This window comes from Ascidiella aspersa, chromosome 9 (genome assembly GCF_963924565.1).
Source record: "Ascidiella aspersa chromosome 9, kaAscAspe10.2, whole genome shotgun sequence".
Lineage (NCBI taxonomy): Eukaryota > Metazoa > Chordata > Ascidiacea > Phlebobranchia > Ascidiidae > Ascidiella > Ascidiella aspersa.
This window is the reverse complement of record NC_139455.1, coordinates 25,709,884-25,771,607: the sequence shown is the minus strand read 5'-3', so window position 1 is coordinate 25,771,607 and position 61,724 is coordinate 25,709,884. Positions and strand designations below refer to the sequence as shown.

Here is a 61,724-nt window from a genome sequence, read left to right as displayed (position 1 = left end):
TCTAAAGGCCTTCATGGCCCCCATCAAAACGGCAATCGGCAATTAATCGACAAAAACACCTTTACTACCCTTCCCTTCATCTTTAAGTGATTTACTGAAATGTAATGTTGGCCGTTATTAGTGAGCAGAGTCGACCTGGAATGAATGGAGTCCATAACGAAAAGGTCTCTAAAATATATAGTTTTATGTTTTTCCACTTTTTCATAATTTTGCCACGGACTCCAGCTAAGTACCCCTGTTATATTCTTCGAATAGCAACATGCTTCCAAGTGATTTGACGCTTTAACAATATAACGTTTATCATTGAATAGTGACACATGTCTCCTGACTAAGTTTTGCGTAATAAACCTCTTGTGTTGTATCGCACCTATGTTCTTATTACCATGTACATTTGGTGCTAATTAACGATCGGGATTGAAAGTATTGCACTAATTTACTGCTTTGCTTGTATGTTTGTCATGTTTTTAGCAATTACAACCATACACTGCCTCAGCGATTCTTATAACCAGTATGTAGTGGAAAATTTAAAACAATCACATTTGTTCTTTCTCTTTCTGCTTAGCTTATGAAGCATAGTTGCAGGCCTACTAACATTAATAAAAATATGAGGCATATAATGTCATATACTCCAATAGAAATCGGTATAAATTTCGGGCAATAAATTTTTGCAAGACACGCCAACAAGTTTTATAGGTTTTTAAGAGCGCCGTGAGGTGAAATAAATTAAGAAACACTGCTTCAGGGTTTTTCAACTTTTTATTAATGGCCCTTTCAAGTAATTTATAAACCCGTGGTGGTTATATTACGTTTGATGCAAATCAAACACCAAAGCCTAACTGTATTCTGCACATTATTGTTTATTAAAACTATATAAAAATAAATTATGAGTTGTTGTTAGTCCAAGTCTCACTGAAAATAATCGTGCTTCTTTCGCTATCCGCTATACCGCCATATATTAAGAGGTCTGCAGGTGCGCCCTGAAGTAAAAAAAAGTTAAAAGAAACACTGCATTAACCTAACTTGAAGTTTTTAACTTACAAATACGAATAATACCTCTGTGTATTGCTCGACGTAAAATTTTACCTAGCTAATGCTGAATCGGCAAAAGCAGCAAGTCAACCATTAACGAAAAACTGGGCCGCAGTCTTGTGGTTGCTTTACATAGCGAAGATAATAGAATGTGTTCGCACGCTTAGCTGATTCCTACTCTCCAAACGTGCTTGTATGCGCTCAACGAATGGGCTGCACAGCTGGTTTTACAAAGTTAGTCGAAGAAAAGTTTTTACAATAAGCTTACTGTGTTTATGTAGATTGCAATATACAGGCAAAGGCAGTTAATGGCTGAAATCATGAAATGAGAACCTCGCATCAGAATGCTTTTTATCCAAGCCTGAACCTTGCTTGCAATAATTGGCTGATTCTCTTTGTCTACCATATTGAAGTCTTTAGAACTAGGGGTAATATAATACGTAATCCTTTGTCGTCGATCAAAAACGGCTTGGGGACAGATGTTGTTGTACAAGTTATGTATGTTTCATTGTTGGTGTAGGCAACTGCATTTTTGCACTAAGGCACGTTGTACAACAAGCTGAGCTTGTAGATTGCAATATACAGGGTAAAATTAAACCTTTTTGAACTGTTAAAGGTTGCTAGTTACAGTTGCATAAAATGGACGTCAGGCAAAGAAAACGACAAAATAAAAAACCTGAAAAATCTCTGCTTAAAAATGAACCTGTTAGTTCCACCGGGTATTTGGGTCTAACTTTGAAAGCTATAGCCCTACTGCTGGTCATATTACCCGTTTATTTCTACTTCAATTCGCCAATAGTTGCAAGAAGTTTAAATGTGGAAATCCAAACACTCACTGGGGTTTTCGGAGTGAATGAAAAACTGGCGAACGGAATAAAGTAAGTGTGTTTTTATTTCATAGTTGTTACATGAAAAATCACTTTTCCTTTTCACTTGTAGTGGCGTTTGTTTTAAAACACAACTGAAAATACACTTTTGCCGCATTAAACCGCGCCGTGTGAAATGCTATAGCAAAGCTGTTTTGTGGTTACCTACAAACATACCAGCACATACGCGCTTATTACACGCAAGGCCTAAATTATTATTGATGTGACTACGGACTGTTGTACTGTGGTACTATTGACTGTGGCATTGTGGCGCTGCGGCAGGGTGGCATTGTGGTACTGTGGTACTATTGACTGTGGCATTGTGGCGCTGCGGCAGGGTGGCATTGTGGTACTGTGGTACTATTGACTGTGGCATTGTGGCGCTGCGGCAGGGTGGCATTGTGGTACTGTGGTACTATTGACTGTGGCATTGTGGCGCTGCGGCAGGGTGGCATTGTGGCACTGTGGCACTATTGACTGTGGCATTGTGGCGCTGCGGCAGGGTGGCATTGTGGCACTGTGGCACTATTGACTGTGGCATTGTGGCGCTGCGGCAGGGTGGCATTGTGGTACTGTGGTACTATTGACTGTGGCATTGTGGCGCTGCGGCAGGGTGGCATTGTGGTACTGTGGTACTATTGACTGTGGCATTGTGGCGCTGCGGCAGGGTGGCATTGTGGTACTGTGGTACTATTGACTGTGGCATTGTGGCGCTGCGGCAGGGTGGCATTGTGGCACTGTGGCACTATTGACTGTGGCATTGTGGCCCCACTACGTAAAACACCACCACATATTCCCTTAAATGCCACTTCAGTAATAGCGGTAAAAGGTAAATTTTTAACTTATGCCACTATGGTAGTTTGAAACTGTAGCACCGTGTGATTTCATGTGATTTCATGTGATTTCATGTGATTTCATGTGATTTCATGTGATTTCATGTGATTTCATGTGATTTCATGTGATTTCATGTGATTTCATGTGATTTTATGTGATTTTATGTGATTTCATGTGATTTTATGTGATTTCATGTGATTTTATATAATTTCATGCGAAGTCATATGATTTCAAATGATATCTTCATGTGATTTCATGTGATTTCATGTGATTTCATGTGATTTCATGTGATTTCATGTGATTTCATGTGATTTCATGTGATTTTATGTGATTTCATGTGATTTTATATAATTTCATGCGAAGTCATATGATTTCATATGATTTCTTTATGTGCTTTCTTGTGCTTTCTTGTGCTTTCTTGTGCTTTCTTGTGATTTCATGTGATTTCATGTGATTTCATGTGATTTCATGTGATTTCATGTGATTTCATGTGATTTTATGTGATTTTATGTGATTTCATGTGATTTCATGTGATTACATGTGATTTCATGTGATTTCATGTGATTTCATGTGATTTCATGTGATTTCATGTGATTTCCTGTGATTTTATGTGATTTCATGTGATTTTATATCATTTCATGCGAAGTCATATGATTTCATATGATTTCTTCATGTGATTTCATGTGATTTCATGTGATTACATGTGATTTCATGTGATTTCATGTGATTTCATGTGATTTCATGTGATTTTATGTGATTTTATGTGATTTCATGTGATTTTATATAATTTCATGCGAAGTCATATGATTTCATATGATTTCTTCATGTGATTTCATGTGATTTCATGTGATTACATGTGATTTCTTGTGCTTTCTTGTGCTTTCTTGTGATTTCATGTGATTTCATGTGATTTCATGTGATTTCATGTGATTTCATGTGATTTCATGTGATTTCATGTGATTTCATGTGATTTCATGTGATTTTATGTAATTTTATGTGATTTCATGTGATTTTATATAATTTCATGCGAAGTCATATGATTTCATATGATTTCTTCATGTGATTTCATGTGATTTTATGTGATTTCATGTGATTTTATATAATTTCATGCGAAGTCATATGATTTCATATGATTTCTTCATGTGATTTCATGTGATTACATGTGATTTCATGTGATTTCATGTGATTTCATGTGATTTCATGTGATTTCATGTGATTTCATGTGATTTCATGTGATTTCATGTGATTTCATGTGATTTCATGTCATTTCATGTCATTTCATGTCATTTCATGTCATTTCATGTCATTTCATGTCATTTCATGTCATTTCATGTCATTTCATGTCATTTCATGTCATTTCATGTCATTTCATGTCATTTCATGTCATTTTATATAATTTCATGCGAAATCATATGATTTCATATGATTTTTATTTTATGTTGTTAGAATCGAGTTGGACGGTCCTGAATGTTTCGCTGAGGACGAGCAAGGAAACCTCTACTCGGGACTCAACGATGGAAGAGTGGTGAAAATGACCAAGTCGAGGTTGAACGGAGAAAACACACAAATAGAAACAATAATCGATGGAGTTTTCCCAAATCAGGAAAAAACTACTGAAGCAATGGAACATGGAAGACCATTAGGTGGGTGACTTACACAAACTCTGTTGCAGTTTTTTGAGTAACCATTTGTAAATAACACTAATTTAATTATAATGACTAAAGTTATAATTTAAATAAAATGACTTTTTTATAACAATATTAAAGATATCAAATAACTTCCAACACAGAGTAATAATCAATTTTGCATGTAGGCAAAACTTTTGAAAATAAACCAGTTACAGAACTGAAAGAGCAGGGACGCCGGAGAGGGGGGGGGAAAGCGCTCCTCCTGCCCTTTTGTAAGGGGGTCAAGGGGGGGGGGGGGGGCAAAAGTGCCCTTTTCATGAAAAATGATATATATTGCTTTCACAACGTTAAATATTATGCGAAGGAAAAAAATTCGTAAAATGACATGGTTGACATTTGTTAAAACATTTTTGCTACCATTTTAAGCCAATCTAGAGGGCGTGGCCGCAAAAATTTTTCCGGCCGAGTACCCCCGGACCCCCAATATTTCGGCTGGCTACGCTCGCCTGCGGTCTATGTTGCCCTTACCAAAAAAGTCGCCCCCCTTGCCCTGAATCGCTCCGGCGTCCCTGTGAAAGAGGATATTGTACCCAGAGTGTATTTAAACAAAACCCTCATTTCTCCTGAATATTCGTTATTTGGTCTCTTGAGAAACTTTATCGAGCTTTAAAACTGGTGACATTCTAACTTTTCCTCAACGCATTGACGTTCACTATAAAACCAAACAATTAGTTATTGCAAGCTTTATAAATCGTATTTTCAACTTTCTAGGTCTTCGCTTACGTGGACAGACCTTATTTGTGGTTGATGGTGTCTACGGATTGTATTCAATAAACCTTGATTCACGTGAAACCACGTTTTATGTGACTCCAAGTCAAGCAGACCCACCTTTGAAAATGCCCGACGACCTCGATATTACTAAAGATGGGAAAGTTGCTTATTTCAGCGATTTTTCGGCAAAGTATTCCATGGAAGAGTTGCCTTACGGGTTTATGGAAGGTTTGTAAATATTGCTGCGAATATAAATGTCTAAATGAATTTTGACGCTGTGCTATTTGAAAATGTGAAATGCAATCAATCTGTTCATTAATTTAGGTGTTGCAAAAGTGTTTCTCAAGATAATTGACGGGTTTATGTTGTTTGTTGTTTTTTTGTCAATTTTTCTTTACAATTTTAGATAAGAAGGCAATAATTTTGACTTACTCCTAACAATCATTAACCGCTACGCAAACTCGTCAAAATAAATTGATTTTTATTTAAAATGAAAGATCCTAGTTTTCTTTATGGCCTAGGTTAAAAAAACCCAAAACAGCAAAATCTAAGAAAGTTTAGATATGTTGGCAAAAGCAGCTTTCGATGGGCTAGATCACAGTTGTTATTAAAAAACATACGTAGCTATGTGTCTTTCAAAGTTGAGATTATTTCTAACCTTAAAATATGATGCGGTTTGTAACTTTCCCTACATATTTTAGGCGAATGCAGCGGTCGTTTGATTCGCTACACTTTCGCCAGCAAGAAGCTCGAAGTTGTAGTTGACAATCTTTGCGTCGCAAACGGAGTTCAACTCTCCTCAGACGAAAAGACAATCTTTGTTGCTGAAACCAAACTCTACCAAGTGAAAATGTTCGACACTAAGACCTGGAAGCTTTTGAAAACAACCAAAATGCCGAGTAAGCTACAAAATCTCTTACGGACACCGACACATACAATAATTTCAAGCACAACTAAAAAATACACACGCAAAGCCACGAACTCACGAACTCAAAACTCACAAACTCACAAACTCACAAACTCACAAACTCACAAACTCACAAACTCACAAACTCACAAACTCACAAACTCACAAACTCACGAAATCGCGAACTCACGAACCCTCGAAATCACAAACTCACGAACTAACGAACTCACGAACCCACGAACTCACAAACTCACGAGCTCACGAACACACAAACTCAGACAAACACGCAAGAAGGAGATAAGTTCATACCGTAAAATAAATTTTTGGTTTGTAAAGTATGATGAAATGGTTTTAGATTTGTTAAATTATCGTCCTTTCGTTTTCAGTTATACCGGACAACATTCGTGCTAGCGGAAGAGGAACGTATTGGGTTGCTGGAGGTTTTGTTCCCTCTCCAACCTTGGCTCATTGGTTCTGGAGAATCGCACCTCTTCGTCAAATGCTTGCGGGAATGCTTGATCATGAATACTTCATGATGTATAACCTTTATTTGAATAACCGATTTCACTAGACTACTTTCTCGCAGTATTCTTGTTGAAATATTGGCGGTAGAGTATAGTAAATTTGGTCCAAAACTAATTATTAATCTAATTCATAGAGATAGAACAAAATAGTTTTTATAGGACAAAATTCTAATCATTAATCTAGCCAAATAGTAACCTTAGTATCGGAAGAGTACTTATACTGCCACCTGGCATCGACTCCGATCCGATATTATTGGACATTCGAACTTGACATGCTAACCAGTGGTTTATACAATCGTTGAAATTTAGTCAAATAGAAACCTATTTTGATAAGCAAAGCCATAGTGGTACAACCTCTACTGTCAATGAAAGATAGACAACACACATACGTGTACAACAACGGTGTTCTAGCTGTTTAGTCGAAAGCTTCCAGTGTAACATTAACTGTTGTTTTTAAGGTTCCTGATGTGGTTTCATGATGTATCTCATACCATCGCCATAGTTGGAATTTAGTCAAACAAAAAGCTAAAAAAACATTTTTTTATAATGCAAAACTGTCAATGAAGGATACATAGGCTAAACATACGCGAATAACAACTGCAATCCAGCGTTTCTGTCTTAAGCTTCCAGTGTACAATGTACTGTTATATGTTTTAAAGGATTCTGGTGTTTCTCCACGACGTTTCTCACAACATCGCCGTAGAGTTGGACGCGAACGGCGACGTACTTCGAGCTTTGCACGATCCTAAAGGAACAAGTCTTCCTGCAGCTTCGTCCCATCTTCATGAACTGAGAGATGGACGTTTGGTGCTTGGGTCATTCTTCCCTTCCAATCTCGCAATTATTTCGAAACCGAAGAATTAGTTTCTTTGCAGTGGCGTAGCCAGTCTAAAGTTTTAAAGGCCAAAATATTGTGAACTTAAAATTTGGTTTGGGACACCACCTTTCGATGAACAAAAAGACAATATATGTTGAGTAGATTATTATTATCGTTCGGTGTCATTCACCCCGAAGAAGGCGATTTGAATAGGTTGCCGCAACCATGGTTAACAATACCACTTAACAGATAAGCTGTTTTGAACTGTTTTCTGAGTAGGACTATATTTAATAACTTGACAAGAAATACTCTACCTCACAGAGAAAAACCGACTTTAAATATTAGGAGTACAATGTTTCGATTTTGTTTTGATGTAGGGAACAAACAGGCCCCTTTGGGACCTCTCTTGGCTACGCCTGTGCTTATTGTCTTGCTCACGTGGTTTAGTAAACGTCGCAATAAAAGCGTTTTTCACACCGAATTATAACGTGGCCTATAGAATCCCCACCGGCCACCAGTTTAATTTTCTATCTGGCTCAGTTTTTCCCAACCTTTTTTGTGGCCAAGTGGATATTTACTGTACCATCTGGCTTCAAAGAAATATTTTACACCCTTCTCTTGTGCCTTCATTTTCTTGTTAAACCGCACCTATTTTTAAAATTATAAAAACGTTATTTTAAACACAATAATTTCCCAACCAATTGATGGTGCATATGCTAGCGTTAGTGTATTTCAGCGCAAGACAAGGCTAGATAACTTTCTTGTTTACAATTAAAACTGCAAAAAATAGGAAGCCGTATATAGCTGCAGAAAACAACTCTGTCCAAATTCAAGGACAAATGTTATTTCATTTCAAATACTATTCTTAGGCAAAGTAATGTCTAAAATTGTTTCAAACGGCTTAATCTAGATATCCCTACCGTACTAAAGAAATGACTTGGATGGTAAAACATTTTCTAAGGGTTGGGTGGCCAAAACAAAAATTGAAATGGATTAGTAAACCGAATTCCAAGCAAGTCATTTGAATGTTTGTTTACTTATTTAACAACCAACAGGGTGTATGTTTTAAATCAGTGTTTCTCAACCTTTTGCAACGGCGACCCAAACACTAAGGGTAAGTGGACTACAATAACAGCGAAGTTTTGGCGACCAGCCAAAATGGCGACTCAATTATACTCACTGAACTCGTAATTAAAGTTAACAAAACACAAGTAGGACAATAGCTAATGGAATTTATCTGATTTTCCTAAATTACATTTATAAGCCGCCTGCCATGGTCATAGAATACTTATAACATTTTACTCTTAAATATTTATTTTGCTGTAGCGAATTGATCCATAGCAACCAGGCAACGCACGAATGGAAATTTATTTTAGGGAAGGTTTAACGTTTGTTTTATTTTTTGATAATAAAACTGCTGTAACTGTTTAGGTACCTCGTGTACCTGCAAGTGGATATTGTGTTATTTGTATTTATAACGACGAAAAACGTTGAGTATATAGGTCGTTAGCCGTTGAAACTTTGGGAGATTTTGTAAACGAGTCATTTTAAAAGACCAAGTCTCAGTCAAGTCTTTTGCCAAATAACTTAAGTTTAGTCCAATTCATCAGTTGTCCAAACTAGTCCCATTCAATATTCGATCAAATCAACCTTAAGTCAAGTCGTAGACGATACATCAAACGTTAACTGGTAAAATTGATGATTTTTTCGAATAGGATCAATAAATCAACTGGAATATTGAGTCCCAGTCAAGTTATTTGTCCAAAATACTTAATTCAATCCAGTAATTTGTAAACAGTTACTTAAGTGTACTTAGGTTAAGTCAATCACTTTATTACAAGACTAATAGATACCATGTCATTTTTACTTATCTTAAAATAACTAATCAAATTTCTTAAAAAAATATATGTGCCTAAAGGCGACCTGACAGGAATTATAAGATTTAGGTAAAGTTTAGTTCCTGGTCAGGTAAAGCCAGAAAATGATTTCAACCCAACGACGACCGAGTGAAACTTCGTCAAACAAAAGCAAGAAAAATGGAATACCTCTTTTAAAGGTATGCATTGCATTAAACATCCTGGCATATATATACAAGGATCATTCATATAGTTAAATTGCCAAAATATGTATTTATCAGTAAATAATTTATAAACTCCTGAAAGTGTTTTTTGCCACACTGACTTTTAAGTATGTTTCTACTTCATAAGTGGTTATCAGACAGCAATTCTAAACCAGTTTAATGAATTTGTAATGAATTTAAATGTAATATTTTATTTGTAAAACATAATTTTCTCCGATATTTATTTCTTCCTTGCAATTCAATTTTGACGGCTCTTTTCATTACTGTAAAAATGTGGTAGATTTTTAGACAACCGTCAAAAGTTGAATTGATAATTTCAATAATTTTATAAAATGTTTTCAAAAGTATTAATTGCTGTGTTGGATAGCAATCCCTGAAACACCTTTATAGGTTAGGACCATTATATTACCATATTATTGGGTGAGTAGTTGAGTACTGATATTTCCACTAGACATCCGGTAGTGACCCACATATTGAGTTTCCAGTTATTGCCGACCAAAATGGTTTTGTGCTTATTTTGTGTTATAATAACAAATTTTGATTTCCATTGTAGTCAGAAATATTCTCTAAGCATCCAACTCCGGTTCCACCGAGCACTTCAGCGACTCGGCATGAATCTTTGTCACGAAGAAGCAGAAAAATTGGAATGCTCAGTGACCCTAGGTATCACACTAAAATGAGTGTTATTATTGATCCTATGCAACAAGCATAGTACGAATAATATTCTATAGCCATAGGTTAACTTTTATACTGTGTCTTGATAAAGTTTTATAATAAGTCAATCCATATGTTTTAAATGTAGCTTAATAAATTATTCCAACGATAATCAACATCATCTTAATAAAGATCTTACTGTTGTGCATATTGTACCCAACCATCCTTTTAATGTGTTTTATTTTTTAATAAATCGGCCATGTTTTATTTAGCTAGTTGTTTTTGTTGCTAATATGCATTATGCTTAGTTAAATTGTCATAATTGGTCATAAGTTAATTTTGTACCACCTTTTTACAAAGCAAAAGATTGTGCTTTTATGGCAAGAATTTATTTTGATAGAAAGTCTGTGAGTGTTCTATCAGTGAAGAAACCTGCAAGAGAAGAAGTACCTAAACTAAGGTTTCTATATTTATACTGCTTTCTAAATTCAACTTTGTGTGTACAAATATTAAAATAGTAATATATAAAGAAATCCCTACACACAGTTCAAAATCAAGTTATTGCATTAAAAATTTAGCAAAGCAATAAAAAAAGACCATTAGGTAGTAGCAAAGCAATATAAAATACTATTAACTCTATTTTTTTGTTAAATACAAAAATATAAACTACTTTTTTAATAAACTTATTGTATGCAGAAACTGCAAAAATCAATACCAACATATGGATCATAATAACCAAATTACAACCTACTTATGCTAAAATCTTATATTTCATTTGCTTGCAAAAAGTTTAGAGAAGAGATTTGTGTCGCCAAAGCTTTGCTGTTAAACTTAAGCTTAGTATTTTAGGTTGCGAAAAAGGTTGAGAAGTACTTATTTAATTGTTTAAGGTGCTGTGGACTTGAGATAAGACCGGAACAAGTCGTGTTCAAAGGTTGGCAACCTGGTGAAGAATACACAAAGAATCTCACCCTTAAAAATGTACATGTCAAGACACAAAAAATAAGGTATTTTATATAAATCCTACATTTTAGTTTAGCTGAAACACTTGTGTAGTATAGGATATTTGGTAAAATAAATAGAAAGAAAGATTCTTGCTTTGGAATAGTCAAATATTAAGACTGTATTACAAAAACAGGTGAAAATCATGAGTCATTTCTTAAAATGAACGAAAATATATGGATCTTTAGCTTCCATAAAAAAGCAAATATGTGGTTAAAAAAGTAATTAAAATTATGCAAAAATCAGTCTTTTGTGACATAAAACACAGACCGATGATAAATATCTCCAAATCAGTAGAACAGCTTGTGAGGCTAGCTTAATGAAAATTGCTTCTCAGATGGGAGCTTAAAAGACTGGTGACTAATGAACCTTAACCATTACACCCCTTTACTAACTAAATTGTCCTGATATGACCGGAGGTCGTGAGTTTGAACCTCACCGCAGGCTAGTTGTTTTTCTAGCCTGGCCTTGCTTGCACTAAAATCCTGATTAAGCCGACTGATTTTGTTAAACCCTTCTGCAGACACCTGGTGTGAGTGAATTAACCTTTATTGGAAGCAGTCATTTAGTGTAAGTAGCCAAACTATTTTCTTATTTCACCAGGTACAAAGTGCCATCTTCGAGGTTTTTTAGCACACTTTTTCCCCAGGCAATTGTGCTTAGTGCTGGAACCAGTTTTACTTTGCCCCTCACGTTTCGTCCACTGGATAAGGTAAGAGAAAAACAAAAATTACAACTTTTTAATGTGTTTCGTGAAAGTGTTAGGCTGCTTTATTTTTGCTGAAGCCTTCAAGCTAATTTTTATTTTAGAAAGTCATATTTATTAAACTGTATTTAGTTGTTTTGTTTTTGTATTTAATTCACAGCAAAGCAAATTATATAGATTTTTCTTTGCTGGTTTGACATGTCTTATTTTGCATCGCAAGTCCAAAAAAGTTAAAAAAAGATTAGCTTGTTGACTTGCCTCAGAGTTTAACAACCATGTTTGCCAGTGGCGTTACAAGAAATATATTTTTGAACTACTGGGTTAAACAGGGGACATGTCTTTTTTTTAAGAAAAATGACCTGTTTTTTTGTATTGTATATTAAATGATCCTGAATCTAAAAAAATGCTTTTTTTTAAACTTAAAAGTTTCATACTTATTAAACTCTATTTTGTTGTTTTATCCTTTTAATTAATTTACAGTTTATAGGCTAACACTTTGAATTTTCATATAAAAAATTGTAGATTATTATGATATTAGATTTCTTGTATTTGCTGATTTAACAGTTGTCTATACAAATATTTCATATGTTAGACCAAAAAATTGGAAATATAACCAGAAATAATTTATTTAATTTTTTTTATTGGTTATTTTACACTTGTATTTCCTTATGTAGGAAAAGTATGAAGACAAAATTGAATTCACAACAAGTTCTGGCAGTTTTAGCGTGCCGCTGTTAGCTTTATTGCCAGAAACCAAGCTGCATTTGCCCGACAGCATCCATTTCGGACTTACTGCAGTTCATGATTTATTGGAACTGGGATTCGAAATAAAAAACATGAGGTATGTGTTTCTATCGATTGTCGGATATTGTTTTGCATTAAATACTGTGCTGCACACACAAAATATTTAATGGTTTACAGCAATTATTTGCAACATTTCATTAATATAGACCTTTTTTTGTTGCTCTTGCACCAATATATTTTACTCAACTTTTTCGCAGTTGCCTCACAATAACAAGTTTTGCTAGGTTTAAATTTGGAAGCTACAGCTATATGTATAAAATAGTTGTATCTTTCTTTAGAAATTACTTAATTTTTTAATGAATCAGTAGAGTTTTGTTGTGTTGGTTTTGGGTTTAGTATGCCACTTGGAATCTTGCATTAGTCATTGGTTGGCAACCTTTAGCAATGTAAATATTTTTTTTTCAGTAATGCAAATTAAAACATTGTTTGACTAAGTCTTTAGACTGTTTTTGAAATTTTATTAAAGGATTTATATGATACATATATATAAGATAGGTAATTTTTAATCAAGACGTCTCTACCAGTTTATAATAGCATATTTTATACATTTTATTTTTCTAGTGAGCTTACTACAGATTACACATGGCAAGTCCCTGAGCCATTTTCGATAATTCCCATGAACGGGACACTTTCATCGATGGCATCTTGCCGAGGAAAGGTGTCGTTTCACCCCAACTCAGCCAACGTGTTTGAAGCCACCGCAGTTTGCTCATACGGACAAAACATGACAAAAACAATGAAGCTAGAAGGAATCGGTACGTGTGGTTAAACTTCAGTGTTTTATACAAGTCAAATGACTTAAGCCAAGTAAAGTGTTTTAAAATATATAAGTCAAGTCAAAAATGAGCTAGTCATCTCTAAGTTAAATAACTGATATCAAAATAAAATGATAAACCTTTAAAACTGGTTAACTGGTCCGATTTGGAGCAATAAGTCAACTAACAAATAAGAAAAAAAAAACAGGTAGCAATCTTATCGGTTTTTTTTCGTGCAACAATTTAGATTATAATTTATAACAACTCAGTATTTTAACCCTTTATTTGATACAAAGACTTAAGTCCCAGTCAAGTCATTTTACCAAAATAACTTAAGTCAAGTCAAGTCATTTGAAAACAGTAACTTAAGTCCATTTAAGTCAAGTAATTAATACTGTATTTAACATTTTAAAATTTGGCATTATTGATATATATAATGCTATATTACATTGAACATAAAAAATACATTTTATTGTATATCCGATGATGCATTTTCAAATTTTGTGAGTTTTGTTAGTTTAATGTGAGATTTTGCAGGTTGATTAAAATTTTAACCAGGTCAAATGTCCTGCTGAATGTTTAAAGGCCATAGTTGCTAAACCAATTGTTAGGAATTATTTTTTACTTGTGGTGTAATTATGTTTTGCAGTTCAGTAAAAACGTGTAAAAATTAAATTTTTCATTATCAACATGTCTAACCAAGAAATTAAAGAAAACAATGACTGGCGATAGAAATGTTCTTATTAGTTTACCATTAAGAGTGCTTTGGAACAAAGTAAGGCAGCTTATAACGCTAGGCATTTACTGTTTTGGTGTTTGCGCCCAAACTTAACATGTTCATTATTTTATTTTTTAGGTAAATATCCCCATATCCTGGTCAGTACCAAGTCCAAGATTTCTGGAAGCACTGGAGAAAAGAACATCTCAACAACTCTTGCTTTTGGCAAAGTTAATGTTCACAAAACTTCTGAGATGTTCATTACTCTGCACAACCTCTCAAATGGTACCTAGAAACTAAAACCTTCATACACAACATGTATTATGTGATCAGAATCTAGGCCAACTGATTTCAGTGAGCCCTTCTTAAGGCTACAGTACCTAGATTATACATCTTTGTCAGAAAAGTCCTCATTTTTATGTTGGGTGTTTAGAGTCTTTTACGATTTCCAACCTTTTGCTAGCATTTTCATCAAGTGGTTTATTTCTTTTTCTTAACAATCTAAATAGAAAGAGCGTATATAAACTGTGCACATTGTAGGAAAATGCTTCTTATGTATTGTATTTTTATCATAAACAAACTTTATTAATAAGCTTACCAACAGTACTATATTATAATTTAAAAAAATCGAAAATATCTCTTGGCAATCACAATCAATAAAATGGAAGCCTGTTTTAAATAATTTAAAAGACCAAACTGTTTTGTTTAAAATGAAAAAATCAATCAATCAAGTTGCACTTTTTTAATATTAATCGTACAGATTTTTCAAAACATCTGTAGTTGCTTGAGCATGTGTAAAGAGGGCATGTTGCAAATTTAAGAGTGTTTTTGTTCCCAAAACACCTTTAACATATTACTTTGAATGTTGCCATATGCTGTTAAGTGTCTCTTAAGTTGAAACATAATATCAAGTGGCACTAGAACTCACAATAGTCATAGTTAAAACACTCATATTGGTAATTGAGTAAGGTGCTTAGCAAATTAAAGCACAATTTATTGTTTGGATTTGCTGACTGAGTGGTTCTGAAAATATTTACTTCGCTGCACACTTTTTACAAAAATTTGCTGCACATTTTTATATAATCATGGTAATATAGCTTAGCAATAGAAAGGGTATAGGCTGATACCATTTGAATAGAATACATCCTAGCAATGTATGCTTGGCTGCATTCCAAGTTGTAAAACAAATAAATTATTTGGTAAAAAGAATACAATTTCGGCGGCTCAATTATGAAACCAAGGCACATTGTTTAAAATATAATCACTGCTTTAACAATATGATGAACAAGTTGAATTTTTTTCTGCAGTCAAGGCTCCTTTCAAAGTGGAAAAATCACTGAAATTCCTGCAACTGGATCAATCATTTCATTGTCCGATCAAATCAGGGGTTATTTCCCCAATGGGAAACTTCAGACTTCCTGTAAGTTATGTATATTGTTCTTTGGTATATTAGTGTATAGATAAATTGAATCACGCTACTTAAAAAATAGGAATAAAATAGCAAGTGTCTGACTTGGATGTTTGCAAATTCTCTTTAATTAACATATATCACCCCTGCTGCCACTTGTATTTTTATTTGACTTTTCAAATTTAACAATAAACACTGACCGCCTTATGCCTACAGATCACCTTTACACCACACTCTGTAAATCTAACCAGCATTGATTACTTTGATGTGAGTGCAATGGGAAGTGTGAGCAAATCATCACTCAAGTGCATAGGATCGTCTTCAGGTAAAATATTTTCCACTACAACATTGTAAAATGATTTATGACTTATACCTAATATAGGTGTTGGTTAATAAATTTGAATTAAAATGCAGTTTTTAAACTGTTATTTGAGTAGTGTTGGATCTACCCTACACCAATGACCGATTTATCCTTTCATTTCACAATAAACTGTTATCTTTAACAAAATTATTATATTCTGTTGTGTTTGGTCGTATCCTTAAACTAAGATGTGTATTTTCAAATGTAATTTAAAATTGATGAAAAATTTGAGATGTGTTAAATCAGGGGTTCTTAAACTGAGGTCCATGGACCCGTTGGGGGTCCCTAGACTAGTTTGAGGGTGTTAATAAAAGACTAGTTAAAAGATTTTGTATTATTTGGAAACGGAATAACTTTTTCAAATGTATAAAGTTTAATGGAAAAACTCGCTTTGGCGCCTTCTCTTTGAATCTATTTAAACTTTATTTCAGTTTCATTATTGTTGGACTAAACACATCTCGTTTCTTAGCTCATCCTGTTTGTTACGCCACTTTATGACGTCATCTTTGTGCAATTTCACGCCAACACTCTAGGGCTCGGCGTTAAAAAAGTTTTAACCCCCGTGTATTTTGACAACTTGGTGTGTCAATCATGCATTACTTGTCTCGTTGAGTAAAAGTTGGCATAAAACTAATAAAACACTTGACAATTTTGTGTTTATTCTCTTATCTAGGGCCCAAGGTTGAAGTGAACGTAGCTGTAATAAACTTCGGAATGGTCAACCAAGGCAAGTCAAGCACACGGACATTGCAAATATCAAATGTATCCAACTGCGGGGCAATTTATCAGGTATGCAATAGTATTCCATCTTGTGATGGTAAAAGTATACAATAGTATACTTCTTTGATCCTAAAAGTATACAATAGTATACTTCTTTGATCCTAAAAGTATACAATAATATACTTCTTTGATCCTAAAAGCTTGCCTGAAGGTTTAAAAATTGTGGGCCAGTTAGGGTTTATTCAAGCGCATACAAAACTATATTTATATTTTTGCATGGCATTTTATATTTGTTTTCTGGCAAAAAAATGGTCATTTCTATTTGTTTTTTTCCTAAAATTGGCATTTTACAATTGTTTTCTGCCAAAAATTGGTATTTAATATTTGTTTCTTCCAAAAAAAGGTATTTTATAATTGTTTTTTCCTAAAAATAAAATATAACATTTGTTTCTTTTCCGTAAAAAGTTGACAAAATTTATATGCGTATTACGACTTATAAATTAGAGAAGAATCTTTTCTTCTAATAACATCGTTGACTAAAACACTAATTCATTTTCTTAGTAATGCATGCTATTCTTTTTTTATTTTTCACCAATTTCTCTTATATGAAACCCCAGGTGCTGCTAGACGAGATCCATAGCGTGTTTACAGTGAACTGTAACAGCGGTTCACTCCCCGTCAAAGGCTCCCAAACACTCATCGTACATTTCAACCCTCCCCACCCGATCAATTACTACAGGAGAGTTGCAATCATGGTACACGATCAGGTAAATTAAACCCCCTATCGAAGAGATTTCCAGCACCATAAGCAAATCTTGTGAAATTATTAAGTCCAAACTTTATTTCTCATTTATCCTAAAGACTTAAGCCGGTTATTTTACACAAATAACTTTGGACAAATCATTTTTCTAAAAGAAACTTAAAAGTCGATACACTTATGTCAACCGAAGGTATTTTTTGCAAATACCTAATCAAAACATTTGGCTTATAGACCTAAGCAAAGTCAAAATAATTCCTAAAATACTTAGGTCAATTGAAATAATTTGCCTCAAAAACAGTCAATATCATTTTTCTAAAAATCCTAAATGAAGTCTAAATAATTAATTTTCCCCAAATACTTAAGTCAATTTAAGTAATTGCTTTATACATTTAAGTTAAAAAAAAGTAATCTAATTTACAAGAAATACTTCGGTTATTTGAAATTATTTCTCTCAAATACGTAAGTCAAGTGAACACATAGTATCTGACATCCTTATTAAATCTTTGGTTTGTTCCAGGGCCCACTTTTTGTCGACTTTATTGGAACTTGCCACACTGAGGAACGTAAACCACCACTTCTTAAACCGAAGCACCTTGATCACTACAGAACTCACGTGTTTAGAGGACTCAGTGTATACCCATCAAACATACTCAACGGACAGCTAAAGTATGGCAAAATAGCAACATAAATGTGTTAATTTAATAGTTTTTTAAATAATAACATAATTTATGTCACTTTTGATTAATAGTATCTTGTTGGTCGTTTTCAGTCATTGAATTGGAAATTTGTCAGGTCATCGGCTTATTTATTATGCTTTTTTCTCTGGATTAAAATCAATTTTTGAAATAACTTCGTCAAATTATTAAACCTTGTTATTTTGGTAAGCATGAAAACACAGTCATTTTTTCTGTTGTTTTGTAGAGAAGGCAAGCTAACTACGGACAGCGAGGGTTGTCTGATGCTGCCTTCCGATAAACTCGATCAACTGGATTACAAGCAATCTCCCATGGAGGAATATTTCGACGATGGACACTGCACTGAAGTCACCGTAAGTCAAGCATCACTATTCGTTGATTTTGTTACTGGTCTTTATTCCGTCGAGGAATGCTGAGCTGTTCAAAGTGCACTTTGTAATCGTTTTGTGGAATTTTTTAATCTTCTTGAGCGTAATTATTGTCCAGAACAATAAAACATCACCTCCAGATGTTGTTGAGATGTTGAAAATGACTAAAGAGATTTTGAAAACGTTCACAAAATGCAACCTACCTCTGTGTGATATTTGATATATTCGTTCTACGTCTAACTACAACCTCAACCATTATACTCCAAAATCACCCTTGTACATTTTTTAATTTCCAGCACAACCCTCCTCACGTCTCGCTTGATCAATCCTCGATCTGGATTGGTCAGGTTCAACCCGCCACTTCCTGTCACGTGACCCTGCACCTAACCAATCACACGCAAGGAAAGATCACAGCCATGTGGATTGAAGGTACAACTTACCAGTGCTGTAATGACTTGAGTCAATAACATGACTTAAGCACTATTAAGTCACTGTTTTTTTAATTACTTTAGGTCTTTTGGGTTAAATTACTTGATTTAACTTAAATATTTTGGACAAATGACTTTACTTCGACTTAAGTCATTGTGTCAAATACCTTGGGTTGAAATAAGGTGTTTTTATTAAATATAAGATTATTTATTCCAATTTTTGCACGTAAAACAGTTTGCTTCCTAGACACGTTTTTGTTATTTCTTAGTTGTGATATGGCGTATATACCGAAGAGTTTTATAATTGTCAATTTACCCGACCTTTTTGGATTTTGACATATTTTTCAAACTGCAATTCAGTTCAGTTTTTTCGGCATTTTATAGTTTGAACAGCACAAATGTAACGCTTGTTAAATTGTACTCGCTAACACTGAAATCTAATCCATGCAGGGTCGCGGCCCCCGGTTAAAAAACACTGCTGTAAAGTCTGTTCTTTCAAAGTTCTAACTCCCTACTCCCTTAAACTAGACCCTACTGGCGTGTTCCAAGTACAGCCCTCAACTTGTGACATTCCACCGATGAAGACTACCGACTTCAGCGTCCACTTCAAGCCGAATGCACCGAACCAGTTCTTTGGCAAGGAGCTAGAGTGCTACGTTTCCTACAAGGTAACATTAATGCTCGCATCGTGCTGTGTTAGGTACACTATGGACGGATCTGTAATGTAGCTTGATAATAAATTGCAAAGCCTAAAAAGTCTAATGGATCGACATCATCTTGATTAAGACGTTTCGATACGAGCTTGTAACATCTTTAGTTGATGTGACATTAATGCTCTGACTATAGAAACTCAGAATAAATGTAATAACAATTACGTCCCACCTTTTATGATGATACAAGTTCGTATCGAAACGTCTCAATCAAGATGATGTCGTTCTACTCGACCTTTTTTGCTTTGAGATTAATTAAAACCCACTTTCTGCTCATAAGCAGCCTATACAACATGTCGCCACCTTGGTCACGTGATTTATTTTTGATGACGTAGTGCATGCGCGATTTCCGCTTGGTGGAGGACGAGAGTGTGTGTCCCCCCTGGTTGCTCACTGTTGACGTCACAGCGCACACTTTCGTGGGGAGCAACGAAACCTTTCTGCCCGAAGCAAGCCTAAGCTCACAATCACTGGTAAGTAATCATAACTACTTAACTTAATGAATATTTAGTAATAATATCAAAACCCATACAAAAGTAGGTAGCATTTTGAACGTTTCGAATAACTCTTAGTCCATTTTCAACATCGTTTCGCATATCTCTTGAAACGTTCACAAAATGCTGCCTACTTCTGTATGGGTTTTGATATTCTTACTGAGTCTTACTATAATTTGCTCTTATATAAACTAATTCATGGTAATGTATCATGTTTTGTTCGCTTAAAATAAGCTCTGTGAAGAGAATTGTGTCGCTAAAACTTCTCTGATATGCTTGCACTTGGGTGACCGCGAAGAAAGGGCGAGAAACACTGGCTTAAGTGGCCATGGCATGAGGTCAATATAGGTTCCCAAATGCCAAATGGATTACCAGACTTCTAGTTCAACAATAATATCTTACAAACTAGCCCAACATTATTTTAATTTACTCAGACGTTCCCTGCGGTTGCGTCCAACGAGAATTTCTTCAAAACGATCCTGATAGAAAACAAGGGAACCAACCCACTCATCTACAAGTTCATGAAGGTAAAGAGAAATTTGAAACTTGTAGTTTATCTTTTTCAACGTGGGCTAAAATGTATCACTATGCATAAGATATTCTTTATATGCCAAGGTGGTAAAAAAGTTCTACTTTGACCTGATGAAGCACGGTTGTGCGAAAGCTTGTCAAGATTTCAATGCAATTTGTCTTTATATAGTGCCATCTGATTATCCTGTTTAGATTAAGACAATTACTTCCATTTTAAAAGATTATTTATATTAATATGCTAAAAAATCGCTTTTGTTTCACCACCACTTTTGTGATTTTTTTGATAAGTTTTATAAGAAAAGAAATGCCATATTTTCATAGTATAATTTTTGTGCTGTTTGTATTTTTTGCAATTTTTAACATGACACTATACCCACGAACCACGTCATTTTTTCTAGTACTCAAGCATTTCGTGTTAGGTTAAGGTTTACCCTTTAACTATGCTCATCCTAAATCATTATTGAGTTTAAACTGATTAATGCTAAATCCGACAGAATTTTCCGATTACTTAGTTTTTTACTTCATTACCAAAACCAAGCCTTGAAAAAGTGTCCCGTATAAGGCAATGTAGTAGATATAGTCGAATCCGACTCTAATAATAATTTTTCCGTTATAAAGCAACTTCTACTTTTACTTTGTGTAGCCCCAGTCGGACCGCTTCACAGTGAAGCGAGCTTACGGTCTGATTCGTTCCAAGTTCCACATCACATCTCTACGTCTCACACCAACAGAGGTGGACACCTATCGGAGTGACGTTACCCTGAGGCTCAACGACAACGAACAACACGACATGGTAGGCTACATCGTTGTACGAATGTGTTTTTGCCATCTTCTGAAATCAACCCTTGAGGTTCGGTCTTTTTGAATTATTTAGTGGTTACAATACCTAATTTGCACAGCTAAACAACAAAAACTATTCAGTTTTCATCTGCATTATTCAACATAAAACTAAGGCAACACGTTGTGTACGGATAGATCGATCTTATAATAGAACATTTTTGGGCTTACATATTATACCAGGATGACAAAATAGAAAGAAACAATAAAAAAGCAACCCTTTCTAGATATTTTGGAAATAAATATTTATTACTATGGTGTTTTTAATTTTTTTTGTGTGTTTATTTTTGAAATATATTTTTTATGTCAGGGCCATTTGCTACAGATTGGAAAACAAAACGAAATATTTCACAATCTTTTTTTTCGTTTTGAAGTCAAAATAATTTGAAATTTATGCTAAAAATGATATCCAAGTTGGAAACCGAAAATACAGCTACTAAAAAAATGAGTATTTTAATTTTTTATTCACTATTTTCAGAGCATTCGCCTCTCTGGCTCCGGGGAGCAGCCTGAGCTATTGCTAGGCAACGAGGGTGAGATGTACTTCCGTCCGACTTGCGTGCTCACTTCAAACGAGCGTCGGTACGAGGTGCACAACGTGGGACGCTTACCGCTCAAGTTCCGATGGCATTTGCCACATCGGGAGTCACAGTACCTCGATGTGGATCCGCTGGAGGGCGTCGTCGAGTCGAACGAAATACAGGTTTGGGAGCAAAATCTAACCTCATAACTCTTAGTGGTATGGGTGTGATTTTCGAAGTTCTAGATATATTTTATGAATTAGACGTTAAACAATTCAAAGTCATAAAGCAACACTTTCAACACCGCCATTCACAGGCTAAAATAATTAACCTGCGACGAGATTCGAACTCACGACCTCAGCAACACAAAATCGTATCAAGAAGGTGTTTCCGTTTAAAATGTTGTTGCCCATCCATTTTTCCTAAATTTCTGGCATTAATTATTATGTCCATATTTATAAATGTACCGAATTCTGTGAAATACTTACTGTTACATTTTTTATTGTTTTTAAGTTTTATTGGTTTGTACTTTTGTGTTGAATAGGCGCATACCTGGCGGCTTAAACCAGTCGAAGTGAAGAAGTACGTCTTCAAGCCGGTTTGCCTCACCTGGCCTTATAAGGGAAATAACGCAGAGTACAAACTGGCTGATGCGAGACTATTCAAGCTGCGCGTCATCGGGGAGGGTTCTGAAGGTGAAATCAAGGTCAGACAAACTTTTTTTAATTTTATTTTTTTTATTTGTACTTTGTTAACATACACTTTTACTCATATGCCATGTTTTTTATTTTGATAATACTTCAATTAGGGCCATGTTTTTTTCTATCCAAATTGTCATGTGGATTTATTGGTTATGTTGTTTTTAAATATTGTTCATATATTTTAATTTTTGACTCGTCTTTTTCATACTGACGATATTTTTAAAATGATTTATTTTTTCGGATTTATGGAACTTTTTTTCTTTCATTTCTTTTTGAAAATATTTCAGTCTTGTTGTCTAGCTTTAAAACCACTTCAAATTGATTTCAAAGCATTTTATCGCATTTTAAAAGTTTCAAAGTTATCTTCAAGATAAGTTCGTACTCAGTCTTTTACCCCCTTTTTTACCAGTAATCATCCGAAGTCAATGTTAAAACCCTCTTAAACTAATCTTTATAACCTTTCTGCAGGCGGAACGTTGCAACATGGATCTTGGGTGTGTGATCACTGGCACAAACCACTCCCGGTCCCTCCTCCTCTACAACAACTCCTCATGCGACATCCACTTCAAGCTCTCAGTGGAGCAGCACATCAACAGCCAGTACGGGGAAGACCCGGACGAAAAGTAAGTCAGTAAACCTTGTGTTTGAAGTCCTGAACTACTGTAGTGGACTAGTGGTAGTAGGTATGCGGAGTTGTACTGAACAACAGTCTGTACGGTGAAGGACCCAGACAAAAGTAATTCACTGATGAAAGGGCTAGTTTTAGGGGGGGGGGGGGGGGTCGTGTAATTAAAAAAAAATTGAATAACACCTTTTACTTAAATGTTTTTAGACGTCTTTTCAGTTTACATTTTTCGGACTAAACATCGAAGGTTTCCTAAAACCACTTCTTTTATTACTTCAATTAATGATTGTGCAAAACCTTGCCATTTTAGCAATACAGTTGCTTTTTCAACATTACCTTTATTTACTGACCGAACATTTAAATTTTGCCGCCTTCTTTCAGCGAGCCTATTGGTCTAAAGCTCGACCAATCAACGGTCCTGCTTCCCGCGCGCTCCAAGATGAGTGTCATGGCAACGGCACATCCTCACAGGAGAGTCCTCTACTCGTGGTCGCTCTTCTATGAGCTTCTGGATCAAGCAGGTTTGTGCCTGGAACATTTCACCCCAATCAGTCGTTTAAAACTGTGGTCATTAACCTTATTCACACCGAGGATCACTTCTACTCAAGGGTGAATCCAGGGGTACATGTTTAAATGATTCGCCTCCCAAACTGTATTTTTTTTTTTTATTAATATAATGAATTACGAAAATTCCAGTAGGGCTGCGGCGATATATTTTTATTTTTGAGGGGTTTCACAAGCCATAAAAGGTTGGATACTACTGGTGCATTTTAATCGCGAAAATACCACCATTTATTTCATTTACAGGGGAAGCGATCAGTAGAAACTGCAGGATCCTACTTTGTGAGATGACAGCCGAAGGAGTTTACCCAACCTTGTCCATTATTGGTAATTTCATGCAAATTTATCATTAGTGGCTTGTCGTATTAAGCACGCCACTAAAACGCAACGGTTTTCAATACCTACAGTTGAGCAATCATAACTCAATTTAAATTAACAAAACGCAACATATAGCAAGCAAATTGTTGACAGCAAATTGTTATCCGATAAATATCACAATTTATTAAAAAATATTTAATGAAATAACTGTCAACTCCAGTAATATGACACAATGACCTAGTCATTTAAAAACAGTGACTTAAGTGAACTTCAGTCATAAAGTCAAGTCAAGTCCATGACTTAAGTAATTAGACTACTTCAAGTTATTGACAGATGTACATTTAGAACAGCGGCTCCAATAAGACAGGTCCATTGACTGAAGTCATTACAACATTGCATGTTATTCACAGATGCCCATCTATAATAACGACTTCAATAAGACCCATTTATTGAAATTTTGCAAGTTGCATGTTATTGACAGATGCGCGACCTTCTGGTGGTGGCAGCAGCATCAGCAAGACTCAGTTGTGGCGTTGGTTTTCACTCGAACACCTCAACACTTGCCTCGACTCGGACCCGAGTGCTGCTGAACTCGTCTACTCGATCAACTCCAGACACAGGTGAGATCCGAGTAAAAAAAAGAGTGTAGGAGTGGAAGGACGTTGTTTGTACCTTTAGAACCACATATTTTTACGGGTAAAACGAGGTAGTCTTACACAAGTGGATTCATATCTTAATTCGAATGAACACCTAATTCAAATAGAAAGTCAATACAAACAAAACAATGATGTTAAAACAGAAACATCATCAGTGTAAGTTAAGCTTTATTGCCAAACACCAACAAGTAATTAGCCAGCTCCTACCGGTGACACCAACTGCTGTAAGGACAACTACAATGTCAAGGCACCATGTGCTCAGTGATCTTTGACCGTTAAATTTGTCATGGAACAGTTACACTGAAAAGTGCAAGGTTAACAATGTGTACCCGAGAATTAAGAAATCCTTAGGGTTATTATAATGCCAATCTACATCTGTACCAGCCAAACTCAAACTGAATCAACTCTTAGCTATAATATCTGACATTTCTTACAGTCAATCCACAAAGCCCAATTGACACAAAGGGTTGCATAGATTACCTTTAACTTAAACAGATGCACACCGAAACTTAAATTTAAGATGTTTAAATATCAGCAATTTTTTTTATTTTAAAGCTAAAATCTTGACAATTTTTTCATGGGGTTAAAATTACCCTACAGTAATACAAAATAGCGTAATAAATTAATTAAGTATAACATGCTTAAAACTGTGTTCTTTGTAGCACAACCCGGCGACCAAGCGTCTACACAAAGTCAATCATGGATTTCAACTTCGGGGCTTCCCCCGTCGACTCGGAGCCGTGTCACGTGAGTGTGATGGTGAAGAACACGGGACTTGTCGACACTTCATGGTAAGTTTGTAGTTTATTATGTTTTTAGGGTAATTTTGCGGCTTAAAACTTTCTGTGCTCGTTATACTGCCCCCCAAGGTTTTGTGGTAAATATGCGGTTTAATATTTGGCAGATGTTGTTTTTATCACCTTTTTTTTAGTTCTTTAATCAAGTGGAAAAAAAGTCTAATTAGTTATTTTTAGTTTGCAAAACAGGCTTTTTTTTAATTTTTCACATAATAAATCAGCGTACATTTTCACATCTTTTCAATCTTACTTACTATTAATCTTGTTTTAACATTCCGAAAGTAACATCGTGTTCCAAAAAGCGTAAAGTTTTTTTAATTTAAAACAAATGATGGCGGATGATTCGGAAAGTCCTACAAAAACCATCAGCCTGATCAGGATTGTAGTGCAAGCAAGACCAGGCTAGAAACGAACTATCATGTGGTGAGGGATCGCTCTGGCCGGAGGTCGTGAGTTCGAACCTCACAGCAGACTAGTAACTAGTTGTTTGCATTAGGCCGACTGATTTCGTTAAGCCTTTCCGCGGGCATCATGTGTACTATACTGGTGCCGTTATGCTGGTCAATACGACTCCAAAGGGGCTTGAGCACAGAATACTGGTGTATATGAACGTTTCACAATAAAAATGGGAGAATAGTTCACTTATTTCCACAGGGCGTTTATCTTCCCTAAAGACATGGAGCTTGAGGTTGATTATTGGGCGGAGACCGGGGCTTTTGATCCTGAACAACTACACGAACTACACATCCAAGACAACAAGCTATTCACAAGTAAGTACTCTGATCTGATGAAGCACGGTTGTGTGAAAGCTCGTCAACAGTGAATAGGCCTGCAAGTTGTCAAAAGTGAAACTTGTTGTCAGTTTTTACATTAAACAAATACAACTATCAACCATAATTAAATCGGCTTGTTATCTCTAATGTTCCAAAGGTTTCAACTTATGTAATGCACAGTCATAAGCAACTGTTCTCGTTAAGCTTTGACTTACTCTATTGAAAAAAAAAATAGCTTAGTTTATTTACTGTTTGTCAAGGGTGGTTGAATGTTAAAATTGTTCAGAAGCAATTAGTTTATTCATTCCAGTGTTGACATAATTTTTTAATTTTCTTTCGAATAACAGAATGTTCCTGAATTCGAATGTTGAAAAACATCAATTATAAAGATTACTAAGTACAGAACTAAGTACAGAACTTGATAAAGCGAAAATCAGTTTGTTTAGATGTTATGCAATAAATATATTTTGCCACTAAAGGCATCATCAGTGTCATAGAATAACCGCATTATTGCAAGTGACTCGGGCTTGAATTGCATACCTAATAATCATGTACTTGTCATTTGCAAAACTAACAGAAGTCATGTCAACCTGTAACCTAAAAATCCTGCTTTATTCGCAGTCAAGCCGAGCCGAGGTGTTTTGCGACCTGGGGAAACAAGGACGATCCTTCTGACGTATAAGCATGACGTGGCGGGCACCCATAGGCTGCCGGTGCTGTTCAAGATCGAGAATGGAAAGGAAGTGCTGGTGAGTGCTTGACAACAGTTGGGAGATGTTTTGAACGATCTGATAAGTGGACTGAAATACATTCAAGGCTGGCCTTAAGTTTGTCAATGATTTGCTGCAGTTTGCTTTCGATAGAAGAACTGCAACGTATTTTGGACTATCTGATAAGTGAAATAAATGCTAAGGTTGGGTTTAATAATCATTTGCTGACTTATTTTTTGATAGAAGAAATACAATGTTCTGAGGTAGAGTATGCACGGATCTGCAATGTAGCTTGATAACGAATCTCAAGGCCAAAAAAGTCGAGTAAATCGTTATCATTCATAGAGTGTGCTTAAATTCCTGTCAAGTACAGGGCTCATTGTTTAAATGCCTTGATGCTTTTTTGTTATCATGTTATTCAAATATTTAGTTTAAAAAGGTAATATTTGTGGTATGTTCTGTTTTAATAAATTCCAGTGTATATTTGCATGTCCTGATGTTTGGATCACAACCAACCAGTTGATTTAACAAATACACGTGATTTAATAATGTAATTTTTTTTCCAGCTCAACTTCATTGGAGTAACTGTGCAGAACAACAGAAGGTACCTTCACTTCCCTGGAACCAAGCACTCTTTCACCCCTGTCCCCATCGGGGGCCCAACACCCCCTAAACAGGTACCGTACCAAAATATAAACAGGTACCGTACCAAAATATAAAACGTATGAAGTATTAAAAATCCCAAACAGGTAACGTATCAAAATAATAAGTACACCGGAAGCCTTTAGAAGACTCACTGAATCTGTCGATCAATGATGCAAGCAGGGAAGGCTAGAAATATAACCTGCAGTGAGGTTCGAACTCACGACCTCCGGTCAAGCCGGGACCGTCGCTCTACTAACTGAGCTATGCAGGCTCAGGAGGAGTAAGTCGAGAAACAACCATAGCACCATTGTCTTCTGCATACTGTATGCAGAAAGACTTTCGGTGTACAACTTGGTGCATTATCATTGGTCAGTAAGAATTCAGAATGAAAGATCACAATGTTGTCCACGTATGTGTCTATTTTAAGGTACGTTAACCTACTTTGTTGTGTTCAGCTTTAGATCACAGTTATATGGTAGTGTATATTTCATGGACACACTTCCTTCATTGTGTTCAGCTTTACGACATGTACAACGGGGGATGTATGTCGGTGATCTACGAGGTGGACCTGGCTCCACTTCGGGAACTCCAGGCCTCCAACTTCGAGCACCCCGTCCTGACCTGCCTGAACCCTAGGGGGGAAATACCCCCGGGTACATCGGCCAACCTCGAGTGGATATTTTCACCCCTGGAAAGCAAAAACTACTCGGTGAGAAAAATGAAATGACCTCGGTACTAGTCTGAGAAATATTGTGTAGTTGAGTGTAATTGTTTAGTACAGGGGTTCTTAAACTTTTTTTACCGCGGACCACTAAAATGTTTTTTAACCTAGCGTGGGACCACGGTCGGCAAAAAAAGTCCAAAATGACATCATAAATTGACGTCACAGTACAAATAGACTATATAAATCTTCTGATTTTGGTCCAAAAATGTGAAAGTGAAATGGAGTCTAAATAGGATTCAGTTCAAAACCAAAAAGATTACTTCTTAAATATACACTAATATTTTAAGTAGGCCTTCATGGACCCCCTAAAACTAGTTCGCGGACCCCCAAGGGGTCCATGGACCCCAGTTTAAGAACCCCTGGTTTAGTAGGATTACTGCTACATGGATTTTATACTCGCCCGCTCGCCAATGCGAGTTTAACCATACCCGGGCGAGTTCTGATGGGCTCGCCAGCTAGCAAACTTGGTTGTGGTAATCCAACCCACTGGACCCAGTTTGCGAAAAATTATGTTAAACTACTGAAGGTCATTTATTGCATCAATCGCTAACTATGCAGGTATGCGGATCTGCGGAACTAAATAAGCGCATCATATATACTCGTATGCATTTAATATGTTCGGCAAACATTCGAGGCCAGCCATACGAGGAGTCGTGGACTATGTTATGTATTTCTATGTTTTAATGCCAAAAAATGTCAACCCTGTGCTTCTATATAAACTAATGTTGCACGTCCTGGGAAAACTTGTATCAGAAAAGTGTTGTTTTTTTTGGTTTTTTAGCCCTTTAATTCCTTTAGTTAGTAGAAGGGCTTTGATATGTTTATTTTTTCCCTTGTGAACAAATGTTAAAGATATAGCCACGCGAAAACAACATATAGTTCCACCTAATTACCCTGATATTATCGGACGAACACCGATACTACCACTTGGTATCGGGTATCAGCTCCGATCCGATATTATCGGACGAGTACCGATACTACCACTTGGCATCGTGTATCGGCTCCGCTATTATCGGACATCCATAGAAATGGACATAAAGCCTTAAGACTCAAACAACTCAAATTCACACTAACAACAACGTTTATCCACAGGTTGACATCCCTATCCACATAATAGGCGGGCCCACAGCTCTCATATCATTCAGTGGAATAGGATACGACCGACGAGCAATGGGTTCAACCATGCCCATGCTTGACCAACCTGCAGAGTTCACAGCTGTACCAAGCACACAGAAAGTACCGGTGCCTGAACAGGTTGGTTTATATGTGTGTTCTGTTATCTTACTTGTGGCATATGTGTTTCTGCTTTATGAGTTTTTTTTAAGTTGTTTTTTTTATAGCTTGTTTGTTTCTATTTTAAGAGAGCTTTAAACAGATATACTTTATGTGTTTTTTATTGTTTTTTTGAGTTCCGAAGTACTTGCAGGTTGTCAAAATGCACTGAGAGAAGATATACTTTATGCTTTTAATCTTGTTTGTGTTTATTTAATTTTTTAGTGTGGCTTTTAGGGGACATTGTTTTTCAAACAATAATTACTGGTGTTTAGAAAGGCATTTATGAAATCCAAAATGAACACCACTTGGACTAATATTTTGCCTATTTTATGCACTAGAAGTCTGAAAAGGAAAGGTTCTTTACCAAGTTATAAAATCTGTTTTACTCGCAGTTGCTCTACTTATCCGAGGAACGTATCAGCTTCGGGAATGTCCCTCTGTTCAGCCGCGCACGTCACGTGATCTTCCTCAGCAACAAGTCTCTTGATCGCCCTCTATCCTTCTCCTGGCATGCCGCGTCACCAGTGGTCAACGAGGTGAGTCAGCATGACTGTGCTTTTCACTGGACACTGATTGTATTTCAGTCATTTCCACTAAAGATATCCGACGTCAAATTCTTGCCCAAACTCCACCAGTGAGTGAACCTTCGGCGGTCACAAATTACGAAATGTAGTTCAGTTCTAGTCACACTTTTAAGATTGTAAACATTTTCCTTATCTTAAACAATCGCAATCATGGCGTTTGTGCAGATGTAAAATGTTGTTTTATGTTGTGTAACAAACGTTATTCCATAAATCTTGTTTTTCAGCTTTCCCTGTTTTAATTTTTGGTAAATATTTTTTCATTAGGTTAAGGTAATGTTTAATGTTTCGAACACAATACATGGAGTTTCTTAGTAATTTCTAACAAAAGCATCAAAGCCATAACTTTTAACTAAGTGATATATTTCCCTATGTTTAGACGTTCCCCTATTAACACCTCATTTTTACATTGATAATGGCATAAGCTGTCCCTTAAAGGTTTTAATCAGAAAAATGTCGATTTTATGGAGTTCGTATCTTTTCAAACTGTTTCAACTTATTGTTGTTCATATGTTTTTTCCAGGTTCTTCGAGTTGAGCCTGTGAGAGGAAACCTGGCTCCAGGCGAGAGGATAATGACAAGAATCATGTTCTGTGCTGCAGGACAACCCTCCTTCTACGACCTGGACCTAATTTGCGAGGTAGGTTTGTGCTCTGTGTTCTGTATGCCGCCCATTCTTATGTTTTGTAAGCTAACTGCAAAACCCGGTAATGCAATGGGCTGCTGTCTTTTTGTTTCTATAAAAGTCTAAATATACAAACATAATAAACATGATAAGGCAATTACAAAAATGGGTAAATAGTAATTTTTATTTAATAAAATGATCACTTATAGTGCTTTAATTACAAGAAGTTAGAAGATATGTCTGCAAAGCAAAAAGCGCGAGTTTCTTAGACAATACTTGCTCTAACTAAAACACCATTTAGATCTGTTTTAATTCCATTCTAATTGAAAAAACATAATTTTTTTCTGATATAACTATGGCTACAAGTGTATGTTATAAAATGATGTGTAAAAATCAACTTAATAGCTCTTATACTTCCCGAGTTATTTGAATTAATGTCAACTTTCTAATCCTCTAATCTACCGCTAGGTGGTGGACGAGATCAAGATGGCCGGTTACCGTTCAGAACTTGAAGCGTGGGAAGCAGAGCGTGACCGACAAGAGGTCGAGTTCGTTATCACCGACGATGACGTCACCAGCGATGACGTCACGGGCAAGGAGACGTTCGAGTTGCACGCGGGTCCTTCTAAGTTCAGTGTGGCTTCGTCGCCCCGCAGGAACCTTGAGAATGTGATCAACAAGCACAGCCCGTCGCCACTAAGATTGACTGAGAGTGTCAATTCTAAGTTCTCTATTAAGGTAATTTAGTAGATATTTAACTATTAAGAACATTTGCTTGAGTGGGATTCGAACCCGTGACCGTTGGAATAAGTGAACACTGACCAGTGTGTTGATTTGTTGCGCAACAATACCAACTGCTTTGGTGGGAGTCGAACTCACGACCGTTGGAATGAGTGCTAAACTCACAAGACAGTTTCAAGTTCAGTCATTTTCCAAACAGGAAGAAACCTTGTAGCGTAATGGCTGGAAGTTGTAGTTGGACGCAGAATGAATATTAAAGCCCATACAGAAGTAGGAAGCATTTTGAACGTTTCGAATAACACTTTAACATTATGATGAATAAAGAATAAAAGAGTTATTCGAAACGTTTGAAATGCTACCTACTTCTGTATGGGCTTTGATATTCTTGTTAGACAAGATTCCTAATCCTCATTATTTTCAGTCGGAGAAGAAGACCTTCCAGACCCTTCCACCAATCCGCTTCGAGGACCCGGTCAAGTTGCCTAGCAACCGCTCCCGGATGTTGCGCAAGGAGGAGGCGGTTGCTAGGGACGAGTGGGTCCAGCCCCAGGCCCCCAAACCCTTCGTATGCCACCTCGGTATCACGGCAAGGACCCACGATATCGCCGAATTCAGAGTCAACTTTCCGAAAGAAAGCCGATCGCATTTTGTCGACAGGTTGGTGTATTTTTTTACCATTTACCACAATTTAAAGAAAATTTTTAAGTATTTCCGTTACCGTTCGCCACAATTTAAAGATTTTTATAATTTTGCAACATTAAAGAACATTTTTTTAGATATTTTTCCGTTTGTGTTTAGTGTTTTCGTTAAAAAGTATTTTTAGCACACACAATGGATTATGTCATATTTAGTCAATATGCTTGCTATCCCACACCACGAATGTTTATGATAACACCTACTGCATTTTTGTGCAATTTATGCCAGGATTCGCGGCCCTGATTTGTACTACTAGAGTAATTTGTTATTATTGTTGCTACTGTGTACGTTATGTGGTTGTTTGTGTATAAACAGGAACATGCAGGTTTCGTACCCTGTGGCTGCCAGGAAAGCAGAAGACCAATTCCCGCTCACAACTTGCAACCAGGAGGAGAAGGACCTTGTGGTGGGAGTTCTCTCAAATGTACTAAGGTAGGTTTAAAAATAACCTTACAAAGAGGTATTAACCTATTGGGGCGTTTTGTGCAAGTTTAAATGTACCAAGGTGTCTCTAATGTGCTAAGGTCGGTTGGAAAAAGGTTTCGAGTGTTTTTTAGTTAATCTTGGGGTGTTTTGTGTAAGAAACATGTAAGCGGTATAGAACTTAATAATTACAAAAAACTTTGATACCTGTAGTAAAGTTGAAATACGAGTCTTCTTTAACATGCTAAGGTGGGTTTGGAAATAACTTTACAAAGGCGTAATGTCAATCTATTGGGGCGCTTTGTCAAAGAAAACAGTTAGAAATCTTCTGGTATAGAAAGTCTCAAAAAATGAAAACGGCCTAAAAAAATTAGTCATTTAAAAGAAATGGTAAAATCGGTAATAAATATGAGAAGAAATAAAGGATTCAATATATATTTTGAAAGAGAAATGGCGTTCTACAACCGTAAAAAAAGAAAATTGGTATTTTTAAGTAACTCGACTTTGCCAAACTATAAATGATAACTATTAGATTTGGATTGGAATTGCCTCATTCTAAATTAAGCAATAATTTCCTTATGTAATCAAACAAACGTCCTCCTCCTAAAGTTTTCCTCTTTTTCCAGAGGACTCCTTGACGACCCAACCTTCCATGACGACGTGCGTTGCCTAGCAACAGAGCCCACTCCCTACTTTGGTCAACTCGCTCGGGAAGAAGAACTTGAAGAAGAAGATGATGGGAGAAGATCTGGGACTCCTCGGAGGCAGGAAGATGCTGGAAGTGTGTCCGGATCCAAACAGGGATCGGAGGTCGGAGCCGGAGCTGCACAAGCCGTGGTAAGATGTTTTTTATTAAACTTGGGATTTTGTATTTTTTTTTGTTTTTTTGTGTCTTACCGTTTACCATATTTATAATGTGTTTTTTGGACCGTTTACCATATTTTTATTGTTTGACCAAAGGAGTTTATTTTAATTTTGTGCGTCACTACGTGTGATTGCTGTTGCTCTGATACTTGTTAGTTTTTTTTAACGTTTACTACTTTTCTGTGTCTTTGCTGCCTTTTCCCACATTTTGGTGTTTTTACTGTGAATTTTTGTTTTTTATTTTGCAGCAAATCTTTAATATTTTTGTATTGTTGTTAATATAAAGCACATATTTTACTTTTAGGTACAAGAAGTTATGACGCCTTCTGCAAGTTCAGCAAAACTAATGGACGAAATATTACGACAGGGAGGGGTAAGACATCCAAGTTGACATATATATAAGTTGTGGCGCCATTGGAAAACTTATTTGTACTGGGCAAGGCAGTATTTATTGCGTTATAAATGCTTTGATAAGGTAATTTAATATTTACCATGTTAGAGTTTCTTGCACGAAATGTCTAATTGATCAACTGATCGTTCAGCTCCAAAGGTTCTCGGTATACTATAATACGTGTGCCATTATCGTTGGTCAATGCGACTTTTGAAGGGCATGATCACAGTTGTACACCCTTGTGTATGAATGTTTCATTTAGTACCATAGAATATTTATTCATTAATTGTCTTTCCAACTACGTCACAGAGTCGCCCGTCGTCATGCGGAACGGATAGGTCGGCACGTGACTCGGTCACGGTTGGGCGAGCACTGACCGCCGTCTCATCCACCAAACTACGAATGGTGGAACAAGAAATCAAGAGGTTTGTCGATGTTGCTCCGTAATGGCCGAGGTCGTGGGTTCGAATCTCACAAAAGGCTATCTTTTTTATCTGCCAGTTCCTTATTTTGGGATCTGGGTAGGGCAGAAAATCCCCAGAAAATTTAAGATCTTCGTTAACATTTTCAGTGTTATTTAAAATGTCGTATAATAATTAATACGTATTTTTCTATATGGGAAATCACATCAGGGTTCGGTGCTGGGTTTGTTATTTTAGCAAATAACTTTACCCCCCTTTAGATATAGATGCTTTGTAGTCTTATTGTTTGTTCCCATTAAAAGACCAATTTTGTTTAATTTTTACAGCGTAGTTACCCGCGAATCTAGAATTTTTCTTTCAAGGTTTCAGCATTATAGTTTTCAAGATTTAATTTAATGCCTGACAAATTATTTGCTCATCAGATCTCCCGAGTTCGGCTCCCTACTGGAGGACGTCCTCTCCTCCACCATCACCAACATCATGGAGGAGGCTCTCAAGGGTGAGGTCATCCTCACAGCTCGACCCCGGGTCGTTGCTCTTCCACCCTCGCGCGTAGAGGTCAAGGTTCAAAGGTGAGCCCCTTGTGCGAGTGGTTGGCTTCAAAAACTATTTAATTCTAATAAGAATATCAAAGGCCATTTAGCAGTAGGTAGAATTATGAACGTTTCTAATAACTCTTTATTCATTTTCAACATTATTCACAGCGTTAAAAATTTCTGCCGACTTCTGTATGGGCTTTGATATTCTTATTACGTCTTACCACAAACTCCGGCTATTATGCTTCATAGATGATTCTAGTTTTCTGTTTCAATGAATTGGAGTATATATACGGCTAGCTCTAATTTTAATCTAATTTTTTAAATGTGATAGGGGATGACAATAGGAAAACGCGAATGATTCTTTAAATTTTTGTGCTTCACAATGACGTTTTAAGATTGTGGCGTGGCTGATTTAACCTGATGTGGACATTTAACCGGTTCTCACCACAAAGTTAAACCACGATTAGCTGCATTTACATTTTGACAGATTAACGCTAAAACGCATTTTGTAGCCTGAGGCTCTGGACACGACGCTAATTGTCAGGTGAACATAGACTTGGGCTGCAACTGTTAACTGGGAAATGATTTGTACCAGCTTATAGATCTAAATCAATAGGATGATTAAAAAAAGTTACAAGAATTTTTCGAAAAAAATCCGCTTATTACAAAAGGAGCCACTTTCTTTCTTACTAATAGCATTTCTTTTAAATCTGCTGAAAAATTTACACATTTGCCATTTTAAACTGCGAATAAAATATCCTTGCCCTCCTATTCGACTCTTTTAAAAAAGCTACCCCCCTCCCCTCTTTTCCATATACATGATTTTCAGTTACAGAATTAAGCAGTGTTTACAAATGTTTTGTTTTAATTTTTCTAAAGCATATGCTGTGTGTATTCAAATATTTATACAGCGTGCAAAACTGCAGGAGATGAACGACTGGTAGGCTGCGATTACGTCACAAAACACTTAATTTTATATTAATGTTTGTCTAGGTGTTGCACCTCCAGACTTGCGTACTGCGGACAACACCACTTTAAATTGGAATTTTGTGTGTAAGTTGCAAACACTTAAATTCTTCTTTATCTTTTTCAGATCTGCCTCGACGCGTACGGCCTCTCGGGCATCATCTACCGGAAGCAAATTGAAGCAATTAAGAACTTCGAGCGTCTCATCTTCGACAAAATAATTATGATTTTTTTTACCAAAGTGTACAGATATATTTTTTACGGTTTGCAACATGTAAAAATAAATCTATATTTAAAGAAGGTTGGGCGTGTTTTATTTTGTAGTAGTACATATGCGTTTAATTCAGACAGCACAAATGTTCTGTTAATTCACCAACTTACTACAATTAATACTAAAATTCTAAGCTTTGCTTAAAATAGACAAACATGTTGAAGATGGTATAATACGCAGTTTTCAAAAAACACGCTTAGTTAAATCGGAATTGTGCCTACGGCTCTATTTGATTTATTTATTTAATGACATACTAGTCTGTTTTCTATCCTTATATATTGCACGACAAAATAAATTAATGTGAAAAGTAAAAATGAAATCATTGCAGTACAATTGTGGCTCTTTTAAATATGAGCAAATTAAAGCACATTTAGCGTGCATTGTTACAAATGATCTATTACGTAAGCAGAACGGTCTTTCCATCCACACAACTCAAGTATCCAACCATTGTCTGCAAGTTTCGTATCTAAACTCAATTGCTTTAATAAAATGCTTGCATATATTATTGTCGTACAACTGGAGAGATTATTTTGACTTTATATTACAAAATAAATAAACGGGTAAATGAAATAAGTAAAATTCCCATCGCTTGGTGCGTCGCAAATCCAAGAAACTTTTAACAAAAAAAAAGAAAAAAAAGTTTTTAAATTTTTAGGAAATATTTTTTTAAATTTTTAAGAAAAAAAGTTTAAATACACCGACGTAAGGCAAAGCATTCATATCTTCCACAACTCACGTAACAAGCAATTGTCTGCGAATTTGCGTCACCGCGTAATTTACTCGTCAGACGATTTCTCGATAAAGCGAATTCAGCAATTTCGCGGCCATTCAAATGAGGGCAGAAAAACCCGAAAAACGGTTCCAATTGGCATATTAAACGACAATTGGCGAATGTAATGTGTAGCTGTTGCTATTTTCGTTAAACGGAACTTTTTCGTGATTTCACTGACGTATTGTGCTGCAAATTAGCTGACACTGTTGAAGATATATTGTTTTTTAGGTCAACGTTAATAAATAACTGAATATACTTTCACCCTTTGAAGTTTTATTGTGAAATTGCTTAAGCATGGAACATAAATATAGTTATTTTCAATATAAGCCAGTAAGCCTTGTTCATATTTAAAAATCAAAATATGAAAAAAATCAGTAGAAGTAACTTTTGGCTCAAAAAACACCCAAACCTTACGACGCTAATTAACGTATTTTTCAAATACACTATGAACGAATCTGTAATGTAGATTGAAAATGGATGCCAAAGCTAAATATGTCGAGTAGATGAATAAGATTGAGTCCCACCTTTTTATGAGTGAGGTTTCAATAGATTTCTGTCACAATGTCTGATAAATAGGGCGATTATTTTCTGACTTGTCTAAAAAAGTCAAAATTTTAGGTCTAAATTTGTCAAAATGTTTTCAAGTCAAAATCGAATAAAAATGCACATAAATCGCTTAAAAAATAGAAAAAAAATTCAGCTTTTTGAAATTGGTCGTTCAGTTATTTTGACATTTATCGTTCATTTTATAAAAAAAATTTAGCTTTGATTTGTGTTCAAAGTCATTTTAACCATCGTATTATATCTTTATTAGAGCAATATACGGTAAAAAACGCGTGATTAACGACGCCTAGCTTATTTAAATCAATGTATTTCTAACAGGTAAAAATTTGACAAAATTTTAATTTTTTAGGTAAAAATTTGACAAAATTTTAATTTTTTAGGTAAAAATTTCCTATTTTTTAGGTTAAAAAATAATCGCCCTACTGATAAAGATACAAGTGCGCATCGGAATGTATTTTAAGATGATGTCGATTTACTCGACCTTTTTGACTTTGATATTCATTTTCAAGTTATATGTTTCAATCTAAGCAACGCAGATTTATTTTAAAGTAGTTTTTAATTTAAGCCAAATATAAAGCAAATCCCCGTTGCAACAAGCACAGATTTTTTATTTTACGGTAAACTTGGCAATATATTTTTTAAATTTCCGCCCCACATTAGGATAAGCCCTACTCTGCCATTAAGTCTTTATTCCCGCTTCAAAATCCCCTAATTGGCCAGTAACAAGCAGATCAAGCTTGCATAAAAGAAAGAATATAAGTTGCTCGTCTGAAGAGGCGAATTTAATTCTTGTGCGGTTCGAAATATACGAAGGTGTAAATAAACAAGGCGGGTTGTGTTTATTTACCGTAGGTGGCTTTTGCCTTTGGCAAAAAAGGAAAAGTTTGAATGAGCTTCTAATATGCTCAACACTTAGGCCGGTAGAAATGAAGTTTGTAGCTGAAAAACCTGTTTTACTCTTCATGTGGCGTTTGTTGCCCGATTTGCAACAGCGATAATAATGACGGGCTTTAGCCTACTCTGGAATTACCATAATGCGTTTATTGCGCAATTTGGCGCCAATGGGTTGTTTTAACACCGCTTTATGTTTCATTTGGCGAAAACGGAAAGTTTGTTTTGAAAATAAGAGCTAATCTTGACAATTGCACAACTCTTTTTTTCATTTTTTTTTTTTTTTTTTAGTTTTACCCCTTTACACCAAAAAATTCATTGAAAATCGCCATTAAACTATAAATTCTCTGTTGCATATTTACCAAGGTTTAATTAATTAAAAGAAAATCATAACAAATATTTGACCCAATATTCAAGTCTATTCTTGCGTCCAAATGTTTTGGTTCTTCATCAACTAGTAACGTTTAAAAATCGAAAGCCTTTGTAAATATTTTTGTGTGGTCTTAGCTACAATAAATATGTAGCTTTTATGAAATAAACTATTTTTCTATAGTTGTTGTTCCTGAGTTGGTGGGAGATAAATCTGACCTCTAAACCATTAAGGTAATGTGATAGAGTTAAAAACCCTTATTTAATTCAAATATGTTACGTTAAAAATTACCTTAAATATGCCATTACACACGTAACACAGTGTTTAATATAATTTAATGCATAAGAATTGAAAAATACCGAAAATCCACGTGGCGTAAATTCGAGGTCAGCACCAAGCCATGCGGTGACCGCGTGATTAAAGTATTTCGTGTTAAGCAACCCGTCAAACACCAACTCTCGTGTTTGATATATAGACAACTACCCGGCGATAATTACCCGTTTCTTTATACTAGGGAACCGGCATTTTTGTGCGTTGTGGCTTTAAGTTCAGCTGCAAACCTGTTCTGGTAATACATCTGTGTGTGTGAACGTTCTGGTTATAACACTTCACGTGCGACCCGCATTAGTCATTATTAGGAGGTGCAGGGGACAGTATTATTGTCCATTATAAAACCATAAAAATACGTGATTTTTATCTTCGGAGGAAAGGCATAGGCGAAGTTATTGTCCTGCGTGCATCAACTTTTAATAAAAGGGCGTATCTTAATGGGTTTAAAGTTATTCGCCTCGCTGACCAGTTTATAAACCAGTAAACTCAAATTAAAAACCTAAGTTGTTTGATTGCGATTGCTTTAGACAAGCAATTTGTTCAAACTTTATTTTAAATTATAAAGGAACCAAATAGGATTTCGCAAATTGAATATCGTTGAAAAAAAAGCTAAAAATAACTGTCTAGAGTGTTTTTAAGTTTAAGAACATTTTTTTTATCATTATGAAAACTTAGAGAACATGGAAAAGAAAAGTTTACTAATTCTGGCCGGGCGTGTTTTGTCAGATGTCTCTTCTATTCTAGCGCACAAATTAAGTCTTATGTATTTGATCGTAACTTGGCTTTCTAAAGACAGATCAGCTCGTTTTGCGTCAAGCCGCGAACAGTCAAAGTTTAGTAGCAATTAATTAGTTGTATATATATTACACATAAAACGTAAACACACTCAACTATTGCTTCAGCACAATAAAAAATAAAAACACACCTATAAAATCGCACGGTTTAGTCTGTCATTAGTAAGCTATAGAATTTAAAGATTTACCGAGAATAACTTAGCAAGGTTTCGTAGAAATTCGCCTAACTTTAAACTTAACAATCTGGTAAACTCGAAGCGTTAAGTCGATCAACAGAACTCGCTTAACACGTGCAATTGGGCAGGTCAGCTCGTAAACTTGTACAAGGTTCTCAATCCATCGCAAATGTTCGGCAGAGTTATCGCTTTATAGCTGGTGGTGGACAGCAGTACTTCGCCTCGAACTTGTAAATTCACAAAGATGCAACGCATGTCTCGTGGTTTTATGGCTCAAGGCCGCTCGCCAAATGTCACCACAAGTCGTTACCAGTTGCGGTCTGTGCAGTCCAGGTTAAGTGGTAGTTGACGATTGTAACAGCAGGGTTTCAAATGTTGGTTTTAACAAAGTTATAGTTGCATGCGTTTTCTATTTTTTTTTTTTAATAGTTTATTTATAAATTTTTACACCCCTCTGTATACTGCTTTTAACAATTAATATTGATCAGGTTTAACAAAGTAAAAGTGTAAAATGTTGAAAGTTTCAAGTTTTAAAATGTCTGCCTAATAAGGCCGGATAAGCACTTTGACAATGTGACAGTTAAAATTGTAACTTAAATTCGATTTTTTCAGTTCTCAAATTTTGAACTTTTAAAACTTGCTATGATCTTAAACGTTTCTCTTTTCTTGGTTAAGTAATTTCACTTAAACTTAACACACGTCCGTATTTGATTTAACAATTATTATTTTTCAGGTTTGACAAAATTGAAAGTGAAAATGACAGCTTGCGTTAAGTTTATTCAGTTTTCAAATGTATGTATGCCCAAAAAAATCGCAAAACATCGTATGCGAAACTAAATACTGTAGGTTTACATTTTTAGTATACTGACTTTGGTACATCCAACAATTAAGGCAAAAGAAATCGGCAATGTAAAAAGGTTTAAGAACTTCTATGCTAGAGGCTATTCTGCTGTAATTATTAAGACAGCGTGGAAGATATATTGCGATAACCAAAACCTGAAGTTCAAGATTTAGTAGATTACTTCAATATGTGCGATAAGTCTATTGCAAGCCGGGTAGAGTTATGCTCTATAATGAATTAGTTTTAAGCTTTAGTTTCATTGGACTGAAATGTCACAGTTGTATTCTCGATCGTAGACTTTGAGGTTTTGCTCGAAGTCAAACCACTTTAATTGGTAGCTTTGTAGAGAGAAGGCTAGTTGCATTGTAAGTGTGTATAATTATAATTGTACGAAGGTATTTTGGCAAACGGATCGTTTGTTATTACGATCTTCTTACACTTTCAGTAAGCTGCTTAGTACGCGAATTTACTGAAGTATTATTGTTAAATTAACACGAGAAGTGATAAGTAATGTCAAATGTTTGTACATCACCCAAAAAAATTACTAGATTCTTATCGAACTTTATAAGTTGCAACTCACAATAATAGCAATCTTGATTCATTAAAATCAAATAATGTTTTATGTTGATGGAAAGAAGTTTAAAAAGCTGGTCAAAATGTCTTACTTTTATCATATAACTATAGATAGCTAGAAGTTTATATATGTTTTAAATTTAAACAATATAGAACTGCTGATGTTTTTGTAAAACTTTGATTTCTTTCGGAGGATGAAAACAGTCTTCAGATCAAGGTCACCATCATCGTTGGTAAGTTAAACAAACAAACACGAAAAACCTGTTATAAGCGATCAAATGTTTTCGTAATTATGGTTTTCAACTAAAACATGACCCACCCTCACACGCGACACAATAATATTAGCTTAAGATCGGGTGGTTAAGGTTGGGTGAGTTACGTGGAAACATCAAACATACCACGTGGCTTGTTGTACAGGAGGGGTTCGGGCGTTTAAGGTGATCGCTGATCGATAATCTTGTGATCATTTTACTGCATATATCGCCTGAAAAGTAAAGGGTACTTTTTTAAATCAGTTTATCGACTGCAGTGGTTCACATGGCTAGGTTTATTTGGGTTCTGCGCATGATTTTTCAAAATTAACAAAAAAATGTGGAAGCAGTACCAAGACATTGCTAATAATAATTAAATTAGAGCTTGCTAACGGTAATGTCTTATTTTTTCATTCGATTACAAATGTTTTGCTGTCATACTTAAGCTTGGTATATAGGTCGCCGCGAAAAATTGTAAAAAACAGCCGTAAAGAATGGCAATTTAACATCAACATGTATTGAAATTTATGTTATGTAATTGAATTTTTTTATAAGCTCCTCTCCTATTCAAAAATTGTTTTCCAATTTATATATTTAGGTACATAATACACGTATCTGTAATGAGCTTGATAATGAATTACAAAGCCAAAAAATGTCTGTACCAAGCTACATTAGAGACCCGCGCATAGTGTACCTAAAATCATCGATTACGGTCTAGCATTAAAGCTTCGATTACGATATCGAGTTTATATATTAATGCGATATGAGGCGCCTACAATAAATAATCTGGCCTTAAATTGTCAACATGAGAAGGCTAGAAATAAAAACTCCAGGCAAAATTAGATAAAAAAATAGGGAAGACTAAAAACTATTTAGGGGAAAAATGTAAAGTGAGATAAAAAATAAATGGTACGCTGATAAAACTTAATTCAGTGAGAAAGGGAAAATTTAAGGCAAGAAAAAAATGATCTAAAGTTTGAAAACCCGCCCGTGGTGCTTTATTCAGCATTCCGGGCAAAACAGGCGCAGCCGGTCGCAATTAACACGTTTTGCGGCCAACAAGCAACACACAAACCAAGCCAGCGAGCTATAGAGGAAGATTATCTCTTTCTCTTTTCACGGAACGCTCTGTTGTATCTCCGCTCGTCAGATGCGCCCGTTTAGGCCCCAGGGCCATTTGTTGGACGACTGGAAGCGATGGTAGGCGGTGGTCCGCATATTCACAATGTTGCCGTTTGCCCGTGCGCAGGCCAAGTTCATTTACTCTGTTAACTGTGGTAAAGAAAGTTGTGGGACGTTTGCGAAGGGTTCTATTCAACGCTTAGCTGTAGTTTGGCTTTCGAGGGCTTTGCTTGTTGGGATAAGGAGATTAGGTCTTATCATTTCCCTCGCAGAAGTTAACATATTCACAATGTTGCGTTTACTCATATGCAGGCCAAGTTCATTTGTTCTGTTTACTAGTTAAGGAAAGTTGTGTCGGGCTTGCAGTAGATTTTTAAAACATTGGAGCATAATGGCTGGTGGTATCAAAGCCTGCTTTACTCATACAATGGTTTGTATCGAATTCCTTTTCAATAGGCAGCTAAAGGTGAAATTTCCAAGTTTATAAACTGCGTCGCTCAATTACATGAACTGTATAGGTTTTAAACCGCTGCCGAATACAGCGGTTCAGTTTAAGAGGCTGCGAATGTTGACAAACAGATTAGGTTGCATTATTTTCAGTAAGTTTTGATACAGTTTGCAACTTGCGGATCAAAGTTAAAATTTTGGAGCATAATGGCTAGAGGTTGTAGTAAGGCGTAATAAGAATATCAAAGCCCATACAGAAGTTATGTATCATGTTGAACGTTTCGAATAACTCTTTATTCATTTTCGACATAAATGGTGTTGACATCGATGTTGAAAATGAATTATTCGAAACGTTCAAGATGATACCCACTTCTGTATGGGCTGTGATAAAGTTAAAATTAATTCTTTAAAAAAATATTTTTTATAGCCTAGATCCAGGCCAGTTTAGTTTCAAACGTTGCGCTTGTTGATGTAAATAGCATTAGTTGTTTTCTTGGTATGAATACACATCTTGCGATTAAACATCGAAAATTAATAAATACTTGGACTAATTAAACGTAATGCGAGAGCTGTTTAATCCAAAGCCGTTCAACTGTTTAGTCGTTAAGTTTGTGAATGTTGAAATGAATAAATGAATTGTGATGTTTCCAGGATAGAAATGCAACATTTAATATTGAATATCACAAACTCTGAAGCTTAATTAAATAGTTCTAAAGCGTTTGAGGAAATTTTTTCGCAGCACTTTAGTTTAAAAGCTTGTGCTAAGATACAATCCTTCAGGTAGTAGCTTAAAATGCTTCGTTTAAAAATACTCGGAAAATTATGCTCGAATAGCATAATTGAAAATTGGTGTTCATTAAGATTAACAGTATGTGATGAGCGTATTTCTTATTTGCAGTTTAATTTTTAAGATTTATATTCAAATATATTTAGTTAAAAAACAACTGGTTTTTAAAAGGAAGTTTCCAACAAGATCAACTTTCTTCAGTTGTTTAACGTAATATGTGAAACAGATTGCAAAGTGTCGTTATTACAAAACATATTTCTCGTCTGGGTGATAAAAGACGAAATCGAACATAAGGTATTGTATCTTTCTTACAATGTGCCTAGTATATTAACCAGTATACACAACTTGGTTTAACTTTATGAAGTTAATTAGTATGAAATTTCTCTATTATATTTGACATTATTTTATACTGTTATCGCCAAAAAAGTTATTGAACAGCGAATGTCGATCTTAGCGAGTATTATGGCTTTGGTATTTTTATTTAAATTATTCAAGCTGTCCAATTAAACGTTCTTTTTACCAAAAAAATTGTTTTTGAGTAAATATTTCAAATGAGCTTGTATAGTTGTAATAAACTTACACAAACAATCAGGTGCTAACACTTCAGTATCATATTTCATGCACAAGTGTAGGAAAAGAAGCTATATATTTTAATATATTAAGCTAAATGCATTACAGTTTGTATTATGAAGGGCTTTGTAGTGTTTGGATACTGTGCAATAGTTTTTACCGTGATATATCATGATTTTTTCTATTTTCTCTGAAATACATGCATAAGAGGTACAATGGAGCGTTAAAAGGTGTTAAAAAATACGCTACAAGAGGCGATATCTAAACACGACTTGTCAAGAATGGTTTGTTGATTGCAAATCGCACATTTAACTGTCAATGCATCAATTCCAACTGTCAGACTCCGTTTAAATATTGAAACAAAAAGTATAAGTTTCTCACAAAATGTCAGCACGACTAGCACTTGAAATAAACAAGCATCGGTCGTCGAAAACGAGTTGTCACATATGTAGGGGCCGTTTGTAGCACGATTTCGCCTTCATAGAAACATTCAAGGCTGTTTAGAAGGTGTTTTTCACCGTCACTTTGTTTTTCGCCGCTGTTTTGCAAATGCGATTTATTTACGAAAAACGCTTCGCACTTATAACGTTGAGAGGATTGTTTATTAAAATACACGTAATGCGCAAAACTTTTGCTGGGAACAGGATTGTCGACTGTTTAATCTCAATTCATCGAAGTATATATTCATTCAAAAATGATTCGGCTTTAGTAAGTAGTAAGTACATCTGGAACACCCGCTTAAAACCGTTTTGTTATTCTTGCGTTTAACTATTTTTTGTTAACCCTTCTCTTTAATTCCTACCTCAAAACCAATTATTCATATTATATGTGCATATTTTACCTAATTTTGAAAACGCTGTACACAACTTAAATATTTACGAAATATTCGGTGTAATTAGCTCCAGAAATGTCAACTTCGCCGGTGCATGTTCAATTTATTGGAAGTTCAAAATTATCCACAGCCAGGTTAAACGTAGGTCATTACAACACTACCTTCCATAATGTTTAAAGTTATGATTTTTTTCCAAAGAATGAACAAAACAAAATTCCTTTTTAAACCCAAATAGATTTGTGATTCAATAACTCTTGCAAACTGTTTATGAAAGGCATCGTCATTTAAACAAAACCTTCAAGATAATGACGTCATAATTGATGACTTATTATCTGACGCGACACTTGTTTTGTTACTGAGTCGAGTATTTGGAAAAATCCCTCAAATTAAACGTTAAGGAGCTTTGTGATGCTTAGGCTATATCGAATGTTATGTATATGAAAAATTGCGAAAAGCAAAACAATGGTTATTTCATGATTTGTTAATAAAACCACTTTAAAAAGCGAACTTATTAAAACCAGAAAGTTAAAAACCCGGGATAGCTAATCACATTATGGGCCGAATTTACTATACAAACTAAAACGTTTGAATTTCACCCATTTTTCTTGCTTTGGCATAATTATGACGTCATTTGGTAGGCCTTGAGGGTCAGATAGCAATACTTTTTATCCAAAAAACTCGGTATCGGAACAAAACGTAAAGTGTCACATCTCTAAAAAACTAACACGGGTATTTCAGCCATGATTTGTTAGTAAAATTTCCGCTTTAAAAAGCGAACTTATCAAAACCAGAAGATAAAAACCCGGGATAACTAACTCACATTATGGGCCGAATTTACTACCAACTAAAATGTTTAAATTCCACCCATTTTTGTTTTTTGCATAGTTATGACGTCATTTGGTAGGTTTTTGCATAGATATGACGTCATTTCGTAGGCCTATCGGATCAGATCGCAATACTTTTTATCCAAAATGATCGGTATCGGAACAAAATGTAAAGTGTCACATCTCTGCTAAAACTAATGGAACCTGTTGGTTGAGAACCAGTAGTTTAATTAATCAAGCATCAGACGAATTAAAGTAAATAGAAATAGACGCCAAACCCAAGGCAGACGACACCCAGACCAGTGTTTATACAACAAGAGACAAACGAGGGCCTTTGGTCAAACACAATCTGATTCCGAGCCAGCCTTGAACCAGTCGAGCCGCATTTTTGTCGACGAACGTGTTCCAAGTGCGTCGTTAGTTTAGGTTCGCGAGTCTCTACGCTCGTTAGTTCATCCAAAGCCGGGTTGGGTTGAGGTTTAAGAGAGGTGTATTGTTATATCTATGCGTGGGAGTTAAGTGTATTACGATTGCAGTCAATTTTACAGAATAACGGATGGAGGTTGTATAGTTAGACGTAGTAGTCGTACCAAAGCGAATACTGATGTAGGTGGCATCTTGAACGTTTTAAAAAATCTTTATTTATTTTCGTCCTACTTCTGTATGGGCTTTGATATTTTTACTACATAATTAATTTTAATTCTTATAATCAGCTTGCAGTGTTTAACGACAAATTTATTAACATCTTGACAAGCTTTCGCACAACCGTACTTTATGGGACCGTAGTAGAAATGAAACACATTAAAACACACGAAGTAGGACATAAGCGCAAGTAAAACGGTTAAGTATTTGAGCAATGATGAGGTTATTCTATATATTCTTTAAATTCCGAAGCTAAATTAAATATGGAATGTTAAAGAGGTTCAATTATTCGTAGAAATAATTCTTTTTAAGCATAGCGTACGTTTTCTTTAAAAAACAGGTGTTGAAAGCGGATTAGTTGTTGTGGAATCTACTTGTGTTGTCTTGACATTGGACCCTTTTAGAAAAAAATCTATCCTTAAACATTTTACAGATCCCTTATTAAGATACTTGTATTTATCCAAAAGGGCGATCCATCATTTGTATAGTTAGCTAATGGTTGAGGCTTCAAAAACGAACAAAACCCTGTTGTAGTTAATAAAATGTTCATGTTCTTTGAGAATGCGCACAGTGTTTCGTCCCGCCCCTATCATCAAACTTGCAGTGTTCAGTGGCTGTAAAGTGAAGTTCGCAGCTTCAAAAGTTACAGCTAAACCAAGTTATCGGGTTACTAGAGTAAGTTCGTTTATCAGGCGATACCGAAAATTACGCGCCGATATAAATCGTCCAAGCTTTTGCCACTTTCCGCCTGTTTTTTTTTCATGTGTCAAATGAAATTTTTACAAACATTAACAACAATAAAAATTAGGATTTTCTAATTTTTCGAAAAACTTTGACAGATGATACTTTAACTTACCAGACGATAAAAAAACGTCGATGTTATTGCCTTGATAAACTTTGTGCATATTTTTAGCAACTTTCTTGCGTGCCAAAGAGTATTTTCTACAAAAAATGCACAAGAGATAACACAAATATTTTCATTTTTTGGCAAAATTGTGTTTTCAGATTTTTTTCTGAATGTTAACTTTAATGAGCCACTTCAGAAAGCGCATGGTTCACTGTAACACTGTTCTATTTACATAAAGTAATGAAAGAATCCCCAATAATTAAGGTAAAAAGAATTCATCTCTGCGACTTTTTACCCGCTGCTGTAATTTAGTTCAGCCAACCCAAGGTTATGGGATTATCCGTAAATGATCGTTCATCTGAAATTGACCACTAGTAACAATCATTGCATGGCCAACGGTCGAATCGCATTGAATGGGTCAACATAAATAACGTAACGTGCATTTGCAACTAGAAGTAGCTCTTTCACAGTTGAGCGGAAAATCGTTCGTAAAGGTTGAGCTGTCAAGGCTTTCAGTCCGTGGTTACATCAGCGGTTTGCAACTTTGATATGATCCAAGCGTTTGATAAGATATCAAGGCAAAATCGCTTGAAATAAAAGTGGCTTTCACCTTGGACTGAATCTCGTTCACTTGTGGCTTGAAATCTCAGTTTTGAGCAGCCCTAATGACCGGTTGTGATATCTCAACCTTGAGTTCTGTGGCTTGCGAGGAACACGCGATAAATAGAGAGTCCTGAATGCCCCGGGCGGTTTGTTTGAAAGTTAGGTAAACATTTGTGATTCCGCCCATCACGTATTTCAAGCTTATCCCAACCTCAGGGTAAAGAAAACTGTATGTCGCTCCTCTTAGAAATGTACTATCATATTACCAGTAAAATTACTTGGATTTTGTATTGCCTGATGTCTTACGATACCAATTTTAAGTGAAAAAACGACTTCTAACTTACTAGTCGATGTCAATGATAACCACCAGGGTTATCCGATAAAGTTATCATCTTTCATCCAAACTTGTATCATCTTTAGTTATAATGACTGGGATCCATTTAATGCTAGCCAATGTGCTATTCTTTACTCGACCTATTCGACTGTGCTATTCATTTCAAACTGTTAAATAATTTGCATTTTGCCCGTATACGTTTTGACCTGGCAAGTTCATTTCAACTGTTTGTTTTTGTTTTTCATTATTGATTTACCGACAATCGGGTATCACGCTCAAGATTAAAGAAACCTTTCGTTGTGACAACATTTATAGCGAGTAACAAAACAATTTTCAGGAATAACACGCTAATAAACTTTGGGACTGTTTTGGGAAAATTATGATATCTTTTTGCCGTATCACAATTTTTGCCATTATGCATAAAACGTTACGCGTGCAAATGGGTTGAACACAAAACTCATAATCCGTTTCACAAATTAATGTCCCCGTCGTTTGAATTTCATATTCAAACTGTTAAATGATTTTCATTTTGTTTGTGAGCAGCCAATTTAGTGTTAAATTGTATCAAATTAAACTAGTTCAGTTGGCGACGAAAGTAGGTTTTTACTTATACTGTTTCGGTGTATTTTGTTAGCTTTTTGCCATTCGTATAGAACGGAGTTTCTCAACCGTGGCCCTCGCCCCCCCTGGGGGGCCACGGAGCTGTCATTGGGGGGCCACGAGCATAAGTCTGTAGCAATGTCGTGGTATTGCAAAACCCGTGTCACTATATTTTTAATTTTTTTAGTTAGACTCAAACTTGTAGAGTTAAACCTTCTTTGACCTATTCTAATGTTTTTTCTCACATGTTACTACCTGATATTCGTTAGAAGTACTCAAAAGTGGTTTAAGCAAGCCAAACAGAACGAAGACTAGTTGAATTGCACATCGTTTCAGAGGTTTACTATAAAAAAATACGTTTTTACACAAAGCACAAGGTTTTGTGTTATCAAATGTCGAAAATTCACAAATGGTGCGAGAGTTACTTCTCTTTTGGCTTCACAAAAGTTAGATGAGACGGCAATAATAGTGCGCAGTGTCTGTCCTGCTCGGTGGTGATGTCAAATGCGCCATTACTACCCTCAAAACTTAAAAATCATCGTGATAAAAACCATTCCCGAAGAAAGAATGATGCCGCCACAATTTCTACTTAATTTTTTTTATAATCGAGGGGGGCGATGAGGGTTAAAAGCCTTTCGAAGGGGACCACGAGGCATAAAAGGATGAGAACCACTGGTATAGGACGTTAAACTTATGAAATGGGTGGAACGCAGAACTCACAACCCGTTTCACAAGCAGATGTCCGGCCTTGAATTTACAGCCTTCAGCCTTGACCTGCCCCAGTAACGTTGCCGCAATCCCGACCCGCAATAACCCGCTAATTGCCGGTTACGTCTATTTGTTTGGGAGGGGAACTCAAAGGGCCAATCAGGTTGTTTACTGCGGTGAATTACCGCTAATTGCAATGCACTAAGTCATGCTTTACACGTGTACGTCTACGCGCTGCTGCAACAACAAATACATTCCGATTCTCTAGCTATACTGATGCTATAGTACTCAACATTCAATAGAAAAGTCAAAAAATCTCTCCTGAGATAATTTAAACAATGATTTTTGGTTATAAAGCACTTATTCTGGTATTGTGAATACGTAAAACTAAGTAGAAAAATTACAATTTTGCCCAAATGGCATCATTATTATGGAATTGTCCCCCTTAACGACAATAGTCTTTTGTACCGGTTATATTTTGTAATTTTTTTAACATTTGGTATTGTAGTAGGATATAAGATTAGTTTTCAACGCAGTGCGCAAAAAACAAACAATATCATTAAAACACACCTTAATAACAACATTGTGAAGTCAATTACTTAAAACAGACTTGTTGCAGGGGTAAATAAAAAAAAATACTAAAACGCATGAAATTTTTTGTACATGGCGCCACAAAATTACGTCAAAAATAAACAACCTAAAGAAACCGGGTTTATCGTTGAACGCCGCGCACAAACATGCTACTTATATAGGAAAATGCAGTGGTGAAGCATGGCCACGAATAAAGAAAAATATTTGTATTGAAACACCGTTTCACTCGCTTTTACCACTGACTTGTTTAAGTAAACTAAAAGCCACAATAAACGGACAATAATACACAGACCTTTGTGAATTAAGTGTTAAACGGTAGTAATTTTCGACCTCTCAGGTTACTAAACATCTGCTTTGATATGGACAAGTTTGCTTTTCTATCTTGTTTAAATCCTCGAAGGCGTTGCTCTGTATGTATCGTTTGCCTCCAGTCTTGTTTTACTATTAATTGTAATATTTTTATGATAACCTTAATTCATGTACAAAAGGTCAAATGACTCTTTTTTATGTTTTTGTTGTTTTTTGCTACTATGTATATCAGCCTTTGTGGCGAAGAATAAATATTGAAAAATTATTTTAAATTCGATAAGCCTCTGAAATTTACTGTATAAAGTAATATGGTTCCGTTTTGTTCACAGGCCGATCTTCCCACCGCCAGTATGTTACGTCACAGAAGACTTCCCCCCTTCTTCAAGCTCACTATGGTCGTCCTGTGTGCGTTTATTCTCTGGTCATTCAACCACCCTGACTCATGTAAGTTGGTACCAAATATATTTGCTCAAAACTTGAATATCAAAGGCAAAACCTCTGCAAAATATTCACCAAATGTTTATAACAGTTTTCATGATATTATTTCTAGCATTATTATCGCTATTAAGCTTAGTATGTGTATCCACAACAGAATCTTGCCCTCCAACAGAACACATAATGCCGACAATAAAAGTTCTAAAAATTTTTTAATAAAAGCTTGAAAATTTTTGTTCGGAGCGGTTCTCAAGCTTTTATTATCGCTATTCTAACATATTTTGGGACGTTTTGCAACGTTAAAAACGCAAAGTTAGAGCACAGCTTTATTCCATCGTCTACGGTCTTCAGTTTCCATTTCACAGAATGTTTTGAATAGGATAACAAAACAATTTATTCCAACCTGTGTTTTGTATTCCAGCTGTAACTATGACGTCACGCCGCGGTATCCAAAGCAGTTTCAGTGGACGCGATTCTCAAAGACTAAGTTTAAAGCGAAGTGGAAATTCGGTGAGTTGGCAAGATTTCAACTTACTTACGAATTTAAGTATAAGGTGTATTTTTGCAGGTGTTGGAATTTTTTGCTTCTTAAATCGGCTTTAAATATTCTATTGCCACCGCCCACCAGGCATAGTGTACTAAAAAGAAACCCCGTGACACTTATTTAACGTGTTGGCTACATAAGCAGAATGCCTTCATCAGGAAATGAAACAATATTTTTTGCGTGATGTTGTTGTATTTCCTGATGAAGGCATCCTGCATAGGCAGCCGAAACATTGGATAAAAATATAAAGACCAGAAGAGCAAGACCAGCTTTGTATTTTCCCAACCATTAATGTTGGTCGACAGAGTAAATCAATGGGATAATTGTTTTCAAGGAAATCCCCAATTATATGCAGAAGAACGCTAAACCGTGTTTGAAATATCCTATTGCAAAAGTGTGCTTGCGAATCCTATGTTCAGAACCATCAGACAGATTAGAAGCGTCTATAGTCCTATAAAACCAACTGGATAAAATAAAATATACATTTTTAAATATTAACCTTAATGAGGAAAACTAAAGGAACCTTTTAGAGCATTTTAATTATTTTCCTTTATTTAAACATTTAACTTATAAATGCTCAAGATGAAAAAGTATTTCTCAATAAAAAGCTGAACACGACTAAAGAAAATCTCGTTTTAATCGCATCTGGCTAATCCCTGCCCAAAAGGTCACTTGCCTTAAACGGTGTTCTTATAGGTTAAACACTTCTTATGTACAGCTAAAGTGCGTATGACTTACTATTTATTTTCCGAGAAAGCGTTTCAACTGGTTTAGCAGGGATGAGTCTTCACAGTTGCGTTGTTAATCTTAGAATGCCTCCCTTTGTCGCCACCTATATTTTAAAGAATAAAAATTGGATAACACTAATTTACTAATTCTGAAAATGCAATATGTATTTTCCGTAATAATAACAAAATGTTGAATTTTGACCAACTACTAAACTTACAGATTACCTAATACCAACCAAACCCAAAACGCTATGCTAATACTATATTATCGACTATTTAAAGACAAGTTGTATGGTACCTGGGCAAATTTACATTACAACGACCATATTGGCGTAATTGTTGTATTAGTTAAGGCAGTGAATCTACCGTGCTATTGATTTGTTATTAGTTGGATAGCTTGTGATTTTATCATTTTTGCTAATAACCCAAATGGAGACATATTTTAAAAATGTTTGTTTACAAAACTGGGACATACATCGGGTGATTTTATTTTTCAAATTCATTAGTTTTGACTAGTTAGTGTGGCCACTGACAATTGTTCTTATACAAAAATACTTTTAACGATTTAGTGTAACTATAATACAGTCATACTGTATCGATGGTTGTGTTGCGAATGTCTTGTAACGATTGTACTGTTATGATTGTACATTTACAAAGGTGCTGTGAAAATTATAGTGTTACGATTGTACTGTGACGATTAAACTTATAGGATGGTATTTGCTACGATTGTAGTTAAAAGAATGTAGCTTTATATTTATACTACGACGAGTATGAAAATTTGACTTTGTGTATTCCAGGGCAGTGGTAGCGGTTTTCACAAGGTGGCGCAGCAGTGCGTTGAAACGGCAACGAACGTGGTTTTCCTGAAAACTCACAAAACTGGAAGTTCAACAATGTCTAACATTATGCTGCGATTTGCAGGTGATTAACTGGATGTAGACCTTGGCTACAACACAGGCTTAACCGTTATCCTATTAGGAATTTCAACTATTATTAAATCAGAAATTTTTTAACCGTAGCGTACAGTGGTGGGAAATAACTGAACGCGTACCTATTGTTACTCCAAATTGAGGTTGTATTAAAAATAATGAAGGTGCTTTTAGTAGCGAAATATATTTATCATATAACATCCAAACAAACTAATAGTCGGTTTACTAAGTTATGTACTTGGGTTAATCTTTATTATTGATGTGCAACCAGAATCGTTTGTTCTTCACAATTCGAATTTCAGGTAGATTCTGTTGTTCGAAGAAAAAATGAAAAATGTAAATTTAAATCTAGAAAAAGAAGTCTTTGACATGGCTATTTGTAAAAAATAAAATATTCTTCTTTTACATTTTATAACTGCTTGACTTTATGTCGTTGCTTTTTGTCACGTTCACGAAATTATAAGATGTTTAAGTCGCTAGTTTTAAACTTGCTACTTGACCTTCAACTAATTAAGGTGGTATTTAAAAAGCTTCTTGAAGGCTGCTGCACGTTCGCGTTTTGTAAGCTTAAGAATAATTGCTATCTTAATGCCCATACCTCCAGTCTTGTTAAACGTAGACCTAAACCGTTTGGTAAATTTTTAATGATAACAAAAATGCTAAATAAAGATATATTCAAAACGTTCACAAAATGCTACCTATACTTCTGTATAAGCTTTGATATTTATTCTACACCTAACTAAAACCTCCAGCCATTATGTTTCAAACTATGACAGTTTAAATATTAACGCAACAATTACAAACGAACAACCTTAATGCAGCAATTCACTACAGAACCCTACAGAAAAGAGCATTTTTATTAAGTTGTTTATTATAAAAAGCGCCAGAAAAATTGTTTGGTGAACTTAAATAGTGTCATAATCGATATACAACCGAACTTATAGCCCCGCATTATAGACATGTTTGACGGTAAAATTGAATTATTGCGTCACTTAATTCTGGACGTCTGGCAAAAACAAGTCATGACTAATATAAAGCCAAACCCAGAAATATATTCAACGTCATAAATTGACTCATTACGTTATTGATTTTACACGCTCAGCCAAAACATATTGTTCCGCTAGAGTTGACCTTTCAGCGAGCTTAAGGCTTGTTATCAGCAGCTGGATCAGTTGGCAGATATAAAGTGATTGGCACTCTTGCGTGATAAAGTGACAAAATACATGGTGTTAGGTGTGGCGAAGATCGACTATTACGTAGCACTAACGTAGCCTATGATTCATAGGCTAATAATGCTCTAAGTGTTGTTTATGTTTTTCCCCTTAAATACATTTACCGGCGTTTCTCTGTCATTTGTTTCGACTTTTTTGTGGATTTTCCGATTTGTAATGGCGTATAAGATAGTTGGGTGCGACAATATAATGCGGAGTATGATTGACATACCAAAGTAATTAACGTTTCAATAGGTGCTTTTATAGCACTCAGTGATTCATTAGCTTCGCTAATTGTTTAAATTGTTTGACTTGAAATAAATTGAGCTAAACCTAAAAAACTTCTGGTTTGATTTTGTCTTCTCTTTCATATAATTGCTCTCACACCTTAAATTTCAATATAGACAACTTCAGTCTTTCTAAAACACCAGAAAATTTTGGCGGATAATTTGCTAAATTCAATTAATTTGTAAAAATAATGATTGTTGGTACGTCACGAATGAATTTAATCTAAACATTTTCCTCAGAGCAATTTACAACATTTTCTAACAAGCTTTATTTTTACACAGACACCCACAACCTTACTGTGGTTCAGTTTTTCTGAATTAGTCAAAATAGAGTGTTGGGGTTTTGTATTTAGATATAATTTCATTTAAACTTGATCCTTTAAATCTCGTTACGACTTTCTTTTTTCTAATCGACATTCTTTGTACACGGATGCCTACATCCTTACGGTGGAAATTTTTCCTAATTAGGGAAATAAATTGTTGGTGCGTCGCTCTTAGATATAATTTTATTTAACGCAAATCCTTAGAATTTCGTACGACTCTTTTTCGAACCCGAATTTTTGCACACAGACACCCACAACCTTACTGTGGGACTTCCCCTGAAGGACCACTGGGAATTAGGGGGTTACCCCGCTTACATCGACAGAAGGTTGATTGATCCTCCACTCCCAAGCTACAACATTATAGGACATCATTTCAGGTCGGTATTGTAGCGAAATAGTGGGGTGTGAGTTTGTAAAAAAATTGCAGACCGGATGATTTACATTAGCCAATCGTATTTTGGGAGTTCAGTACTTGGTTTTATTATATAGATTATCTTGGGGTGCGAACGTTTACGTTACACGCTACAAGTTTCGCGTAACAAATCTTACAAGATTTTGTAAAACAAGACTGGGGCGCCTTTAATTAATTATATCCTTCGTTAAATGGGTAATAGGCTGCTTTAGAATCCTACCAAATTTTCGTCCGGGGCTTTATATTGCTAACATTATTTGGGTTAGGGTGGGACAAATATTATTATTACATTTATTCTAAAATATTTATGGTGTAATTTGAAACCAAATATCTGCCTTAAAATATAAACTTTGGAACTATTAACATATTCAATTAAACATTTAAAAAATTTCGAGCATTCGGTAATACGTTGTTGCTTAACTTTGCAGATTTAACATCGACAAGTTGCAAGAGATCATGCCCAAAGACACTCGTTACATCACAATTATACGAGCACCCATGGACAACGTGGAGTCTGTGTTCGGGTTTTTCCAGGTAATTGTTATCACTATTATAATATCCCCAAAGTACTGGGTTTTCAATAAAATGAACACTCTTGTCCATCGCATTTTACATTATTCTAAACCAGCGGTTCCCAAACTGGGGTCCGTACAGCAGTTTCAGAGGGTCCGCAAGGAGAGTTAGACCCAAAACAATTAAGTTATAAAACTTAGAAAAATACCTTTTGATGTACGTGTGTTTTACTTTTACTTAGATAAATAATAAGTAAGTTTCTTTAAAAAAAATTACACTATTGTTTTATTTTATAAGATTATTTTGCCAACATATATATATTTTTTAAATAAGTAAAATTGTAATTGAGCGTTTATTGCGTAAGAACAATTGATTTCTTGATTAAACAAGTCACACAGTAACTTTTATTATTTGGAAGAAATGCTAATTTACTTTTGCGCTATAGGCCTTTACTTTGAATACATTATGAACACAGTGCTAAGCAAAACAAATAGACCGCTCGTTGTCACACTAAATTTCAATGATTGACGTCCAAGCGCATTCAGCATCAGACGCCAATTGCATCCCAATGGTGCCTTAGTGGCTTATCACCCATCTTCGTGACAGCAAATAACGAGGTCTTTAAACTAGGATCAAAGTCCCTTCAACGACTGGCTCCAACAAATCAACGCCAACACGACAGCGCTGAGACTTCAGACCTTCTACGACAACCCAGAAAAGTTTTACAACAAGAAGACTGACTGGTACTTCAGGGCCAAGAACCACATGTTCTTCGACATCGGGTAGGTTTGTATGGTTAAAGTGCTGTTAATAGGGCGTTTATATTGGAACTTTGTCTCACGGTTGCGGATGTCCGATAATATCGGATCGAAACCGATACCCGATACGCGATACCAAGTGGTAGTATCGGTACTCGTCCGATAATGTCGGATCAGAGACGATTCCCAATACCAAGTGGTAGTATCGGTACTCGTCCGATAATATCGGATCGGAGCCGATACCCGATGCCAAGTGGTAGTATCGGTACTCGTCCGATAATGTCGGATCAGAGACGATTTCCAATACCAAGTGGTAGTATCGGTACTCGTCCGATAATATCGGATCGGAGCCGATACCCGATGCCAAGTGGTAGTATCGGTACTCGTCCGATAATGTCGGATCAGAGACGATTCCCAATACCAAGTGGTAGTATCGGTACTCGTCCGATAATATCGGATCGGAGCCGATACCCGATGCCAAGTGGTAGTATCGGTACTCGTCCGATAATGTCGGATCAGAGACGATTTCCAATACCAAGTGGTAGTATCGGTACTCGTCCGATAATATCGGATCGGAGCCGATACCCGATGCCAAGTGGTAGTATCGGTACTCGTCCGATAATGTCGGATCAGAGACGATTCCCAATACCAAGTGGTAGTATCGGTACTCGTCCGATAATATCGGATCGGAGCCGATACCCGATGCCAAGTGGTAGTATCGGTACTCGTCCGATAATGTCGGATCAGAGACGATTTCCAATACCAAGTGGTAGTATCGGTACTCGTCCGATACTAGGGTCGTATCGGTGTCGATCCGATGTCAAATTGGTTGAGGAATTTTAGTCACTGACTGCGATTAAACTGAGCGTTTTAACTTTAAAATATCTTTTTTATAAAACAGTATATTAACAATAAATATAACTAAGCAAATCAAATTTTAGTTAAACAATCCGAAATATATTACGTTTTTAAGTTGTAATTTGGTCAATTTGGCTTATTGGACGATAGCAATGACGTAATTTGAAATCAAATCAGACTACTATACTTTTGCCTAAAATATCGGGTTTTCGATTCCAACATCTAACGATAATTAATTAGTTAGCGACAAAACAGTTTCAAAATATTGACAATAAAGTCGCTGACCGTATGCCTGCAACATATTTTGTTGTTTGACAGAGAAATCATTGCCTGATAGGAAAATTGTTAATTGACATTTGAATTGTTGATTGACATTTGTAATTGTTGATTGTCACTTGAAATGTGTTATTAACAGTAAAATCATTAATATCAGAACGTTTTGATTGACAGTTGTTTTTTGATTGACAGGTTCGACGTGTCAAACGACGACGACGCTTACATCGACAGCAAGATCAAGGAGTTGGATGACACCTTCACCTTGGTTCTCTTGACCGACTTCTTCGACGAGAGCTTGATCATGATGAAGCATCTGCTTTGCTGGTCGTGGGAAGATATCGTATACATCAAGTTCAAGATGAGGATTTCAGAAGCAAAAACAGAGGTCGGTTTGATTTCTATGTTTACTGTGGTCGCGAAATTTTTGTTTGACAAAAAATAATCTTTGTTTTCGAAGCATAATGGCTGGAGGTTTTCAGTTAAATGCTGTTTAATTTTAAAGCCCACACAGAAGTTGGTATCATTTTGTAAACGTTTCGAAACCTTAATGCCATGTACTTCTGTATGGACTTCGAAATTTATTCTACGTACAACTGCAACCCTCAGCCATTATCTTACGATTTATTTAAAAGGTCCTCATGCTATACCTACTTGTGCTTTAAAAGTCTAGAAAAACAAACAAAGTTTTATTTTCGTACATGAATAGGATCGGTACCGATTCTACTTTAATGTCGGACGAGTTGCATTATTACGTTCTATATTGGTATTTGTCTAATATTATCTGACATCCCTATTGTGCAGTACAAGCTATAGTTTATCCCACTTATTTGCACAAACAGGTGTATTGGCTCCGATCCGATATTATCGAACATTAATACTTTGGAACAGGGGCAGCATTACTAACCTTTCTATAAGATTGTGAAATCTAGGAACAAACAAAGTTTATCCTATTTTTTTATTCAAAAAGGTAAGCGAAGACCTCGGTAAGAAGATCTTGCGTTGGAACAAAGCGGATTACAAGTTGTACGACCACTTCAACAAGACATTCTGGAAGCAAGTTAGTGAATACGGGAATCTAAGGATGGAAGAAGATCTTGTCACCTTCAAAGCAAAGCAAAAAGAAGCGGAGGATCTTTGTATTGATTCCTACCAACCTTTCAAGAAGAAGCCTTGGATGTTAGGAGCCAAGCTTAAGCCCAAGCCTTCGCTTTATTGCAAGCACTTAGCGTGGTCTGAGACTGTATATGGGGAGAGGTTAAGGGACAAGATGTATGAGAATATCCCTGGACTTCATAAGCCAACTACTGACGAAGCGGAGGCTAAGAACGCTTTATTTGAACAAGTTGCGACAGGTGCTTTGCAGAATGATTGATGATTACAGGATTTAGCTTCAGGGTTGTAAGTCGGACTCATGGTTTGACTTGAGTTTTCAAAGCAAACAGGCAAAATGTCGTACCCGTGCTTTGTTATTTCACTGTTTTACACCACTACGCTTGCCTAGAAGACGCTTACAAACCTAATCTAGAGAGAACACTACAAATAAATCTTAAGATAACGAAAATCTTAAGATAATGGCTGGAGGGGCAAGACGTTCGGGGCCAAGGGTTTTACACCAATATGCTTCCCTAGAAGAATCTCATGTAGTGAAAAAAGTTAGAAATGTTGACCCAAATTGAAATGAATATTGACCGACTGCCTTTTAAAGTCAAACAACTGAAAACCAATTTTTGAACACGATGTACAGTATTGAATAGGCATTGCTTTCATGGGCTTGAAAATATACCATTACAACTGTGCCACAATTTTTTGCACATGACAATCATTTTCCAGGAAAGGGTTATTTTCTGACCGAAAACCTCTTGTCAATTCTGGCTTGAAATGTGGCACCTACACTCACAACTTTGCGTCGATTCAAGCTTTTTCAATTACGCTTAAGAAACATAACGCAAATGCTGTTGAGCCGTCCTGGAATTTTGGGCACAAAGAGCTTAATCAAGAATATACCTTCGTGCTGCTAGGCCAGGGGTTCTTAAACTTTTTTATCGAAGCCCCTAAAAAAATGTTATGGTTCGCGTGGACCAGAGTCGGCATGAAAGTTTTTCAGAGATTTAACTTTCTGTTTTTGGTCTAACTCGTGCGCAAATAAAAACTAAAAGCGAGACTAAAATCATTCGAGGAGAGACTAAAGCGTACTTTTAATTAATCTACTTTTTTTTAAATAAGTCATTACATTTTAAATCACACAAAGATTATTGTATAGGCCTTCGTGGGCCCCTCAGAACTAGTCTACATACCCCGGGTTCTACAAACTTACAAGAACTTTCAGGAAGACTTACAAAAATGATAACCTCAATAAAAAAATCCGCGTACGCCTTCGGGCAAATATTGTTCAAATTCTTACAGTTTCCTGATTAAACGAAGTTTTCCAGTGTTAATAATTCATAGTTTACTTGTTTAATGTCCAGACCGCGCAGACATTATTCACAAACCTCTTGCTTTTTATTAATACTACAAGCTATATATTACGGGGGGGATCTAAAAAACACCATAAAAAGGATGCGTTTGCTATTGCTTTGCTTTGTACGTTGTTTCATGTGTTGCTCTTACGCCTTGTTCCTCTTATGTGTTCGTTCTTCGTTTATTTATCCTTATCTTAATTGCCAAACTGCGTCATTCAGTGTATTATCTTTTATCGCAAAGGTTGATTTAAATTTGATAATTTAAATCCGTCTTTATCGCATTATCTCATAACCTGTTTTGCATTACGTTTTTGGGCTGATCATTTCAGATAATTCAATGTACTTGGAAATATTCATTCATATTGTATATGTTTGTTTAAAATGGTTACATTTTTATGTCTATTAAAACGATCAAACCGTATTTACTACTTAAAGCTAAATATAAAAAGGATTTTACTAAATATAAAAAGGATTTTTCTGTATTCTGAGTAATATTTAACCAAGATTATTACAATTCATTTTAACTTTAAAGCCGAATTTACGAGCAATTTTATGCATATTTTCAACTTGTAAATATATACAGATAAAAAGTGAACTAGAAAATATGTATTTTATGCATGCAAGTGCAAATTTCGTTTTCCGAAACGCGCACTACTATTTTGTTCAATCCGATCGACTTTTTGTTGCTGATGCTAGACTAATTTCGTTAACGCTTGTTCGCAATAAACTCTGCGGATAGAATGTCAACGTCTGTGTAAAAAATTGACTTGAAACTAATATCAAAATGTGCATATGGAGTCAAACCAAAATAGGACTAATATATAATAGTCGTAATAACGTTTAAAATTGAACAAGTCAGAACAATATCTAAAGAATCTATGAGCTAAACTCAAACCCTACGGGAACTTGAACAGTAATAAGAACTTTAACTTTAGGTGGAATTTTTGCTGTTATTTCTAGTAAAATAGAGCTTTTTGCAGG

The 61,724-nt window shown here is 35.7% G+C and overlaps 3 protein-coding genes across 4 annotated transcripts; all 3 read left to right on the top strand.

The window, feature by feature from the left end:
* Positions 1-1,668: 1,668 nt before the first annotated feature.
* On the top strand, positions 1,669-7,556 carry LOC146134657 (adipocyte plasma membrane-associated protein-like). The gene is made up of 6 exons (XM_083397867.1): positions 1,669-1,907; positions 4,176-4,372; positions 5,129-5,356; positions 5,830-6,027; positions 6,422-6,572; positions 7,219-7,556. The coding sequence occupies exons 1-6, from the start codon at positions 1,669-1,671 to the stop codon at positions 7,421-7,423; spliced, it is 1,218 nt and encodes a 405-aa protein (XP_083253993.1). The 3' UTR covers positions 7,424-7,556.
* A 1,737-nt stretch (positions 7,557-9,293) lies between these two features.
* LOC146134656 (cilia- and flagella-associated protein 65-like) lies at positions 9,294-36,221 on the top strand. Its single transcript, XM_083396573.1, has 41 exons — positions 9,294-9,432; positions 10,010-10,119; positions 10,511-10,570; positions 11,001-11,117; positions 11,716-11,824; positions 12,493-12,659; positions 13,184-13,377; positions 14,234-14,380; positions 15,403-15,515; positions 15,720-15,828; positions 16,538-16,653; positions 17,202-17,351; positions 17,862-18,010; positions 18,266-18,392; positions 18,704-18,836; positions 19,364-19,503; positions 19,881-20,018; positions 20,474-20,566; positions 21,214-21,363; positions 21,886-22,110; positions 22,473-22,634; positions 23,098-23,252; positions 23,636-23,775; positions 24,062-24,142; positions 24,615-24,753; positions 25,452-25,580; positions 26,241-26,356; positions 26,981-27,108; positions 27,636-27,746; positions 28,232-28,423; positions 29,531-29,692; positions 30,106-30,249; positions 30,818-30,934; positions 31,388-31,657; positions 32,082-32,317; positions 32,672-32,788; positions 33,406-33,616; positions 33,948-34,016; positions 34,344-34,459; positions 34,879-35,028; positions 36,089-36,221. Exons 1-41 carry the CDS (start codon positions 9,358-9,360, stop codon positions 36,180-36,182), a joined length of 5,661 nt encoding a protein of 1,886 aa, XP_083252699.1. The 5' UTR covers positions 9,294-9,357; the 3' UTR covers positions 36,183-36,221.
* A 5,444-nt stretch (positions 36,222-41,665) lies between these two features.
* On the top strand, positions 41,666-61,500 carry LOC146134655 (galactose-3-O-sulfotransferase 2-like). Of its 2 annotated transcripts, XM_083396893.1 has the most exons (8): positions 41,666-41,776; positions 51,340-51,528; positions 53,515-53,638; positions 55,715-55,844; positions 56,308-56,413; positions 57,023-57,174; positions 58,477-58,669; positions 59,252-61,500. In XM_083396893.1, exons 1-8 carry the CDS (start codon positions 41,738-41,740, stop codon positions 59,654-59,656), a joined length of 1,338 nt encoding a protein of 445 aa, XP_083253019.1. In that variant the 5' UTR covers positions 41,666-41,737; the 3' UTR covers positions 59,657-61,500. The 2 variants fall into 2 exon arrangements, with proteins under 2 accessions (XP_083253019.1, XP_083253020.1); XM_083396894.1 differs by lacking the exons at positions 41,666-41,776; positions 51,340-51,528 and adding an exon at positions 51,870-51,955.
* The last annotated feature ends 224 nt before the right edge of the window (positions 61,501-61,724 follow it).

Excerpts from the sequence above, each read along its gene's own strand:
- LOC146134657 (XM_083397867.1), top strand. The coding sequence starts at position 1,669 with ATGGACGTCAGGCAAAGAAAACGACAAAATAAAAAACCTGAAAAATCT. Across the intron at positions 1,908-4,175 it reads AAACTGGCGAACGGAATAAA|AATCGAGTTGGACGGTCCTG; the intron begins GTAAGTGTGTTT and ends TTATGTTGTTAG. Across the intron at positions 6,573-7,218 it reads GATCATGAATACTTCATGAT|GATTCTGGTGTTTCTCCACG; the intron begins GTATAACCTTTA and ends TATGTTTTAAAG.
- LOC146134656 (XM_083396573.1), top strand. The coding sequence starts at position 9,358 with ATGATTTCAACCCAACGACGACCGAGTGAAACTTCGTCAAACAAAAGC. Across the intron at positions 21,364-21,885 it reads ACAACGAACAACACGACATG|AGCATTCGCCTCTCTGGCTC; the intron begins GTAGGCTACATC and ends CACTATTTTCAG. Across the intron at positions 27,109-27,635 it reads AGAATGGAAAGGAAGTGCTG|CTCAACTTCATTGGAGTAAC; the intron begins GTGAGTGCTTGA and ends TTTTTTTTCCAG.
- LOC146134655 (XM_083396893.1), top strand. The coding sequence starts at position 41,738 with ATGAAAACAGTCTTCAGATCAAGGTCACCATCATCGTTG. Across the intron at positions 41,777-51,339 it reads CAAGGTCACCATCATCGTTG|GCCGATCTTCCCACCGCCAG; the intron begins GTAAGTTAAACA and ends TTTTGTTCACAG. Across the intron at positions 57,175-58,476 it reads CACATGTTCTTCGACATCGG|GTTCGACGTGTCAAACGACG; the intron begins GTAGGTTTGTAT and ends TTTGATTGACAG.